General features: G+C 36.7%; 3 protein-coding genes and 1 long non-coding RNA gene across 4 annotated transcripts; 1 reads left to right on the top strand and 3 right to left on the bottom strand.

The window, feature by feature from the left end:
* The first annotated feature begins 4,136 nt into the window (after window positions 1–4,136).
* On the top strand, window positions 4,137–17,622 carry LOC132546066 (outer dynein arm-docking complex subunit 3-like). The gene is made up of 9 exons (XM_060209762.1): window positions 4,137–4,212; window positions 4,705–4,760; window positions 9,090–9,338; window positions 9,480–9,623; window positions 9,749–9,909; window positions 10,012–10,168; window positions 10,638–10,793; window positions 14,568–14,652; window positions 16,361–17,622. Exons 1-9 carry the CDS (start codon window positions 4,137–4,139, stop codon window positions 16,486–16,488), a joined length of 1,212 nt encoding a protein of 403 aa, XP_060065745.1. The 3' UTR covers window positions 16,489–17,622.
* Window positions 17,623–19,016: 1,394 nt separating this feature from the next.
* On the bottom strand, window positions 19,017–42,019 carry LOC132546016 (rab-like protein 6). Its single transcript, XM_060209710.1, has 15 exons — window positions 41,951–42,019; window positions 40,209–40,414; window positions 39,809–39,915; window positions 34,762–34,893; window positions 33,346–33,434; window positions 31,161–31,301; window positions 30,863–30,968; window positions 30,549–30,652; window positions 30,198–30,328; window positions 28,956–29,177; window positions 27,476–27,620; window positions 26,179–26,695; window positions 25,090–25,156; window positions 23,596–23,678; window positions 19,017–21,823 (listed from the first exon to the last, which is right to left on the bottom strand). Exons 2-15 carry the CDS (start codon window positions 40,351–40,353, stop codon window positions 21,605–21,607), a joined length of 2,208 nt encoding a protein of 735 aa, XP_060065693.1. The 5' UTR covers window positions 40,354–40,414; window positions 41,951–42,019; the 3' UTR covers window positions 19,017–21,604.
* Window positions 36,480–39,368, bottom strand: LOC132546051 (uncharacterized). Its single transcript, XR_009554058.1, has 2 exons — window positions 39,080–39,368; window positions 36,480–37,256 (listed from the first exon to the last, which is right to left on the bottom strand). It is a non-coding gene; the product is annotated as an uncharacterized LOC132546051 (long non-coding RNA).
* Window positions 42,020–43,847: 1,828 nt separating the features above from the next.
* LOC132546065 (uncharacterized) lies at window positions 43,848–44,824 on the bottom strand. Its single transcript, XM_060209761.1, has 2 exons — window positions 44,774–44,824; window positions 43,848–44,414 (listed from the first exon to the last, which is right to left on the bottom strand). The coding sequence occupies exons 1-2, from the start codon at window positions 44,822–44,824 to the stop codon at window positions 43,848–43,850; spliced, it is 618 nt and encodes a 205-aa protein (XP_060065744.1).
* Between the last annotated feature and the right edge of the window lie 7,376 nt (window positions 44,825–52,200).

The raw sequence follows: 52,200 nt of genomic DNA, 5'->3' as shown, positions 1-52,200 counted from the left end.
ATTTGTCTGATCCAGATTACCTAACTCTTTGTTAACTGGTATCCATTGGATCCAGATTATCTAAATCTGTGTTAACCGGTATCACTTTGATACAACCGGTATCACTTTGATACAGATTGTCTAACTCTGTGTTAACCGGTATCACTTTGATACAGATTGTCTAACTCTGTGTTAACCGGTATCACTTTGATACAGATTGTCTAACTCTGTGTTAACCGGTATCACTTTGATACAGATTGTCTAAATCTGTGTTAACCGGTATCACTTTGATACAGATTGTCTAACTCTGTGTTAACCGGTATCACTTTGATACAGATTGTCTAACTCTGTGTTAACTGATATCACTTTGATACAGATTGTCTAACTCTGTGTTAACCGGTATCACTTTGATACAGATTGTCTAACTCTGTGTTAACTGGCTTCTGTCTGATCAAGATCATTTAATTTGACAACAGAAAACTTTATTAAAACCCTTCTACACACTAAATGCACAAAGTGGGAATGATTCAATTTAAGCATATCTGTATTATTCATGTGCGAGAAATACTTGTGGGGTCTAAAGTTAAAAAGTGCCTTTTTGAACAATTTTTCATAAATTAACATGAACAAAGACGATAATTTATTATGTTTCATTCTGTTGAAGCTATAATCATTGTCAAGAATTAGCCTTTTTATGCTCACATTCAGTCTTAACATTGGTATGTGGTTTGTTCTACACTGAAAACTCTATCTGTCCTGACAGCCTTACTTTGGTATGTAGACTGTTCTACACTGTAAACTATATCTGTCCTGACAGCCTTAACATTGGTATGTGGACTGTTCTACACTGTAAACTAGATCTGTCCTGACAGCCTTACTTTGGTATGTGGACTGTTCTACACTGTGGACTGTTCTACACTGTAAACTATATCTGTCCTGACAGCCTTAACATTGGTATGTGGACTGTTCTACACTGTAAACTATATCTGTCCTGACAGTCTTAACATTGGTATGTGGACACTGTAAACTATATCTGTCTGTTATGTGGACTGTTCTACTATATCTGTCCTGACAACATTGGTATGTGGACTATACACTGTAAACTATATCTGTCCTGACAGCCTTAACATTGGTATGTGGACTGTTCTACACTGTAAACTATATCTGTCCTGATAGTCTTAACATTGGTATGTTGACTGTTCTACACTGTAAACTATATCTGTCCTGACAGCCTTAACATTGGTATGTGGACTGTTCTACACTGTAAACTATATCTGTCCTGACAGTCTTAACATTGGTATGTTGACTGTTCTACACTGTAAACTATATCTGTCCTGACAGCCTTAACATTGGTATGTGGACTGTTCTACACTGTAAACTAGATCTGTCCTGACAGCCTTACTTTGGTATGTGGACTGTTCTACACTGTAAACTATATCTGTCCTGCCAGCCTTAACATTGGTATGTTGACTGTTCTACACTGTAAACTATATCTGTCCTGCCAGCCTTTACATTGGTATGTTGACTGTTCTACACTGTAAACTATATCTGTCCTGCCAGCCTTTACATTGGTATGTTGACTGTTCTACACTGTAAACTATATATGTCCTGCCAGCCTTTACATTGGTATGTGGACTGTTCTACACTGTAAACTAGATCTGTCCTGACAGTCTTAACATTGGTATGTGGACTTTTCTACACTCTAAACTATGTGCATCATTGCATGTACATTTAAGGTATCATTTTTGTTAACTTATAGAGTGCTTGGTGAGGAGCAGGTTAGGTACATTTTATTAGCCTGTCAGCTTTTTTTACTTTTAAAAGTGATAACAATAAAATTTGATTTGATAATGAAAAAATGTGTATCTTATCATTAATACACCAGTATACACAACATAATAGAAGGTACTTGGAAAGATGTGACAATATAAGGATTACAAACCTGTCTAGTATAACAAGAGATCCCAGAGGGATCTTGGCGCCCACCATTTGAGGATCTGTTTTCAGTTCTTGAAGATTTGTTTATTTTTTTTTTGTTTGTTACAGGTGCTGTAAATGTTCATGAACTGGTCTTCATTGAATGTACTCAATGATGGCACAAGATATTTTTATTAAGCACCTATTAGCAAATATCATTTGAAAAAGATCCCAAAGTATTATTAGATAGCAGTCAGTTACAGGTGGATAATGGACAATATGCTTGTGTTGTATTACTGTATCACTGTCGACATCCAAGATGGCTGCCTGTGGGCCACCTTGATTTCAAATCAGTCCAAAAAAGGTACAGTGCACAACTAGGGACCAAGGGAAACCAATATCTATGAAATATCAGAAGGATCCATTCAGGACTTCCTCAGATATAGCAGTAACAAGATTTTACTCTCAAAATCCAAGATGGCTGCCTGTCAGCCATCTTGATTTCGGATCAGTCCAAAAAGGTATAATGCACAACTTGGAACCAAAGGGAACCTGCATATGAAATTTGAGAAAGATCCATCCAGTACTTTCCAAGAAATAGCAGTAACAAACTTTTACTTCCAAAATCCAAGATGGCCACCTGTCTGCCATCTTGAATTTGAATCAGTCCAAAAAAGGTACAATGCACAACTAGGGACCAAGGGGAAACTGCATATGAAATTTGAGAAAGATCTATCCAGTACTTTCCAAGAAATAGCAGTAACAAACTTTTACATCCAAAATCCAAGATGGCCACCTGTCGGGCATTTTGAATTCGAATCAGTCCAAAAAAGGTACAATGCACAACTAGGGACCAAGGGGAAACTGCATATGAAATTTGAGAAAGATCCATCCAGTACTTTTCCAGAAATAGTGTTGTAACAAACTTTTACTTCCAAAATCCAAGATGGCCACCTGTCGGCCATCTTGAATGCGAAGCAGTCCAAAAAAGGTACAATGCACAACTAGGGACCAAGGGGAACCTGCATATGAAATTTGAGAAAGATCCGTTGAGTACTTTTCCAGAAATAGCGGTAACAAGAATTGTTTACGGACGGACGGACCACGGACGCAGGGCGATTTGAATAACCCACCATCTATTAGATGTTGGGCTAAAAAATGCAAAACTGGGCATACCATCAGTGTTTCATCTACACATAGTCCATTATAAGATGGCAATACACCTGTTGGCAGAAGGACAGAAGCTAATGAGAAAATAAAGAAAACTGTCTAAATTCTTGAATAATTGGACAAAAGAACACTGTTTCCAGGAAGAATGAGGGTTTTCCTTTCCGAATAAATGAATGGTGTGCCCCCTTGTCCATGTCTCTTCATCAATATTTTCTTGGGGTACAGATTGGGGATGGCCTGGTGAAGAAATATGTTTTCTTCTGAATGGAAAATTAAAGGAAATCCAGTATAATTTCTGTCTTATAAGGTCTTATGACAGAAGAGAATGGCACTTTAATGACAAGGAAAAGGAGTTTTCAAGATTATTGTAGATCTTGACCAGGAACATCTTTTGTCCACCAACCTCAAGGACAAAGGAGCTGTGTTGGGTAAATCTACTCAATGACTTTTGATTTCATTTGACTAGGGCAATATTTAACTACAAGAGGGAACTCATAACCTGGTAAGTAAGTTAAGTTAATTTAAATGTTTACAAAAGACTGATTAATAATTCAAATTATGAACAAAAAAAACAGAATGAGCATTGACTCTAAAAATGGCAATTTCATAGCCTTATGTCCGGCGAGTCTTTAAGAAACGGAAATGGCAGAAGTGATTTAAAATCATTTTTTAAATCATTTTAAAATCAAGCAACGTGTCTAGAACAAATCCCTTTTGTTCACAGTACTGTAATATACTGATTTCTTAAATACTGTTAATAATGGTTTTAGATACCATGAAATAAACGCTGTGCATTGGAAATCGATCTCTTTTTACGGTGTTGTATTAGAAAACATGAAAAATATTAAAACTGGGAGAGAAGATGTATATAATAAACGTAATTTCTGCCCATGTTGTCGTAGAAACTTTTTGGCCGGTACGGCGAGTGATTTGCAGAAAGAGTTATCTCCCTTATTGAGCATGCGCCATAACGAGGGCACCTTGGATACGTCAAAACACTTCATTTTGCAGTTGTAAAACACACATAGGAGTAACGTTTTCTGTTGACGAACACAGAAAATTCTCCGAAAATGCCTGTCATGTCGGCGATGCAGCGTCCTATGACGGTGCTAATTGATGAACTGAAGGCCAAGATCGCCCTCCTTGGTAAGACCGTTTCTTTTCAAGTCAAGAGAAAGATGGCCTAGGACTAGGTTGACCATGAGTGCGATACAAAATAACGGAGTGCATGCCACTGCTACACCTAGAAAATTACTGACCTGTACATTACAGTCGACTTAATGTTATTCTTCATAATTCCAGGCTTTCTGAAAAATAAAGATTTGAAATTTATACTATGTTCGAATTGATATGCAATGGTATTCATCAGGATACACATTATTAAGCTCGTTTATTTTCATAATATTAATCCATTCAAATTGTGACCATTGTGGTCATGTCGCTTTAATTGCTATATAGTTGGCATGAAATATTTTTAAATGACTTATGTTTTCTTAACACAGGTAATGATTACTTTATTGAATATAGATGAAAGTTAGGATGGTGTCTATTCCAGCATCTAAAAGATAACATTTTATTACAATAAAGTGTTTGCATTTCAGCAGTTCACAATTTCTTACTAATTTATTTTGTTTGCAGAGGGTGATCGAAAGGCTTACTTTGAAACCTCTCAGTTTGTTTTTAGGTATCACACTGTAGGACCTGTACAGAATCTGTAATCAACTGATTCCTAGGTAAACCCAATAGGAACAGTAAAGAATCAGTAATCAACTGATTCCGAGGTATCACACTGTAGGACCTTTCTGTAATCAACTAATTCCTAGGTATCACATGTAGGATACAGAATTTGTAATCAACTGATTCCTAGGTATCACACTGTCTGTAATCAACTGATTCCTAGGTATCACACTGTAGGACCTGTACAGAATCTGTAATCAACTGATTCCTGTGTACACACTATAGGACCTGTACAGAATCTGTAATCAACTGATTCCTAGGTATCACACTGTAGGACCTGTACAGAATCTGTAATCAACTGATTCCTAGGTATCACACTGTAGGACCTGTACAGAATCTGTAATCAACTGATTCCTAGGTATCACACTGTAGGACTTGTACAGAATCTGTAATCAACTGATTCCTAGGTATCACAATGTAGGACCTGTACAGAATCTGTAATCAACTGATTCCTGATTTCCTAGGTATCACACTGTAGGACCTGTACACACTGAATCTGTAATCAACTGATTCCTAGGTATCACACTGTAGGACCTGTACAGAATCTGTAATCAACTGATTCCTAGGTATCACACTGTAGGACCTGTACAGAATCTGTAATCAACTGATTCCTAGGTATCACACTGTAGGACCTGTACAGAATCTGTAATCAACTGATTCCTGTGTACACACTATACAGAATCTTTAATCAACTGATTCCTAGGTATCACACTGTAGGACCTGTACAGAATCTGTAATCAACTGATTCCTAGGTATCACACTGTAGGACCTGTACAGAATCTGTAATCAACTGATTCCTAGGTATCACACTGTAGGACCTGTACAGAATCTGTAATCAACTGATTCCTAGGTATCACACTGTAGGACCTGTACAGAATCTGTAATCAACTGATTCCTAGGTATCACACTGTAGGACCTGTACAGAATCTGTAATCAACTGATTCCTAGGTATCACACTGTAGGACCTGTACAGAATCTGTAATCAACTCTGTACAGAATCTGTAATCTGATTCCTAGGTATCACACTGTAGGACCTGTACAGAATCTGTAATCAACTGATTCCTAGGTATCACACTGTAGGACCTGTACAGAATCTGTAATCAACTGATTCCTAGGTATCACACTGTAGGACCTGTACAGAATCTGTAACTGATTCCTAGGTATCACACTGTAGGACCTGTACAGAATCTGTAATCAACTGATTCAGAATCTGTAATCAACTGATTCCTAGGTATCACACTGTAGGACCTGTACAGAATCTGTAATCAACTGATTCCTAGGTATCACACTGTAGGACCTGTACAGAATCTGTAATCAACTGATTCCTAGGTATCACATTGTAGGACCTGTACAGAATCTGTAATCAACTGATTCCTAGGTATCACACTGTAGGACCTGTACAGAATCTGTAATCAACTGATTCCTAGGTATCACACTGTAGGACCTGTACAGAATCTGTAATCAACTGATTCCTAGATTCCTAGGTATCACACTGTAGGACCTGTACAGAATCTGTAATCAACTGATTCCTAGGTATCACACTGTAGGACCTGTACAGAATCTGTAATCAACTGATTCCTAGGTATCACACTGTAGGACCTGTACAGAATCTGTAATCAACTGATTCCTAGGTATCACACTGTAGGACCTGTACAGAATCTGTAATCAACTGATTCCTAGGTATCACACTGTAGGACCTGTACAGAATCTGTAATCAACTGATTCCTAGGTATCACACTGTAGGACCTGTACAGAATCTGTAATCAACTGATTCCTAGGTATCACACTGTAGGACCTGTACAGAATCTGTAATCAACTGATTCCTAGGTATCACACTGTAGGACCTGTACAGAATCTGTAATCAACTGATTCCTAGGTATCACACTGTAGGACCTGTACAGAATCTGTAATCAACTGATTCCTAGGTATCACACTGTAGGACCTGTACAGAATCTGTAATCAACTGATTCCTGGGTATCACACTGTAGGACCTGTACAGAATCTGTAATCAACTGATTCCTAGGTATCACACTGTAGGACCTGTACAGAATCTGTAATCAACTGATTCCTAGGTATCACACTGTAGGACCTGTACAGAATCTGTAATCAACTGATTCCTAGGTATCACACTGTAGGACCTGTACAGAATCTGTAATCAACTGATTCCTAGGTATCACACTGTAGGACCTGTACAGAATCTGTAATCAACTGATTCCTAGGTATCACACTGTAGGACCTGTACAGAATCTGTAATCAACTGATTCCTAGGTATCACACTGTAGGACCTGTACAGAATCTGTAAGAATCTGTAATCAACTGATTCCTAGGTATCACACTGTAGGACCTGTACAGAATCTGTAATCAACTGATTCCTAGGTATCACACTGTAGGACCTGTACAGAATCTGTAACTGATTCCTAGGTATCACACTGTAGGACCTGTACAGAATCTGTAATCAACTGATTCCTAGGTATCACACTGTAGGACCTGTACAGAATCTGTAATCAACTGATTCCTAGGTATCACACTGTAGGACCTGTACAGAATCTGTAATCAACTGATTCCTAGGTATCACACTGTAGGACCTGTACAGAATCTGTAATCAACTGATTCCTAGGTATCACACTGTAGGACCTGTACAGAATCTGTAATCAACTGATTCCTAGGTATCACACTGTAGGACCTGTACAGAATCTGTAATCAACTGATTCCTAGGTATCACACTGTAGGACCTGTACAGAATCTGTAATCAACTGATTCCTAGGTATCACACTGTAGGACCTGTACAGAATCTGTAATCAAATGATTCCTAGGTATCACACTATAGGATCTGTACAGAATCTGTAATCAACTGATTCCTAGGTACACACTGTAGGACCTGTACAGAATCTGTAATCAACTGATTCCTAGGTATCACACTGTAGGACCTGTACAGAATCTGTAATCAACTGATTCCTAGGTATCACACTGTAGGACCTGTACAGAATCTGTAATCAACTGATTCCTAGGTATCACACTGTAGGACCTGTACAGAATCTGTAATCAACTGATTCCTAGGTATCACACTGTAGTACCTGTACAGAATCTGTAATCAATCAACAGAATCTGTAATCAACTGATTCCTAGGTATCACACTGTAGGACCTGTACAGAATCTGTAATCAACTGATTCCTAGGTATCACACTGTAGGACCTGTACAGAATCTGTAATCAACTGATTCCTAGGTATCACACTGTAGGACCTGTACAGAATCTGTAATCAACTGATTCCTAGGTATCACACTGTAGGACCTGTACAGAATCTGTAATCAACTGATTCCTAGGTATCACACTGTAGGACCTGTACAGAATTTGTAATCAACTGATTCCTAGGTATCACACTGTAGGACCTGTACAGAATCTGTAATCAACTGATTCCTAGGTATCACACTGTAGGACCTGTACAGAATCTGTAATCAACTGATTCCTAGGTATCACACTGTAGGACCTGTACAGAATCTGTAATCAACTGATTCCTAGGTATCACACTGTAGGACCTGTACAGAATCTGTAATCAACTGATTCCTAGGTATCACACTGTAGGACCTGTACAGAATCTGTAATCAACTGATTCCAGAATCTGTAACTGATTCCTAGGTATCACACTGTAGGACCTATACAGAATCTGTAATCAACTGATTCCTAGGTATCACACTATCACACCTAGGTATCACACTGTAGGACCTGTACAAAAATTCCTAGTATCACACTGTAGGACCTCAAATCTGTAATCTGATTCCTAGGTATCACACTGTAGGACCTGTACAGAATCTGTAATCAAATGATTCCTAGGTATCACACTTTAGGACCTGTACAGACTCTGTAATCAACTGATTCCTGGGTATCACACTGTAGGACCTGTACAGAATCTGTAATCAACTGATTCCTCAGGTATCACACTGTAGTTTTTGTACAGAATCTGTAATCAACTGATTCCTAGGTATCACACTGTAGGAGGGATAAAGAATCTGTAAAGGACTGATTGTTTTTAGACCATGCGCTAAGAGGTAGGTTTACAACATTGTTTACAACAGTACTTTAATGTGTGATGACTTGTGGTAAATTAAGCAAGTCACAAAAAAAAACATTTCTGTAATCTTATCAAAATGTTTGTGATACATGGAAAATTTTAAAAATAATTGTTAATTTTTTTCTGAATGTGGTAAAATTAAGCATTTGCATTGAAGACAAAGTTTTGTTAAAACAACAAAACTTATAAATAGCATTCACTTTAACGGTTTTTTGTAGGAAGCTGAGAAATTCCCATGTATACTTGATGCTATGGAAGCAGAGATTCGTAGCACTAGAAGTGAACTTAAGGAACTGAAGGCCATGCATGATGATGCCCAGATCTCTAAAGAGGCTGCTCAGGCAGAATTAACCAAGAATGAGACAGTTGTGTATAAAGAGAGAAAACAACGAGAGATAGAACTACAGAAAATGAAGAAGGAAGCAGACGACAAAAAGATACAACACGAGAGAATCGAACGCAGAATTGTAGGTTTACTGTCACCTGTTGTTATACAAATACAAATCATCGAATACTTGTATTGATTCCGTATTTTAAAGGTGTATTTGTGGCATTAATTATGACTTTGAATCTCCAGTAACATTGAAGTTGTTCATTATATACTGCAGGCCCAGAGGGGGTCTATCCAGGCAGACGAAATTAACCCCCAGGAGAAGCAGGCCCTGCAGGGTGAGGAACAACAGCAGAAGATTACTTCATATGAGGAAGCCTTCCGAAAAATCAAGGAGACAACTGGTGTGTCCGAAACCACGGTTAGTCATTTAGTAACATCAGGGATGGGTTTTGACACTTTAAACAGGCTACAGAAATTTACGTTTTACACTAGCTAGATGTTTTGACACTTTATACTAGCATCAGATCTTTATACTTACAACAGGATGTTGTCCTTCGATTTGAGGGCCAGGAGACTACTACTAAACACCTTGAAGATCTAAAGGCTCAGAATGAAAAATCCATTACAAGACTGCGCGAGGAAAAGGAGAAGTTTCAACAGGAATTCGAGGAGATGAAATACTCTGGAGATGCTAAACTGTCCAGGTAAGTCGGGAATTTCTTTCCTGTGTTATTTATACAATCCAGTTGAAGACTTGATATCATGTTGTGCTGGACATTTTTTATAAACTTTACATAATATTGCAGTGGACAGAGAATGCTGGAGGAGTTCCAGACCCAACTACAAAAGGAGGAGTTACGACAGGAAGAGACAGAGGAGACACTTCACAGGAACAGCACAATCATGGTTTCTGTAAAGGCTGGTGTGGAGCATCTGACTGACAAACTGCACCATCTTAAAGCTGTAAGTAAGAACTTCATAATCTGTGGAATGTAAGTCATAAATTACACTATCTCTTATCTGTAAGTCATAAATTACACAATCTCTTAACTGTAAGTCATAAATTACACAATCTCTTAACTGTAAGTCATAAATTACACAATCTCTTAACTGTAAGTCATAAGTTACACAATCTCTTAACTGTAAGTCATAAATTACACAATCTCTTAACTGTAAGTCATAAATTACACAATCTCTTAACTGTAAGTCATAAATTACACTACATAAATTACACTATCTCTTATCTGTAAGTCATAAATTACACAATCTCTTAAATGTAAGTCATAAATTACAACATCCGAGGACTGTTAGTTACAAACTTCATCATATAAACTTTTTATCCTGGTAAAAAATGATATTGTGGTCTGTAAATGGAGGATATGGTTACAAAATTTGCTGTACTTTGAAATAAGTTGGAAATTTAAATTTGTAGAACAAGGGACACGTTCCAACAGCACAGATTGCACCCACTTCTGATGAGTATGTCCTTGATCAGTTGTCTCTTTGTGAGGAGAAGCTCCTCAAACTGCTTGAGGAACTGGATGGCAAGGATATCAATGATCTCACTAAACAGATGGAGGAAGAAGAGGTTTGTAGGCCACACTGTTAAATCAGCAGTAAAAGTTACTAGAGGAACACTGTTATATCTGTAGAAGTTACTCTGGGGAAGCTGTAATATTTGTTGTTACTAGAGGAACACTGTAATATCTGTAGAAGTTTCTCTGGGGAAGCTGTAATATTTGTTGTTACTAGAGGAACACTGTAATATCTGTAGAAGTTTCTCTGGGGAAGCTGTAATATTTGTTGTTACTAGAGGAACACTGTAATGTCTGTAGAAGTTACTCTGGGGAAGCTGTAATATTTGTTGTTACTAGAGGAACACTGTAATGTCTGTAGAAGTTACTCTGGGGAAGCTGTAATATTTGTCGTTACTAGAGGAACACTGTAATATCTGTAGAAGTTACTCTGGGGAAGCTGTAATATTTGTTGTTACTAGAGGAACACTGTAATATCTGTAGAAGTTTCTCTGGGGAAGCTGTAATGTCTGTAGAAGTTACTCTGGGGAAGCTATAATATTTGTTGTTACTAGAGGAACACTGTAATATCTGCAGTAAAAGTTACTGGAGGAACACTGTAATGTCTGTAGAAGTTACTCTGGGGAAGCTGAAATATTTGTTGTTACTAGAGGAACACTGTAATGTCTGTAGAAGTTTCTCTGGGGAAGCTATAATATTTGTTGTTACTAGAGGAACACTGTAATGTCTGTAGAAGTTACTCTGGGGAAGCTATAATATTTGTTGTTACTAGAGGAACACTGTAATGTCTGTAGAAGTTACTCTGGGGAAGTTGTTACTAGAGGAACTGTAATATCTGTAGAAGTTACTCTGGGGAAGCTGTATTTGTTGTTACTAGAGGAACACTGTAATATCTGTAGAAGTTACTCTGGTGAAGCTATAATATTTGTTGTTACTAGAGGAACACTGTAATATCTGTAGAAGTTACTCTGGGGAAGCTATAATATTTGTTGTTACTAGAGGAACACTGTAATATCTGTAGAAGTTAAAGCTGTAATATCTAGTGTAATATCTGTAAAGTTACTCTGGGGAAGCTGTAATATTTGTTGTTACTAGAGGAACACTGTAATGTCTGTAGAAGTTACTCTGGGGAAGCTGTAATATTTGTTGTTACTAGAGGAACACTGTAATATCTGTAGAAGTTACTCTGGGGAAGCTGTAATATTTGTTGTTACTAGAGGAACACTGTAATATCTGTAGAAGTTACTCTGGGGAAGCTATAATATTTGTTGTTACTAAATGAACACTGTAATATCTGTAGAAGTTACTCTGGGGAAGGAACACTGTAATGTCTGTAGAAGTTACTCTGGTGAAGCTATAATATTTGTTGTTACTAGAGGAACACTGTAATATCTGTAGAAGTTACTCTGGGGAAGCTGAAATATTTGTTGTTACTAGAGGAACACTGTAATATCTGTAGAAGTTACTCTGGGGAAGCTGTAATATTTGTTGTTACTAAATGAACACTGTAATGTCTGTAGAAGTTACTCTGGGGAAGCTGAAATATTTGTTGTTACTAGAGGAACACTGTAATATCTGTAGAAGTTATTTGTTGTTACTGGGGAACACTGTAATATTTGAAGCTTGTTTACTAGAGGAACACTGTAATATCTGTAGAAGTTACTCTGGGGAAGCTGAAATATTTGTTGTTACTAGAGGAACACTGTTATATCTGTAGAAGTTACTCTGGGGAAGCTGAAATATTTGTTGTTACTAGAGGAACACTGTAATGTCTGTAGAAGTTACTCTGGGGAAGCTATAATATTTGTTGTTACTAGAGGAACACTGTAATATCTGCAGTAAAAGTTACTGGAGGAACACTGTAATATCTGTAGAAGTTACTCTGGGGAAGCTATAATATTTGTTGTTACTAGAGGAACACTGTAATGTCTGTAGAAGTTACTCTGGGGAAGCTGTAATATTTGTTGTTACTAGAGGAACACTGTAATATCTGTAGAAGTTACTCTGGGGAAGCTGTAATATTTGTTGTTACTAGAGGAACACTGTAATGTCTGTAGAAGTTACTCTGGGGAAGCTGTAATATTTGTTGTTACTAGAGGAACACTGTAATATCTGCAGTAAAAGTTACTGGAGGAACACTGTAATGTCTGTAGAAGTTACTCTGGGGAAGCTATAATATTTGTTGTTACTAGAGGAACACTGTAATATCTGTAGAAGTTACTCTGGGGAAGCTGAAATATTTGTTGTTACTAGAGGAACACTGTAATATCTGTAGAAGTTACTCTGCGGAAGCTGAAATAGTTGTTGTTACTAGAGTAACACTGTTATATCTGTAGAAGTTACTCTGGGGAAGCTGTAATGTCTGTAGAAGTTACTCTGGGGAAGCTGTAATATTTGTCGTTACTAGAGGAACACTGTAATATCTGTAGAAGTTACTCTGATGAACTGTATTATTTGTCGTTACTAGAGGAACACTGTAATGTCTGTAGAAGTTACTCTGATGAACTGTATTATTTGTCGTTACTAGAGGAACACTGTAATGTCTGTAGAAGTTACTCTGGGGAAGCTGAAATATTTGTTGTTACTAGAGGAACACTGTAATGTCTGTAGAAGTTACTCTGGGGAAGCTGAAATATTTGTTGTTACTAGAGGAACACTGTAATGTCTGTAGAAGTTACTCTGATGAACTGTATTATTTGTCGTTACTAGAGGAACACTGTAATGTCTGTAGAAGTTACTCTGGGGAAGCTGTAATATTTGTTGTTACTAGAGGAACACTGTAATGTCTGTAGAAGTTACTCTGGGGAAGCTGTAATATTTGTTGTTACTAGAGGAACACTGTAATGTCTGTAGAAGTTACTCTGGGGAAGCTGTAATGTCTGTAGAAGTTACTCTGGGGAAGCTGTAATATTTGTTGTTACTAGAGGAACACTGTAATATCTGTAGAAGTTTCTCTGGGGAAGCTGTAATGTCTGTAGAAGTTACTCCGGGGAAGCTGTAATATTTGTTGTTACTAGAGGAACACTGTAATATCTGTAGAAGTTACTCTGGGGAAGCTGAAATATTTGTTGTTACTAGAGGAACACTGTAATATCTGTAGAAGTTTCTCTGGGGAAGCTGTAATGTCTGTAGAAGTTACTCCGGGGAAGCTGTAATATTTGTTGTTACTAGAGGAACACTGTAATATCTGTAGAAGTTACTCTGGGGAAGCTGTAATATTTGTTGTTACTAGAGGAACACTGTAATGTCTGTAGAAGTTACTCTGATGAACTGTATTATTTGTCGTTACTAGAGGAACACATTTATATCTGTAGAAGTTACTCTGGTGAAGCTATAATACTTGTTGTAGTTACTAGAGGAACACTGTGTTATTTAGAGAAGTATCAGGCATGTGTTGTAATATCGCTTATAGAAGTTACTAGGGGACCACTATCATATCAATTGAAATCATAAGGGAGATGCTGTTATAGTGGTAGAAATTATAAGAAGAATGCTGTAATATGTGTGGTAAAAGTTACTAGGGGGATTTTGTAATATCAGTAGAAGTAATCAGGGGTATGCTGTAATATTGGTAGAAATTATAAGGAGGATGCTGTAATATTGGTAGAAATTATAAGGAGGATGCTGTAATATCAGTAGAAGCTACAAGGGGGATGCTGTAATATTGGTAGTAGAAGTTACTAAGGGGTGCTATGTGACAATGAACATCTTTCAGACCTATTTAATAGCTTAAGATATTGATTATTATCATGATCTTTTTGAAATAGTTGCTATATTAGATGTTATGTATTTTTCCAGTTTCAAATAATATCCCGATTATTTTTTAGTTCCATGCAAGCATGGAAGGGAAACTGCCACAGTACAATACAAGAGTGAAGCTGCCACAAAAGGAACGGGATATGGGATTTGATGGTACGTTTTTACACCTAGTGTGGTATGGTCAAATCATCAAGGTTTCACTAATATCTTATATGTATAAATGAATGATAATTTACCATTCTTTCCTAATGTTACATATGCTATATCTAGGTGTGTTACTGTCATATAGGACAAGAATATAACACAAAAACTGTATCGCTGTGCGTAACTGTCATACACAGGAGTTTATCGCTGTGTTTCACTGTACATCACATAACGGGGACATAACAAATCATGCTATCAAACTGGTATGTGTTGTTACAGTGAAAATTTTGTGCTAATATTTCATGATGCTGACATGTTGATGGTGCTAACATATGTAATAACAACTTTGTGATTTAACTGTGCAGAAATGGTGATATCTTTCTTTAACATGTATTAACTTGTATGGTTTTACTGTATGAAGATGTTTCGCAAACCCTTTATGGAGGATGTAAGTTTTTACACAGGGTTTCCTGCCTTGCTCTTCTCACAATACCAAATGATATCCTCTCTTCTCCACCCTCATGTAGACTTAAGATTATCAGGGAGGCTCCTACACTGAGGCAGTATGAGGACTCCAACAATAATCAGACTAGGCCATTGTTGGGTTGAGTAGAGAGGGTAGTCGAGTCTAGCAACATTTGGACACCATGGTTGTCATGGTTACCAGGTTGTTTGTCTGTGAATATGTCAAACAATCCTGGCGGTTGCTGGGCTCCAACCCACTCTCATCATATTCATCACGTCTATGTGTGCCTTTTATTTACAGTAACTTTTTATTTTGAGTGGAACAGTTTCAAGTTGGTTTTATTTTGACATTTTATTATGCATGAAAATATGTACTTTATTTTTATTTGATTGTCAAACACAATTTTGCATCTATCCACTTATCAAATACATAAAATCACAGTATATATACATGTGTTACCCCATTGAATGATCTATAATCCACATATCACATGCCATATACTGCCCCACTCAACCAACTATAGACCACGATTCACATATAGGAACCATAACACAGGTATATACTGTGATTGATGACCTTTATCTCCTATAATTCATTCCTATCACATTTTACTTCAAGCCACAGTCCTTAATTATCTTCATATGACTGCTGTACTGTCAGTCTCAGCGGTCATCTTTAGACCTACATACAGAAATGACCAGTCAAAATGAAGCAGTGAAGAATGTCACCGACTACTATCTCTGTGACATGTGTAGGGCCTATTGAGATCAATCTGTTAAAATGTGTAGGGCTGTTGAGATCAATCTTTTGACATGTACAGGGCCTGTTGAGATCAATCTTTTGACATGTGTAGGGCTGTTGAGATCAATCTTTTGACATGTACAGGGCCTGTTGAGATCAATCTTTTGACATGTGTAGGGCTGTTGAGATCAATCTTTTGACATGTACAGGGCCTGTTGAGATCAATATCAACCTTTGAACGAAGAAGAAAGCTTTGCACTCTTCAATACAAATAACTCTCAGAGTATTGAGAGATAATGGAAGATTTACAAGCTGTATTAACATTAGCTAACTTACCCTTGGTCACCTAACACTGATTTGAAGAAGATATTAAAGCACGTAACTACTTTAGATATATCTGTTTCATCAATAATGATTCTGAAAATGAAACTTTAACTCAATTTTGATTATGTACTGTGTTTATCCATGTAATATTACATCCATAAGTCAGCTTTTTTCATTACCCTTCAGATGAAGATGACAGTGGTGATGATGATGGAGATGTTCCGGGTCGCAACGCTATCAAGAAACAATCCCAGTTTATTGTTGACTCTAAGACGAAACGCCGAACCACAAAGAAGAAAAAGAAGATGAAGTAAAAAGAGTCAAAGGCAGGACGTGACTTATGGACAATGACAGATACGATTAATTTTACTATGGACATCAGACTTTATATACATACAATTAAGTGATTTTAACAGATCCAACTACGTGGATAACTGACTTAATTAAGATGGATACAACTAGGTGGATGATTGACTTATATACATACAACTAAGTGGACAGCTTTACTTCAATAGGTACAACTATGTTGATAACTGCTTTAAACTGATAGATACAACTGGATGGATGACTGACTTTATATACATACAATTAAGTGGACAGCTTTACTTAAATTGGTACAATAAGATGGATGACTGACTTTATATACATACAATTAAGTGGACAGCTTTACTTAAATTGGTACAATAAGATGGATGACTGACTTAATGTACATACAACTAAGTGGACAGATTTACTGACTGACTTGGACTTAAATAGATACCACTGATGTACATGGTAAAACCTGCAAACATTCCACTTGTATACATACAACCAGATTGGCAACAGACTTTCATAAACATAATAGAATGATTGTTCAATTTGTTGTATATAGTCACGATGATATAGGACCTCTGAAAAGACAATGCTGTATAACTGAAAAAAATGGATACAAGTGTGTGGACAACTAACTAATAAAAAGCTGAAGTATATGGATGCACACTGGTACAGGAAGATCTAACAGTACATCATTTACGTTAAGTTCTTCAGTGTGTAATGGACTGCCAGCCATCTGTTTGGTTACCAGATGTTGATCAGAGAGGCAGAGAGATCTTTAAAGCCAAAACTTTGCCCTATAGTGGTATGTGACACTGATACATGGTTCATTCAATTTCTTTGATTTTTTGGTATGTTGCTTTTTGGAAGTTACAGATGAAAGAGTTAAAACCTGTTGTGCATGATGGCCATGTAGTTCCTGTAAAACTTGTATCATGGTTGATAGAGATTTCCTGGCACTGCTGACTGATATGTTAGTCTTTGTATTTAACAGTAACACACAAGTGCTGCTTATTTAATCATGCCACTTTACAAATTTTATGCTAAACTTAACAACATTCCTATTTTACTTAGATTTGAATTGTTATCAGTTAAACAAAGGAAGGTATTTAAATAAATAAATTGATGAAATTGGAGCTTTTTATATTGTTATATCTAACCCCCAACCCCACAAAGTAGCGAAGATGAGTAGGCCTATACTGAAATCGGATTGTCCTTCCATCTTTAGCAGAATTTTGTGCGGAAGGAAAATTCCTCTTAAAATTATGAATATCATTTCAATGAAACTACAGAGGAACTTCAAGAACTAAATGTAATGAAGCATGCATTTTTTTTTTAGCAGAAATTTTGTTGGCATGGTAAACTAGTCACTGTAGACCAATTTTTGTGTAAAATGGCCGATAGCTTATCAGTCCTCAGAAAAATTATAAACTTGACCAAAAAGTGTAACTTATCAAAGCTTATAATTGGATAAATCAGGTGGTTCCTGAAACTACACTAAAGAAACATGGTGGATGCTTCTAACTGGTTGATATCGCAAAATACTGTCAAAAGGTTTTGAAGAATGGTAAAATCAATGGTACTATGTATTATCCAACAAGAGCCCCATAGGGCCTGTATCACTCACCTGGTTTAGTTCCTTGAAATCACTTAATTTAAACTAAGTGAAAAAAATTTTAAAAGATTTGTATCTATTTCCCCTAGTTTGCCCTGGGATCAAATGCACCAGTTACACAAAATAAAGTTACCTGCACATTGGATTCTGTCTCAATTTGGCCTTAAGCATCCTTGTGCAATGGAGAATCAATTCTGTACAAATGATCTGACATATCCTTGAGTCAACAAGATTAACAGTGCCTTGTCTCTCTGGCCCTTGATAAGGGGAGGGGGAAGGAAGCAAGAAAGAAAATTCTTTTTCTTTTGTGGGAATGCTTTGAATGATAGGAACCAAATATGCAAGGGTGAACTGAACCACAAATACACAACACAAGAGGTGAAGTGAACCACAAATATATATCACAAAAGGTAAACTGAACCACAAATAAACATCACAAGAGGAAACTGTACCACTAGTATAAAACACTGTAGGTGATCAGATCATTCTCATTCCTAATTTTTTAGCTCAATGGCAATAGTGGAGCAGAGAAGAAGTTTAAGGTATGTTTGCCTAAAGACATCTCTAGTTCCGGAGAAACACAAAACACCATTTGTAAGGAGTGTTGAACCACATACCTCAGTAAGCCAAGGCTCCATCAACTGTACTATAAAGGTCCAACTTTCTAAACAAGTATATAAACACTGTGTTATCATATTTTCATGCGGCTCAATTTGCATCGTTTTTTCAAAAAAAAAACTTCTTTGTAGACCTTGGTTTTTTGGATGAATATAGCTAAATAAACTATTGATATTAATTATAACAGTTTGTGAATAAAACCAGTGAAATCAAATCCCCCATGTAAATAAACAATATCACTGTTTATATTCATTCCAACCAAATGTCACGGACTCCATCAGAATAACAACAATTCCATTCTCCTTCATGTTTTATTGATAGCCTCAGCTCTAAAATCACATCAATACTTCATAAATAGTATATTTACAAAAAATGTCTTCAGCAAAAATTATCTCATTGGTCGTACATTTTATGACTCTTAAACAACACAAACCCACTCTTACATAACTCGATGCATGAACAATTTGATAAATAATCTACATTAATGAAATCCTACCAACTTTAAAATGAAACTTATTGCAAACCCAGCCCTTTGGCTAATACAACATATTTTGTCCTAAACCCCTGCTGAACAAAAGAGAAACAGTCTCCTTGGATTATCATGTGACTGGTCCTGTCCCTACCCTCTGAGTATATACAGTGAAATAACTTCTCAAAATCCCCTGGGATTATCAAGTAACTGTTCCTGTCCCTACCCCCAGAATTTATACAGAGACAGTACTTGTCACAATTCCATGGGATAATTATTTGACTGTTCCTGTCCCAACCTTCAGAATTTATACAGCAACAGAACTTGTCACAATCCCCTGGGTTTATTAAGTGACGGATTCTATCCAAACCTTCATTTATAGAGACAGGACTTGTCACAATCCTCTGGGTTTATTAAGTGACTGGTTCTACCCTAACCATCAGAATTTATAGAGACAGAACTTGTCACAACCCCTTGGGTTTATTAAGTGACTGGTTCTACCCTAACCATCAGAATTTATAGAGACAGGACTTGTCACAATCCTCTGGGTTTATTAAGTGACTGGTTCTACCCTAACCATCAGAATCTATAGAGACAGGACTTGTCACAACCCCTTGGGTTTATTAAGTGACTGGTTCTACCCTAACCATCAGAATTTATAGAGACAGAACTTGTCACAACCCCTTGGGTTTATTAAGTGACTGGTTCTACCCTAACCATCAGAATTTATAGAGATAGGACTTGTCACAATCCTCTGGGTTTATTAAGTGATTGGTTCTACCCTAACCATCAGAATTTATAGAGACAGAACTTGTCACAACCCCTTGGGTTTATTAAGTGACTGGTTCTACCCTAACCATCAGAATTTATAGAGACAGGACTTGTCACAATCCTCTGGGTTTACTGTGTGCCTGGGCTATGTCTCAACTTCTATTTCTATCATATTACAAACTTTGTTGACTATAGCTGATTTCCACATCCTAAACTAAACACTGCTATGTCTTAACTGTATATATTAATGTCACAGGTTACACTTTGTCTGGCTCTGTCCCAAAAAAACACCAGTCTCAACTAGGGTAACAGTATGATTAACCCTCGATTAACCTCTGAGGTAACATTATGGCTTCTGTAATAATCCCTTGGATACCATTGTGATACCACAGCCCCCAGATCCTACAACAGGATATCTGCCCCTATCAACGTGACTAGTCCTACCCAGGGGATCAGCATGACTAATGATGCCCATGGGTATCAGCTTGACTTCTCCTGTCCCAGGGGATCAGCTACACTTGTCCTGTCTCAGGGTATCAACTTGACTTGTCCTGTCCCAGGGGATCAGCTACACTTGTCCTGTCCCAGGGGATCAGCTTGACTTGTCCTGTCCCAGAGGATCAGCTTCACTTGTCCTGTCCCAGGGGATCAGCTTGACTTGGTCCGTCTTAGGGTATCAGCATGACTTGTCCTGTCCCAGGGGATCAGCTTGACTTGTCCTGTCCCAGGGGATCAGCTTGACTTGTTCTGTCCCAGGGTGTCAGCTTGACTTGTCCTGTCCCAGGGGATCAGCATGACTTGTCCTGTCCCAGGGGATCAGCATGACTTGTCCTGTCCCAGGGGATCAGCTTCACTTGTCCTGTCCCAGGGGATCAGCATGACTTGTCCTGTCCCAGGGTATCAGCTTGACTTGTCCTGTCCCAGGGTATCAGCTTGACTTGTCCTGTCCCAGGGGATCAGCTTGATTTATCCTGTCTCAGGGTATCAGCATGACTAATGATGCCCATGGGTATCAGCATGACTTGTCCTGTCACAGGAGATCAGCATGACTTGTCCTGTCTCAGGGTATCAGCTTGACTTGTCCTGTCCCAGGGGATCAGCATGACTTGTCCTGTCCCAGGGTATAAGCTTCACTTGTCCTGTCCCAGGGGATCAGCATGACTTGTCCTGTCCCAGGGGATCAGCATGACTTGTCCTGTCCCAGGGTATAAGCTTCACTTGTCCTGTCCCAGGGGATCAGCTTCACTTGTCCTGTCTCAGGGGATCAGCATGACTTGTCCTGTCCCAGAGAATCAATTTGGCTAATCCTAACTCAGGGTATAGTTCGACTAATCATGTCCCTTTCTGGTTCTTCAATTTTTGATAACGGGTGAAGGTCATTTTCTCATCCAATGCCTTAGTGGTCACAAAACATCGTAGCTTGCTCCCCTTTTCAGTGTTACATGATAAAAAAAGTTACTCCTCTTGCTACAGCATTGGTGGAACAGTTTGTTGAATATCCTACTCACGCTCTTGGGGTTGATCAGACTGAGTAATAACTTGCCTAACTCCCCTGGGTTGATCACAATGACTCACACCCTGCCTCCTCCCTTCTTCCCGTTAGTTGAATAGAGTGATGAATATCCTTCCCGGTCCCCTGGGTAGGTCAGAGTGACTCATACCCTGCCCCGCCCCCCTGGGTTGTAGTGTCATCATTAAGGAATGCCTCTAAATCGTCCATATTCTCCATTGCATTTTCTGTTTCTGCCACAGCTGGTTTTTCCTTCTTTTTCTTCTTCTCTTTTTTACTTATTTCACCCTTCTCTTTATCAGTCTTCTGTCTTTCCTTTTTTTTATTCTTTTTTGTGTTGGAACTTTCTTCTCCCTAAAGCATATAAATAATCACTTGATATCATCACATCATTAATATACACTAGACTAAAAACCAATCTCAATAATATTTATAATATAGTTGTGTATTGTATATCTGAGAGTTTCAGTGTATCATATATATGAGAGTTTGTGTGTATTGTATATATGAGAGTTTGTATGTATTATATATATGAGAGTTTGTATGTATTATATATATGAGAGTTTGTGTGTATTTTATATATAAGAGATTCAATGTATTGTATATATGAGAGTTTGTATGTATTGTATATATGAGAGTTTGTGTGTATTGTATATATGAGAGTTTGTGTGTATTGTATATATGAGAGTTTGTGTGTATTGTATATATGAGAGTTTGTGTGTATTGTATATATGAGAGTTTGTATGTATTGTATATATGAGAGTTTGTATGTGTATTGTATATATGAGAGTTTGTTTGTATTGTATATATGAGAGTTTGTGTGTATTGTATATATGAGAGTTTGTTTGTATTGTATATATGAGAGTTTGTGTGTATTGTATATATGAGAGTTTGTATGTATTGTATATATGAGAGTTTGTATGTATTGTATATATGAGAGTTTGTTTGTATTGTATATATGAGAGTTTGTATGTATTGTATATATGTGAGTTTGTGTGTGTATTGTATATATGAGAGTTTGTTTGTATTGTATATATGAGAGTTTGTGTGTATTGTATATATGAGAGTTTGTGTGTATTATATATATGTGAGTTTGTGTGTGTATTGTATATATGAGAGTTTGTGTGTATTATATATATGTGAGTTTGTGTGTGTATTGTATATATGAGAGTTTGTGTGTATTGTAAATATGAGAGTTTGTGTGTATTGTATATATGAGAGTTTGTGTGTGTATGAGAGTTTGTATGTATATATGAGTATATATGAGAGTTGTGTGTATTATATATATGTGAGTTTGTGTGTGTATTGTATATATGAGAGTTTGTGTGTATTTTATATATGAGAGATTGTGTGTATTGTATATATGAGAGTTTGTATGTGTATTGTATATATGAGAGTTTGTGTGTATTGTATATATGAGAGTTTCTATGTGTATTGTATATATGAGAGTTTGTATGTGTATTGTATATATGAGAGTATATTGTATATATGAGAGTTTGTGTGTATTGTATATATGTGAGTTTGTGTGTGTATTGTATATATGAGAGTTTGTGTGTATTGTATATATGAGAGTTTGTGTGTGTATTGTATATATGAGAGTTTGTGTGTATTGTATATATGAGAGTTTGTGTGTATTTTATATATGAGAGTTTGTGTGAGAGTTTGTATGTATTATATATATGAGAGTTTGTGTGTATTATGAGAGTTTGTATATATGAGAGTTTGTGTGTATTGTATATATGAGAGTTTGTCTGTATTGTATATATGAGAGTTTGTATGTATTGTATATATGAGAGTTTGTATGTATTGTATATATGAGAGTTTGTATGTGTATTGTATATATGAGAGTTTGTATGTGTATTGTATATATGAGAGTTTGTTTGTGTATTGTATATATGTGAGTTTGTGTGTGTATTGTATATATGAGAGTTTGTATGTGTATTATATATATGTGAGTTTGTGTGTGTATTGTATAAATGAGAGATTCAATGTATTGTATATATGAGAGTTTGTTTGTATTGTATATATGAGAGTTTGTGTGTATTGTATATATGAGAGTTTGTGTGTATTTTATATATGAGAGTTTGTATGTATCGTATATATGTGAGTTTGTGTCAGATAATGACCTTCTCGGATTTGTCTTTTTTCTTCTTTTTCTTTTTTTTGGCACTTGTACTCCGCTCTGCCATTTCGCCTGATGTAGTGGACTCTAAAATGAAATAATCATACATAAGGGAAGGTTTACCAATGAATCAAATATTCAACAGTTATTTGTAAATTAAAAATATCCCAATTGAAATAATAATGAACAAGAGATCCCTGAGAGATCTTAGCCCACCATTGTTTGATTTTAATTTGCTCTTTGAAAGTTGGATCTTTTCCCTGCTTTTCTCTTCTCTTCTTTTGCTTTTAATGAAAAGAAATTTGAAAATTCCTTTTCAGAAATAGCAATGAAAACCTTTACCTGCCAAATCTAAGACAGTTGCCTTGAAGTCACTAAATCAAACGGGAGCAACCAGGGACCAAGGGGCCCTTACACTTTAAATTTGAAAAAGATCTAGGCATAACTGTGAAAAATTCAAGATGGCCACCTTTCAACCATTTTGCTTTTCTGATCAGTCCCAAAATCATATGTGCACAACTAGGACATAAGGTAATTTACATATGAATCTGAGATAGATCGATTCAGTACTTCTCAAGAAATAGCAATAACAAACCTTACTTGGCAAAATGCAAGATGGCCACTTGTCTTTCTGAGCAGACCCAAAATCAAGTGGGCATATCTAACTAGAGACATAGGGAAACCTACTTATGAAATTTGAGAGAGATCTATTATGTACTTCTTAAGAAATAGGGAAAACAAACTTTACTCAAGCGAAACCCAAAATGGCTGCCTGTTGGCCATTTTATTTTTTGGGTAAGTCCCAAAATCTAACAGGCACAACTAAGGACCAAGAGAAGCCTTGAGGAAGACCTATGCAATATTTCTCAAGAAATAGCGATAACAATCTTTCTAAGTCAAAATCCAAAATGGTCACCAGTTGGCCATTTTGTTTTTCTGGTCAGACTAAAAACCAATCTTGCAAAACCATCAGGTGAAATTTAAGAAAGATTGATTCCGTATTACTCAAGATTACAAAGTCAAAATCGAAGATGGCCACCTGTGAACATTTTGTTTTCTGATCAGACCCAGAATTAAATGGGCACAACTAGGGTCCAAGGGGAACCTACATATGAAATTAAAGAAAAATCCATCCTGTACTTCACAAGAAATAGCGATAACAAACTTGCAACGTCAAATCTATGATGGTTGCCTGTTGGCCATTTATTATTTTTCTAATGGGTGCCAAAATTAAATGGGCAAAACTACGGACAAAGGGAAACCTACATAGGAAATCTGCGAAACATCCATCAAGTACTTTTCAAGAAAGAGCAATAACAAACTTGCAAAATCAAATCTATGATGGCCACCTGTCAGCCATAAAATATTTCTTAGACATTGTTCACAAGTTCAACAAATAAGATAAGTTTTGCAGAGCGTAAATTACAACACTTCTAAATGATGAAATGTTTTAGAGACATCACACACCATCACAAACAACACATAGACTATTTATTACTTGATCTGGCTACTGGTCGCAGTAATTCTGGACTGCTGGGTTCACTAGCTACCTCTGTGATATTTGTCTGTAAAAAACACAAGAACACTCCAACATACACTGATCATGTACTAAACATCACTTTCAATGAAAGTCAATACAAATATGGAAAGAATAGTATTAACACAAAATAGTGTCAAATTCAAATATCATTTCAAAACAAGAGTGCCATGGACACAAAATATAAAGATCAAGATTGGTCCTTTTAAATATCGCTTATAACATGTCTGTATCATAAATCTTACAAAAGTCAATGAAACGTAAAATTGCCCCTTCATGCACATTGAACCATTGTATTAGTGACATTGAGCAAGTTTTATGAAAATGTGATGATTAGTTTAGGAGGAGTTGCATTCACAAGAAATGGACATACGGACGGATGTACAGACAGACGGAGAAGATGACGCCAATATACGACCGCCTCCGACGGCGTATAAAAATTAACTGACAGTAAGCACAACCATATGTTCAGATATCAAAACCTACCAGTTTCAAAAAAATTGTTAAAAAGATGACAGAGATCAGCAGACAGGATTAAAATGTTTGAAAAACAATATAACAGCAGACAAGATTAAAATGCTTAAGAAATAAAGAGTACAGCGGGCTGGAACAATATATGGCTTTCCCTTGCCAAAGAAATATGATAATTGGATAGAAAAGGATACAAAGACGGAAACGGTAATAATGGAAAAAATTTTCAGGAAAGGAAACAGTGCTATATATCTTAATGGTAAAGAGATAGAGATGCTGTGGTTTTAATGCCTACCCAGTCTCAAAGAAATTGGTTAAAAACTCAGGGAGGAAATATCTGGACAAGAAAAACATGTTGAAGAAAACAAAAAAGGACAATAACTCTTCCCAAAATTGTAAAATCACATTGCCACTACAGAAAACACAACTTAATGCAGTGTGATTAAGCCTACAAAGTTTGAAAGAAATCGGTTAAAAAACTTTAAAAGTGACTTTTACCCACTATAACAAGGATGTCTTCTTCCCTCTGTAATAAGGGTGACATTTTTTTCCCTCTACAATACGACTGATTTTTTTTACCTTACTCTCCAGTTGATTTAACCAGCTATCAAAGCCAGCCTGGACCTGAAGACCCGAGGCCGGAGGTTCAGTGTCACTGATTTCCTCATCCGCAGCCACCATTACATTATTTGTCACGTTGTCATCATCCGAATCAATGTCCTGATTTGTCAATACAACAGGTTGTCCAGCAGTCACTTCATTGTCTGATGATGAAATAGAGGTCACTCTCATTTTTTCTGAAGGTAAAGTCTTCGATTCTGTAGTAACACTTTTACCCCCATTTGATATTTTTCGAGAAGATGATACAATTGTTTGTTTATTTGTTTCTAAGTCAGAGTCACTGGAAACACTCATCACCGTGGTAACAAATGAACTCTTCTCCACAGGTGGCACCACCTCCTCATCAGATGATGTCACTACAATGTCTTCCATGGTCACAACAAATTGATTTGAATTGTTGTCCGTGCCAAAATCATCGTCTGAATCGAGGTCATCTTGAAACCCAGCAACCATTGGGTTATCTGCATCTTCATCACTGGAGAGACAATGAAAGAATAAATGTTACATCATTGGATACGGAGAAAGAATGAGGAAGAAAAATGCTGTATCACTGGATTAGGAGAAAGACAGAAGGAGAAAGATGTTATATCACAGGATAAGGAGAAAGACAGAAGGAGAAAGATGTTATATCACTGGATATGGAGAAAGACAGAAGGAGAAAGATGTTATATCACTGGATAAGGAGAAAGACAGAAGGAGAAAGATGTTTTATCACAGGATAAGGAGAAAGAATGAGGGAGGAAAATGTTATATCACTGGATAAGGAGAAAGAATGAGGAAGAAAGATGTTATATCACAGAATAAGGAGCAAGAATGAGGAAGAAAGATGTTATATCACAGAATAAGGAGCAAGAATGAGGAAGAAAGATGTTTTATCACAGGATAAGGAGAAAGAATGAGGAAGAAAGATGTTATATCACAGAATAAGGAGCAAGAATGAGGAAGAAAGATGTTATATCACAGGATAAGGAGAAAGAATGGGGGAGGAAAATGTTATATCATCAGATTAGGAGAAAGACAGAAGGAGAAAGATGTTATATCACAGGATAAGGAGAAAGACAGAAGGAGAAAGATGTTATATCACAGGATAAGGAGAAAGACAGAAGGAGAAAAATGCTATATCATCAGATTAGGAGAAAGACAGAATGGAGAAAGATGTTATATAACAGGATAAGGAGAAAGAATGAGGGAGGAAAATGTTGCATACATATTATTATGTACAAATTATTTTATAATAGTAAATATGTAAAATTACCTGTCGCTGTCATGGTTCCGTGTCGGCTTGCTGTTCTCTTTAACCTCCTTGGTGTCATCAAGGAAGCTGTTGTCTAGTCCTCCGTCATCAGGACAGAAATCCTCCACACTCTTCACTGTGTCTGTACCGGTGGGACTTTGTAGGTCTGAAGAGTAAAAGTGTCATAGTAGATCACAGGGATTAAGCGAGCTTTAAAGTAAGAGGGAGTTATTGTGCTTTAATGGTAAGAGACAATTAGTGTGCTTTAATGGTCTGAGGGAATTAATGTGCTTTAATGGTCAGTGAGAATTAGTGTGCTTTAATAGTAAGAGGGAATTAGTGTGCTTTAATGATCAGAGGGACTAAGTGTGCTTTAAAGGTCAGAGGGAGTTATTGTGCTTTAATAGTAAGAGGGAATTAGTGTGCTTTAAAGGTCAGAGGAACTAAGTGTGCTTTAAAGGTCAGAGGGACTAAGTGTGCTTTAATGCTCAAAAAGAATTAGTGTGATTTAATGACAAACTGTTGAGGTCAGAGTTAGCAGACTGTTGTGGTCAGAGTTAGACAGACTGTTGAGGTCATTGTTAGACAGACTGTTGAGGTCAGAGTTAGACAGACTGTTGAGGTCAGAGTTAGACTGTTGAGGTCAGAGTTAGACAGACTGTTGAGGTCAGAGTTAGACTGTTGAGGTCAGAATTAGACAGACTGTTGAGGTCAGAGTTAGACAGAATGTTGAGGTCAGAGTTAGACAGAATGTTGAGGTCAGAGTTAGACTGTTGAGGTCAGAGTTAGACAGACTGTTGAGGTCAGTGTTAGACAGACTGTTGAGGTCAGAGTTAGACAGACTGTTGAGGTCAGAGTTACACTGTTGAGGTCAGAGTTACACTGTTGAGGTCAGAGTTACACTGTTGAGGTCAGAGTTAGACAGACTGTTGAGGTCAGAGTTAGACAGACTGTTTAGGTCAGAGTTAGTCAGACTGTTGATGTCAGAGTTAGACAGAATGTTGAGGTCAGAGTTATACTGTTGACGTCAGAGTTAGACTGTTGAGGTCAGAGTTAGACAGACTGTTGAGTCAGTCAGAGTTAGACAGGTCAGAGTTAGACAGAATGTTGAGGTCAGAGTTAGACAGACTGTTGATGTCAGAGTAGACAGACTGTTGAGGTCAGAGTTAGACAGAATGTTGAGGTCAGAGTTAGACAGACTGTTGAGGTCAGAGTTATACTGTTGACGTCAGAGTTAGACTGTTGAGGTCAGAGTTAGACAGACTGTTGATGTCAGAGTAGACAGACTGTTGAGGTCAGAGTTAGACAGACTGTTGAGGTCAGAGTTACACAGAATGTTGAGGTCAGAGTTAGACAGACTGTTGAGGTCAGAGTTAGACTGTTGAGGTCAGAGTTAGACAGACTGTTGATGTCAGAGTAGACAGACTGTTGAGGTCAGAGTTAGACAGACTGTTGAGGTCAGAGTTAGACAGACTGTGAAGAAGATATTGGACTTACTTACCATCTATTGAATCTTTTTTTGGTAAATTCTTGTCTTTACTCTTGAATAACCTGGAAAAGAAGCCAGACTTCTGCTGCTGATCCTGTGTGGGAGTAGGGGGCTCAAGAGATGGGGCATGATCTGATGGTAATCTTTCCTGTACTGGGGTTGTTCCCACAGAGTGTGCTTCTCTCTCCATTATAGTGGTTTTCTGTAAGGTTGGCATGGAAACCGATTTTGGAACTGAAATAAATAGCAATTGTTCATTTATTAGTAAGTTCTCATCCTGAAATTGGTATATTCTTACCCATAATACTGATCTGATAACTGTTAGATTTGGATTGAAATTCTTAAAGGTGATTTTAACAGGAAAATTGGATTAAAACTTTCAACAGGTGTTTGATTGGTGATTTAAGTTTACTTATGAAATGATTTTCATCGATTACCTTATTTGTGAAATGGATTGATGGCTTGAATAATAACCTGCATATGATCAAAACAGTTCCTCAACTGTAAAACTCACAGGTTTGATACAAAAAAATTGGCCTTAATCACTCAACTGTGGTGCTGACTTTGTCAGTTAAGTCAATTTCTTAAAACTTCAAAGTCAACTTTCAAAGCATGCCGCTTCACCATTTCCATGACCCAGAGCTTATTACTTATTGTAAAGAAGGACTTAACACACTTGACACACAAACTTCAAAGCCCTTCAGACAAATATGCTACTTGCTCAATGTCTGAAGCCTGAGCCTTTTGGTTATTGTGAAAAAGTTGTTGAAAAATTTTAACATTACTGTGATCTTTAAAGTGGTTCAAAGTCATTCATGTGAACATGCTTGATAACCTTCCATCCAAATATGCTACTGACACAGTATCAGGCCCCTGGGCCTTCTGTTTGTTGAGAAGTACAGCTGTATTGTGAAAATTTTGAACACATTTTGACTCTGTGACCTTGGTCAAGGTCTTTTATTTGAACAGTTATGATAGTACTTTTTCCTAGCATGTTATTGGCTTAATAGCCTTGGCCTCTTGGGTTTTGGAAAGAGTGTTTTAAAAATCCAAAACATTTGACCCTTGTGACCTTCAAAGTGGATCAATGTCATTTATGTGAACAAATTTGATAGTCCTTCATTCACTATGTTACTGGCTAAATATCAGGACTCTAGACCTCTTGGTCATTTAGAAAGAAATTTTTAAAGGAAAAAAGTTCATGCTGGATGGACACTCAGAGACCTTCGAATTGATAAACTAATCCTTCATTACCTGGAAGACTGCCAGGTTTAGTTGCCTCCCCTGATCCTTCTACTTCCTGTTTGAGTTTAGAATCAGCTAATACTTTCTCTGACAACTTGTCCTGCTGTTGACGTCGTTTGCTGCATAGACTGTCAATGAATCTGTAAAACAAATATCAAAGTATGTTTTCTTTGTCACTCATGATCCCCAATTCCCCGCCAGAAGGTCAAGCAGAGAGTATAGTATCCCAAAGCTTGACTTAAGTTAAGCTGCATAGTGAGAGTTTTTTTCATTCCTTCTCAATAGGACATCAAAATATTTAAACATTAAACTGCTTCGTCCACCCTTGTGACCAGTACCATACAGAAATGTTTTACATACACGTCATAGTTTTGTTCTTCACTTTCTTCATGTATATCTAGTTCATCAATTGTAGAAAGCATGTCCTCTTTGTTGACTTCCAGCTGTTTCAGCAGTGTCTCTCTCTGACGAAGAAAATAAAATGTTTTTGCAAGATATATACAATATAGCAGGACCCTATCATCAAGGTCTTCCTGAATGTGTGTTCATACATCACTGATCTGAAAAGTGCTTTAGTAACAACAATTTTTATCGGTAATTAACTAAGTAATTTTTCTATAAAACCCACAAGTTAGGTAAAAGGTATCAAAAATATGCATTTTATCAATACAAACCTGGAGTTGTAAAAAAGGTAGGTTGAAGAATTTGTGGAGATATTTCAGTCCAAATCCATTCCTCATAGAAGATTCAGCATATCTAACAGTGGCTGCCTCGCCCGGCCTTTAATAGAGGAAACATCCTAAGTAATTTCATTTGAATACTAAAATCATCCTGCTCCTGTCTCTATATCACTGAGCTGATCAGCATCAATTAAAGTTGTTAAATTTGGTTTTGACTTTTTGCTGCACTCAAACTTTTGCTAAAATCATGAATTTCTGAATCATTAAAAGAATGTTTTAAACCAAGTTTTACCGTTGGAGATGGAGACAAAAGTAGCGGGCCTTGTCCTCTATAACTGTTCGATGGTGGCCCATGTCTCTATGGTTACCCAGTACTAACACTGGGATATGGGACGGGATGCTCTCAATCTCTCGCTCAATGTATGAAAATGTCCTAAAATAAAATATTACAAAACCTTGTGTAAGATAGGTATCCTAATGTAAACATGTAATTATAACAGAGGTCATAACATAGGTCCTTCTAACTACCCCTGCAAATTAATGTTAATCAAAGTAGGAAACAATTCTACTCAACGGCTAACACTATCTACACGAAGGCAAGATTCTTGACCTCTGGTGCACATAATCTAGACCAGAGAGGCAGTCATGTATGACTAGACCAGAGAGGAAGTCATGTATGACTAGTCCAGAGAGGCAGTCATGTATGACTAGACCAGAGAGGCAGTCATGTATGAGTAGTCCAGAGAGGCAGTCATGTATGACTAGACCAGAGAGGCAGTCATGTATGAGTAGTCCAGAGAGGCAGTCATGTATGACTAGACCAGAGAGGCAGTCATGTATGACTCGGGTAAACCAGTGGCCAGTCAGCAGACTGTAGCAGAAACATAGGAAGGTTTAGAACAGCCTTGACATACACCATTAACAATATCAATATTTCAAAGTTTAAACACTTATGACAGTCATGTTTGTTTTGATAAAAAAACTGATTGCACTGCTGTGTTCCTTATACTTGACCACACATATATATCAATTTTCATCGAAATTTAGTCAGTTAAATATCACTTCCTGTGGCAGCCATATGGATTTTGGAAAAAAAAAAATGTCTCAAACAAATTTTGACATGGTTATCAATATTAAAATCAAGTTTTACTTCAAGGTTGCTGAGTTACAGCTTGTTATATTTCAATCAATCAAATGCTCTGGCCACCATATGCAAAGTCTGATAAAAAAAAAGAATAGCCGAAAGCATAACTCCACTTAAGTTTTGCTTGAATCAGACCTTTGCTTTTCTAGAATACTAATTTTTATTTTGATGACCATAATAACTAGGTATACAACAATTAATCTGAGTACATATTGACTAAATGAATCATCTGACCACACGGGAACATCTTTAGGAGTTTTACTTGACAAAATATTTGCTATTAAATTCCACTGTCCTCTGTTAGTCAAGGTTGCCATTTTGTTCAAAATGCTCCATCATGCACTAAATTATATGAGCGTGTAAAGAATCAGGATTGCTAAGCTTCTAAATGACACAGAAATTACTCCAGCAATTTGTCAGCTACAATTTCCTACAGAAGCAAGCTCCTACCATATCATTAGTAGGCTAGCTGCCTATGTACTATGAAGCAGTCAATAATTTAATGACACAATAGCTATATAGTTTTAAACAAGGAACACATTATATGGCTGGAGGTTCATTGCTCAGCTGGGACTCTTCTTATTGAATTTTTTATCATTTTGATTTATTTATCATTTCCTTATTTTTATAAAACTGGTTAATACCAAATCATTTACAAAATATAAGTTTCCCAGAACATTTTTTGTCACAACTGTATCATCTGTTACCCAACCCCTTGGCCAGTATTAAGATACTTTAAAAAAAGCATCATTTCTTAGACACATCTGCATTTCATATACATTAATATGCAAATACTTATTAACAGTTAGTTTGTTATTAAATCAGTATTTCTATAGTAAAGCTAATTTTTATATTAATGCCTAGCTGCTCAACAATACCTGATCTGAATACATCGTGACTAAATTCTATGATCTGTCCACACGGGGACATTGTACAAAGTTCACTCGCTGACGTATACATTATTAATGTCCAATTTGAGCATATGTCACTTGTTTTCCTTGGTCACCATTTTGGTGTCTCTGATGGGTTTTTTTAACATCTGTAAAAGTATTGCAAAGCTTCTACAGGATCGTGCTCAAAAAGATAAACTCTCTCACCTAATATGTTGTTTGTATACTACTCCTTTTTCGGTCTACCATTTCATTTAATTCACCAAAAAAAAAATTCATTTCCTTTTACCAAATAAATTTATGTTAATAAAAAACTTGTTTTTGGAAAACAACATTTCATTCACACAGTCATGTTCCAGGTACACGGTAACAAGACGGGGAACTTAGATATCTGTAACTTTATCAAAACACAAATAAAAAACAAAAGTAATGAGAATACATACCACTGCTTGGTGATGTCATACACCATGATGACCCCATGTGACCCCTTATACACATCAATAAACTCGGCATCCAAACATGGTTCCTCCATCTGAGTAAAAAGTACATAATAATGATTGCAATTTGCAGTTCATGATAATTCTAACAATAGATATTATATCTGTAGCAAGGTCAAGCACCTACAAACACTTTCTACAAATACTACAGTAGTCAAACTTTTTCTACATTACCTACAGAGTTAAAACACCTTTTACCCTGACTACAGAGGTTAAACACCTTCTAACTTCACTACAGAGGACAAACACTTTCTACAAATACTACAGCGGTTAAACACCTTCTAACTTCACTACAGAGGACAAACACTTTCTACAAATACTACAGAGGTTAAACACCTTCTAACTTCACTACAGAGGACAAACACTTTCTACAAATACTACAGCGGTTAAACACCTTCTAACTTCACTACAGAGGACAAACACTTTCTACAAATACTACAGCGGTTAAACACCTTCTAACTTCACTACAGAGGACAAACACTTTCTACAAATACTACAGCGGTTAAACACCTTCTAACTTCACTACAGAGGACAAACACTTTCTACAAATACTACAGCGGTTAAATACACTAACTTCACTACACAAACACTTTCTACAAATACTACAGAGGTTAAACACTTTCTAACTTCACTACAGAGGACAAACACTTTCTACAAATACTACAGCGGTTAAACACCTTCTAACTTCACTACAGAGGACAAACACTTTCTACAAATACTACAGCGGTTAAACACCTTCTAACTTCACTACAGAGGACAAACACTTTCTACAAATACTACAGAGGTTAAACACCTTCTAACTTCACTACAGAGGACAAACACTTTCTACAAATACTACAGCGGTTAAACACCTTCTAACTTCACTACAGAGGACAAACACTTTCTACAAATACTACAGAGGTTAAACACTTTCTAACTTCACTACAGAGGACAAACACTTTCTACAAATACTACAGCGGTTAAACACCTTCTAACTTCACTACAGAGGACAAACACTTTCTACAAATACTACAGCGGTTAAACACCTTCTAACTTCACTACAGAGGACAAACACTTTCTACAAATACTACAGAGGTTAAACACCTTCTAACTTCACTACAATACTTTCTAACCTAGTTACAGAGGTCATACATTTTCCTCCTTAACTACAGAGATCCATCACCTTCTACCACAATTAAAGAGGTCAAATATTTTCTACATTAACTACAGAGGTAAAATACCTACCCTAACTACAGAGATCAAACATTCTCTGCATTAACTAACTAAAGAGATCAACAAGTTTTTTATAATAACACATGGTTTCCATCCTAACTAAAAAGGGTTTTATAACTTATATAACTTTCTATTGTTTTGTCAAGTTACCTCTTGAACCTCCTCTTGGTCCATCTTTAGACCCTCCATTTTCTTCTTTTTGCGACCTTTATCGACAACATCCCACACTTCCACCTTCACCACATCATCTGTAGCTTTGTAGTTCCACTGGATACTGCATACCTGCAAATTTAAGGTAAATTATTTACCTCAATTTACCTGGTTTCTGCAACACTTGTTTTTCTGATTCTGTGATTTTTATCAATACATGTTTGCTGCTTTGATAGTTAGCTGTGCCATATTACAGATCTACCTTATCTTTGTAATAGTGTCACCAATTGGTTGAAAAGCATCATATGACACAATCAAAGTACTGAAAGTACTGGTATGCTAAGACCATTAAAAAATAAATTCTTTGTTATTAGCTTGCTATATACTGAAACCAACTATATGCAATCAATAAATCATTGCAGCCCATAAAAAATGACCAGCAGATATCAGAAATAACAAGCATAGTAGTATTACTTATGTAATACATGTCCCAAGTAGGCTCCAAGATGCAATGATAGGGAAGTTGTCCATTTCTTTGGATACATTGTAGGGAATGTTGATCATGGACACCATATTATCACTTTAAAGACTGTGTATCCTATTGGTTTAAGACCATTAGTTAGACCATCATGCAAATAACATGCTACATACAAATATTGGACAGCTTCATTTTCCAGATTGTTTGTAAAAGACTGCATAAGAGTGCCAATTTTCTAAAACAAACATGACTTGTCACCATAACTTAAAATAGAAGATGCCTATTCTTCCAGAAAACCTGGTCTTATTCTCCTTGTACTTTTTCTGGGAATCTTCAAGTAGATATTGACTTTGTTCCAATTTTTCATGTTTATATATTCTTTGTTCTCTAAAACTTGTCACAAGATATTTTATTCCTCTTGTATTATCATTTTTTTTAACATCCTTACAGTGACCTTGAACCTTGAAATTTACAAGATGTGAATATCTTTTAGGTTGTGAAATTTGATAGAAAAACGAGGGTAATACAATGGAAAAACACCCCCATGCAACTATCCGTTTTTTGACTGTGACCTTGATCTTTGATATCTGACCCTGAATTTCTAAAGAAACCGACTTCTCCTCACAAGGGATACATGTTCCAAATTTGATTAAGGTATACTAACTGTCTTGGTCTCAATGCGTTTACAAGGTAATCATATAGTACTTATGCAAGTACTGTGACCTCTACATTCAATCCTCAAAATCATTACTATATCCTCTCCACATTGCCCAGGGATAACTGAAACTGTAATCCAAATAGCTAATACCCCCATCACCCACAGCCTTAGTTATCTCCCCATGGTGACCTTTTGCAAAAAAACATCCTCTGAAACACAGCGGCATGTGCACATGTTCCCTAATATTCCTGCGAAGTTTTGTTGAAATTGGTCCACAGGTTTAGAAGTTGACCGACATGCAAAACCTGTCTATATTGACCAGATGCCATGGCAATCAATATTTCCAGGGGAAAATGGTGCATGCACATCTACACATTGTCCCGAATATTACTGTAGTTTCATTGGAGTTGTCTAGACAAGATGTGTCTACAGACAGACAAACAGATGGATGGACAGATAGACAACTTGATTCGATTTACCCACCCTTTTGGTGGTATAAGAATGCACAAGAGTGCTTACAAATTCCATGTGGACAGACATCATGGAAAAATAATAATGATAATAATAAAAATAAAAACATGATAAAGATGCTTATATCTTGTTTTCTTTATTCAGTATTCTTTCCATGCTTTGATCAGCAATGTAATCTTGTCATGTAAATATCCTAGTACAAGATTGCATACACAAAATTGTTGTAGGTAGACTTTTAAGATAAATAAAAAAAAATACATGTCTAAGTTTAAATGAAGGTTTTAAACAGAAGTCGTATTATGTTCAGTATACAGTGATTTTTCTAGACAATTGTAAACTATAAACTCGGTATACAGCGATCTTTTCTACACATTTGTAAACAACAAACTCAGTATGCGGTGATCTTTTCTACAAAAAGTTTTTATATATATTGTATATACATAACTCAGAAAAAAAAAATAAGTAAACCTTTCTATGTACACTACAAACTCAGTATACAGTGAGCCTTTCTACATAAACTTGGTATAACTAGTGAATCTTTCTACTTAAGTAAATTGAAGATTGTAAAGAAATTTACTACAAATGCAGCATACAATGATCTTTTCCACATTTGTTTAGTTTCTGCCATTTGTTGATTCTTCTTTTGTGATGGTAAATATATTGCCGCCTTTAGAGAGTACTGTGACCTTAAAAGGCAACATGGTTGTTAGCATATCCTCAAGTGATTAACCATCTTCAACATCTAATTGGAGGTCGGAAAGAAGGACGTTTTTCTCCACCATAAGGTCCTCAAATCCATTGTTGGTCACAATGGCCAATTCCAAGTTAGAAGAATCAAGAGATACCTTCTACCATTCCAGATTTCATTTCTTCAGGGACATCCACCTGCTGAAAGAGAGTAAGGGAAATAAATAACTATATTTCTTTATTGCTATGATTATGTGCAAGAAATATACACTTCTGTATAAGCTTATAGTCTTGAACTTCCCAATAGGAGTCTATATTAAATATAATTAATTATTTTGACATTCAGGACTGTCAAATTATGAAGTGATGGACAGCTAGAAAATAAGAATATCTTGACCATGGTCATACAGAGATTGAATCATAAAGTTAAATTCATGAGATAAATCTGTGCAGTATGATAATTTATTTTGACGTTTGTATTTCAAAAATCATTATGACTTGAAAGGTAATGTGTAATTTAATTAATTACATTGGACCGTCATGCAATGGCAATGCCATTTTCATAATGTAATTGTAATTTCATTAATTACGTCATCATGTAATTGAACCCATGCCTGTTACAAACAGTAGCTGTCCTAACTGATCCTAAAATTAAATTTGGCTATGTCTATCACAAAATTAATGTTGGCTGTCTATTACAAATGCCATATTTAGCTACAGTAGAGGTATTTCAAAAATGTATGTCATTGTAACTGAAAGGACACAATTAATGGTTACTTAACCAGAACTACAGTTCTGAACAAACCACTACAAAGCCTGGTTAACTGTACTAAGAAAATGTCTTCTCAATTAATCAATTTCATTGATTATTGACATCTTATTGTTGTACTTACAGTCACTTGAGTTTCTTAAAAGTTGCAATTTGACTTTTAATAAGGCCCAAAATGATAATACTGCAATGTCTTAATTAGCTCTCGAGGGGTATTGGTTAGACTATTTATCTCATTTCATTCCATTCACCATGAAAACAAAACTCTAAAAAACAGTCGACAATTAATGACAAATATTGAGCCTAGGGCTGGGTAAAATTGATGAATCAAAAGTGTTGAACTGAAAGTGGACGCAGTTGACATAATACTGAAATTTCTGAGATGAACAAATACAGTACATATATCAAAAAGTTCAATTGTACCAATAATACTTTACACATTCACACTGGGACTTTACACATTCACACTGGAACTTTACACATTCACACTGGGACCTAACACTTTGCTAGGTTTATCCTAATCTTTATTAAAATACTTTCCGGGAATCAGATGTTAATTGACATCTTCATTATTCCTAATCTTCATATTGTAATCGTTCACATGCATCACTCTTCAACAGAATCAACGAGACATCATGTCAGAAAGACAAAAACTAAAATTAAGCTAAAACTATATATATTAACTTCACATGTAAACCTTAAAATTAGCATAGCTGTAGAGTTCCCGTACGATTTCATACTCTGGCCTTGGGCCGTTGGGGTACTTATAAATTATCTCCGATCAGAAATTTGAAAGAGCTAGACCTACAATAGCGCGGACAGTGACAGATATTTTAAAGTAAAATCGATATATTACCCAGACAGATTCCTAGATCTATTCACGGTAGCGTAAGTAGTACAGTACAATATTACGGATAAGTTTTTTTTTCTGGTTAATTTCCGATCTGTTGGGCTACTGACAGAAGTGACTGCGATGAGACCATTATGAAACGATCATTCCAAAATAAATCCATTCCAAAATACTGAAATACTTTACGGAAGCAACAAAAATGTGCTAGATGCTTACATCACATTTTTCAAATGCATACTGCTTCAAGGGAAAAGTCTTGAAAATATTTTGAAAAAAAAGTGCAGCCTAAATTCACTAGACGCGAAGGCTCATTCCAAATGAATTGTTGCAAAAAATGCAATTGATAGTTCAGTATAAGTATTGACTTCAAATTCAGCTAACATATATATATATAGTGATACTTACCTACATGAATTACCCGCCATCTTCTTTCAGCCGCCGTCTTCTTTCAGGGTCCAGCAGCACAGAGCACCCCGGCTGTTTCCGTCAAAATTTTATGCTACTCTAAATCATTCTTATTTTAGTTTCATTTTTATTTTCAACTACATATATAAGTATTTTTAATAGTTATCAACAGTATTAAACGGGAAGTAAATTTTCGAAAAAAGAAAAATAGAAAGATATACAAATGTATATGACTCCCACAATGCATCGCGCGGAAAAGAAAGTTAAGCCGCCATATTGGCATCGCCTCGCAAAATTTACCACCATAAACGTGAGTCTTTGTCATTGTATTTACAAATTTTGATGTCTGATTATCATTAATACACAACACAAAACATTTTCTTGATGTACAGGTAATGAAGAAAATGTCGATAAGGTTGTTTCATTTAATGACTAGCATCAGCAACTTGTAGGGGCGATAATCCAATGATTACGGTAATGTCCGGCAGATGGAGTAGGAGTAAACTTTCGATTTATGAACCAATGAAAACGAAGTACTTGATACTCAGCCTCAGGGGCGATAGCAACATGCTGAAGAGCATTGAAAATGCTCTTAGCATAAAAAATAAAATCTTATTTTCCACCAGGAAAGTGAAAAGTTGTATTTTCCTGGATAGTGCCTCCAAGGTGAGAGTAAGTCCTGTTCTTTTTAATTCACAACAATCAGGGCCATAAATGCATGATATTCACCTGTATTTCTTCTGTTGGTATGTATTCCTCTTTGTACTTTTGACCTTGAAGGCGATGAAACAGACAAGTCTTTCCAACATTTCTGTCCCCACGAATGACTATTTTCACTGAAATGAGAAATTTTAATTTTGACATGGCATAATCCATTTGATTTAATTGGCATGATATTCTAGACTCTATGATATGTTGGTGTGGGGTTATGTATATTGTATATAGATGTGGGAAATATGTATATAATATGTAGGTGTGGGGGATAGGTATATTAAATGTAGGTGTTGAGGATATATAGCATAAGTACTCTTGATGTATGGATATGTATTTCATACAGTTTAAACACTGTTAAACTAAAACTTGGGTGTGGAAATGTAATCAGAGTAAAAAGTGTTAAGATATAACTTACTGTTATACTGGACCCCTTTGGCAAATTTTCTCTGAAGCTGAGCTGCCATTGGCTGTGGACCAGATGAAAGAGCATTCTTCGCACCTGCATTTTGCTGGTTGCCACCATCTTGATTGTTTCCAAGCAACTTTCGGAATATCGACATCTTCAAATTGATTCTATGCCAACCACCATCTGTCTATTTTCTGATGTGTTAAATACATTTTCTGTAAAAAACAAAAAGTAAAAAATGACATTTGTTCCAACAAGATGTTAAATTTGAAAATCCAAACTACTCCTGACACAAACAGAAATTGACAAGTTCATTGCCTTACTGAATAACTTGTATTTACCATCGTCAACATATAGGTCTCTCTATAGGGGACCTTTTTAGTGCAAGGCTTCATAGGACAGGACAAAGCACCATGGGACAGGGTTAGACACCATAGTACAAGGTTAGATACCACAGGACGAGATAAAACACCACAAGACACATAAAGACACCATGAGACAGGGTTAGACACCATGACAGGACAAAGTAAGACAACATAGGGCAAGGTATAACACCATAGGACTGGGCAAGACACCATAGGACTGGGCAAGACACCATGGGACAAGGATAAACACCACAGGACAAGGTAAGATGCCACATGAAAAGGTAATACACCATAGGACAGAATATACACCATGGAATAGGGTTAGACACTGAAGGACAAAGTAAGATACCATGGGACAAGGTAAAACACTACAGGACAGAGCAATGCACCATAGGACAAGATAAGACACTACAGGACAGGGCAAGACACCATAGCACAGGGTTAGACACCATATGACATGATAAGATATCATAGGACAAGATAAAACATCATCAGGGTGAAATGCTGTATTACAGAGTAAGACACTATAGGACAACATTAGAGAGGTAAGACATCAAAGGTCCGAGTTACACACCAAAAGACAAAGACATATAAGATGTGGTCTAACAACATAGGGTGAGATAATTAATCTGTTTTGTTTGTGGGAGGAGAGAAAAAAAAACATGATACAGAAAACAAGATATGCTTTTGTACACAGTACTTATGTTTTTATTTATTTATTTTTGTTTACTGTTATTTCAAAATCAAAAAAAATCTAAATCTACCCATTCATCAAACACAAAAAACTTAAAATATGAAGGAATTTGTAATGAAAAATGCTCTCTGTCCGTTCTCTCTGAGACTTGAACAGTCTACTTCTTAGGGTTTTAGACAAGCATACAGTTGTCTCTATATGATTGCCAATATACTAATGTTTAAAGAAAAGCGAACAACTTTAGTGTATAACAATTAGACAATTAAATGTCACTTATATCATTATTAGTTTTTTGTGAAACCCACAACATTGGTTAGCTATAGCTTAATATGTGGGATGATGTTTCCTTTCGTTTTCAAGTTAGACTTCGTCCTAATGACCATATAATTTAGTAGGCTGACCTAAGGTCACGTGCAGCGTCGTCGTTTTAGTGCGAAGTGTATTCAGCATACTAGTGGAGTTCTAACGAGAAAACGGGAACCATATTTCTGTATATTAATAAAAGAAGTATAATTTTCAAGTGGTTTCATTTAGCATGGAGTTTGTTTATCGTCACCAAATGAATAATGACAATACACACTGTCAACACTACACCAATATCGAGAGGCCAATCGCCATTGTTTTCATTATCACATGATCATGTGAATCAATGTTCATACATCGTTATAAGTGACACAGTTAAAATACAATACCATGACAAATCTATGAGCATTCGTTCCTTTTACACTCAGTTCATCATGAAAATCTGGCAGTGCCCGTGTCATCAGCAGATTTCCGGATGTAGTTTTAGGTCTTACCAGAGTGACCTCCCTTCCACGAAGTAAGTTAAAGATGCCTACACATTAGTTTTACAGAAAAAAGGTTTCGTCGTTCAATCTGGGCAGAAATGACGTTATGATTTCATTTTCACGGTTTGTTTTCAAATACAAAGCTATAAGTCAACATTAGATCGTATAACATTGTTTTCTTAATTTCTATGAAATACTCCCGCGTATATATCACCAAGAAAGCGGGTATAATGTTTGTGTCGTTATTAATGATTTAACACAACATAGTAATATAATGTTCTTTCGCCTCAGATCAAACATCACCAAAGCTCTTTCTTGCAAGCACAGGGATTTGGCATGCATTCCCGACCCACTGTCCATATGTATGTATTATATTTCCAAGGGGTGTAGCTCACGAGAAGGAAAAAGTTAACAATTACTAATTATAATCCTAGGCTGATTTTGGTATCCGAATTAAAGAAAACATGGCGATTTATGTTTAGGAAGTAAACGCGTATGCAGCTATTTCTACAGCATATCATGGGTTACGTCCTCTATGCGTTTATCGAGTCGTAGGTATGTGAAACCATACATGTAGATAGAATGGGGCCAGTCATGGATGAGTGGTCTTATCAAATTAAAACTTAGTAGGTACCATTTTACTCTGAGACTCGTACATCCATGGTTATATAAATATCTGTTGTAGCCTACATACAGGTTACACTAGTTCGTAATAGTACGGTACATAGCATGTCGGACTTATTTCGAAGTTGAATCCATGCTGTACAGATATCCATGTTCAAAATCACAAACAAACATAGCCACCTTCAATGATAATTATAAATATCAGAGTGTTGCAATTCAGTTCAATAATATCTGATAAATAAAAACATAACATTTTATCATATGAATGCATATGACCAGTTATTTCGAAGGACGCGCCAGTAAAACCCCAACTGAGAACCCCTGTGGTTTACCTGGACAGGTATGAACTACAGCCATCTCTTTCGTGGGCAAATTTCTCATCGTCTAACTCTATGTCCTATACGGTATAACACATTACTACAGTACGGGAAAATCATCTGATTTGAGGGGTATGATAAAGACACCCATGGATCCGGTTAAAACAAAGAAAACTCCGAGACTACTACTGTGTCAATATATTTATCAAATACAAATACATAGTAGAGAGCAAATCTCACTGAACTCGTAACTTTTATATCTCATTAAGATATCTGTCAACAAATCAATTCTTTCATGTAATCCATTTGCTTGGTTGTTGCAACAACAATGTACTAAATGCGATACTACGACGACAACATAGTTAAATCTTCTTATAACCAAGTCTTTCAGTGACAGTTTGCTATCTTTCAATCGGGAACGTGTCTGTTGTGTGATGTGTTTTGAAGTTGACAAAAATTGTATAAGTTGTCCTCTTTACAAAACAATCTCTATTTTCTCTTTTATTCATTTAAGAAATAAGAATAAGAAGTCAACAATCATCAATATTTTATTGGGATATAGCCATCACGGTTTGTGTACATGATAAAAATGATAACCAACCGTTCACATTTAACCAGGTGACCACATCATCTGGTCGGTCAGTGGTCATCTGGTCTGTTATTTGACATTCATATTCTTAAACATTTACAATACACACACAAGATTGTTGGCAATGTACACGTACTTGATCAAGCTATCAAACAACCCGTTGCATCGTGGGTTAAGTAAATAAAATTACATTGGACAATATTGGTAAAGTCGCGAGACGATTCTAAAATTTCATTCTGAATGTAGCTATTTATCACCATTGTCGTAAAAGTTACACAGAGCTGGTCCATCCGAGAGTGGATCGGAACCATTCGTATCGATGTACGGACACATCCGGGGTCTTTTCAACTGGTGGTTGATAACCTATGTCGCCGTCGACTGCCGCCACGTCGGACAGTTCCATGGATTCCTGCACACTTTTCTCTGATCTTGCTAGTATGGAACCTTTGACATGGTCATGAATCGGATTGTGTGATCCTAACATCTGCCTCGAAATTAATTCAGCTGGGGATTTCGATTCGTCGGGTAACTGACCTGGTAGCTCGACCACAGCCGTTGGATAGCTAGTAGATGGTGCCATGGTGCTGAATAAAACCGTAGACATGAGTCGCAATGGCCTAGATTCCACTAATGTTTCGATTACCACTTCGTCGTCTGATTGAAAGTCAGTCGAATGAGTGCCAGTCCAAACGGGCTCCACGAATAATGTTGGGTCAATCTCATAAATAATGGGTCGTTTACTAGGTCTGAAAAAGTAGTAACATCCCAACAAACACCTTCCCAACAGTGGAGCTGGGCACCCTTCTGTACCATCCAGACTGGCCACATCCGCAAGGTCCTGCGAATAAGAATAATTTAAGGATTTCTTACATCACAAGGCAGTTTTATCTATGTAATAATTTACTCAAATGTACGAAATGCTTCGTTTATTCCCCTTGATACGACACATCATTTAACGCTTTCATTTATGAGTAGATTCCCTTCAAAATTACGTAGTTGTTTTATTGTGAAAATCTACAGGAAGTAGTTCTGTCAACAATGAAATGTATGTCTTTACACATGTATTTATTGTTGTCGTTTCTCATTGCGCTATGTCATTCAATGTTCGGGAACCATCAACAAGCCAATTTACAACACAAACATTTCGTTTTGCTATATTATGCAAATTGTTCAATAATGATTGTGAAGACAACATACCTTTGGATCTATAGAAGAGGGATCTACTACAATGTGGCGTCGCTGAGTCATGACGTGAATGCAGTATAACCAGATCGTACAACCAAAAATCTGAAATAGAGGAACTTCATTTAATTGCATGACTATTTGCACATTTTCGTGGAGCTCAGATTTCGTGGTTTCAAGAAAACATAGTTGATGTTTCATTTTGTGGGTAAACAGTAGTTCCAAATTCCACTCGGGCTATCAGTGGAACTTAAAAACCTCAACAAAAACATGATTCGTCAATAACATGTTCCCTCCCCCCTTCCTCTCTCTACTCTCACCCAGATTTAAGAGATACTTCGCAGTAATTCACATTAACAACAATCAGAAAAATGAAATACATCTTACCAGTTTGTCCACCGCGTTGTGTGGGGAAATCACCGTGATACAATGAATATGACGTCAGCTATTTGTGACGTCATAATATATTGACAACAAGTGGAATTATGGGTATTCGCACGTACGGCCGTGATATATGTATATATATATATATATATATTTAATCTGACGTGGAAATTCCACAACGTAGGAGAATATGGCAACATTAAGGACACGCCGTGTGGACAAGGTCGTGGGTACTGTTCGTATATCCGCCACGTGCACAAGCGTAGGTTTGGCGAGTTCCTCATAGTTATTGAGGTACCCATTAGAGACCAAAGCGTGTTTCAACTTGACAGGCGAATGTCTACCTGGCCATTTCTACCTATATTTCTGAATTCATCAAGTCATTGTTTGGTTTTACACTTGATCAATCTCGATCACCAAACATTCTTTGGGAAGACACGCATTTTTCTTCTATGTAATATATATGTTACAAGATCTGCGGTCACTAGAATATGAAAAAAATGAAAAAAAGTTCAGTTTTTCCTTCTCGGGAGTTACATTTTAACCCCTTGTCACTATAATATATATATATATGGACCGTTCACGCATTCATTTTATAAAAACAGTAATTAGCACATGTAGCAACAAATACAAGCGACATGCGAATAGTTTGCATGATTTAACAAAACAAAAAATTAAACAATTGATTAGGTGGGTTGGGTGGATATTAAAGATATCAAAATGAGTCTCCACATCATTCTAAAGAAAAGTGAAGACAAATGTGAAGGGACACGAAACTCGAACCACGTGATAAACTGACCAATCAGTGCCATATACAAATGAGAGGTGATCCCTCGAAAAGACTAGTCAAACTCGGATCCGCATCAGAATACGAGCTAGTTGGAAAATAATAGACTCCCACGTGTCCCACCACCTGATATATTGTTCACTTGAATTGGACTATATATGTCTTTGAAGCGTTCATGATCAAGCTGCTCGTTGTTGGAGAAACAACATAGAGAATATCAACATGTCAACAGGATCTTAATTCTAAAATCAGTTTGATAGAACTGGGGCAAAATATTAATGAGAGGAATAATTAAACGGAGACATCCAATAAACAACAACAGTATGTCATATTGTTCGGGAATGGTAAGCGTCTTATGCTTCATCGAAGATATCCGCCAGCATCTAACACGTTCAACCACATTAAGCAAGAAATCGATATATTTCCAAATAAGATCACAATCTTCATCAGTTACCGACATATCTGGAAACTCAATGTTCAGTCGACAACCTGCACGGAAATCCTAACATTGGGATTTTCATTACAGTGTGCCCCGAACTGTTTCAAAGGCTTTCTAGTAGAAATCCACATGCTGGTATTTCATGACACCATTTTGTAAGTAATATTTCCCAAATTCTTTTAAATTGGCTCACGTCTTCTCTTTATACAAATACTGACATTTGAGATAACTGTAGAGTCACCAGTATTATGCCAGCCAAGTCCGAAATGTTTCCAAGATACTGGCCCACTTTTATTCAATATTTCTGTCAATGACATTTTCCTTGTATGATACTAATGATAACACAAACACGCTGACTGTAAGACTGCACGGGGGTCAACATATGTTGAAAACGATGTTGTAAGGTGATACCCATAAATATCATCTAACTCAATAACATCGATATGAATACCAACCCAGTAAATATTATATAGGTTGAAGGTTCACAGCGACATGAAATCATAATTTTAGATTCTTGGGTATAGTGTGAAGAAAGTGTTAAACTTCTCAACGTCAAGATCCATTACAATTTGAATTTCGATATCCGTATTGCAAATATTTGTCGGAAAGCTGCCTTCAAAATAACTTGTAAATTGATCATCAACGCAAAGTAGGATAATCACTTTCCAATCTAGTATTCTGTTAAATTTTGATGATTGGCCCTGGGCTTGTCATTTAGTTTCGTGAAAAACACATCTAGAATGGGAAAACAAGAAATACAGGAAAGTGACACTACACCACACCGTTTTATAGCGTTGGTGACTCGTCATAGTATCTACATTAGTGTCTTTGCACAAGCACGACAGCACGAGACGGTCGCCTGGAAACATGAGCTACCGCACATTGTCTATCCGGAAACAACGCTACGCTTGACGACCTGTATATTATCTATGCGTTTCCTTCTGTCTCAGTGTCGCACGTAGGAAACTAAGCTAATTGATTTGGAGATGTCAAAAATTGTTGGGGATGTAACTCAATAACGACTGACAAAGTCTATCCATGCGCCGATTTGAAATTTTTTTTTAACGAGACCTCATTTTGATGTATTGGGACATCTAGAATACGCGGTTTTTCTAACCAGGGATTTCATACTGTTAGTATGTCGAAGTTAAAATTCCACTATCACTCTCTCCTGTTTACCAGCTAACAAGCCATGCAGTGCAAGTGCTCTTGGCGACTGGTGTATACGAGGGCAAACCTAAAGTGTGTATATTAACAGGATTCCGGTTGAAACCTCATTCAGAAAACCCCAAAGTTACTTAAACGAAGGGTAATACCATCTTCAGAAAACCTCCTGTTACGTAAACGAAGGGTAATACCTTCTTCAGAAAACTTCATGTTACGTACAGGAAAGAGTAATACCCCATTCGGTACCAACCAAACACAGGATTACGTTTGTAATGTCGTTTATGAGAATATTTGCTAAGTTTTCTCAATCATGCGAATGAAAGTTACTACGCCAGACCCTTTGATCTTTGGTATAGAAAATGCACGGGTTCCGTCTTTTTGATTGACTTAAGCACTTGTTTTGAGATGATTTCCTTTTTTTTTTTTTTATCTATACCTACATTGGTATTCATGACATTTCAAACAACACTATATTCCCCATTAGTCTTATAAGTACATACCAGATTGTAAAAATATCACACAAAACTGTCCTTATTAGGAGTATGTGACAGTTTGTCCAATTACCGTAGGTCACGTGAGTCGTCGTGATGTCATCAGTCAAAACTGAAATGTTTGATATCATTTTTATTTTCTTTGCACGATCATGGCGCAAATGGCGTAGGCTGAGAACTTCCAAATTCATTGTGTGTACTGATTTTTCAGTTTGTCTTCATCAAATTAGAAATGATTATAGTATCGATTACAATGTCTGAATTATGTTGCATGCATACCAATTGTAAAGAGCCAATCGTTGAGAATAACAAGAACTGTATTGATATCGGATGTGTATAGCGAGAACATTCATGTTGCTGCACTGATCACAATAGTTCTCATTACTTATTACTTCTTGAGCTACACATTGTATTTATTCTTATTTTATATCAATAGCATTTAATTGAATACACTCGCGACATACTCAAGAGAAGTCGATCTATCTACCCGCAGTATAGATTTCCAAGTTATAGACCATCGTATGTTATCATATGGTTTGCCTCTCTCGCCTTCTTTCCCTAAAATGTATGTGGTTTTCTTGGTACTTGTGTGGATTTCCTTGGTAATCTACGTTATGGGGAGTGTTGTAATGATGCCCCCTGTTCTACCACAGATAAATGAGCCGGAACCACCTGTATTAGTAGTGTCCAGTGTGTGGTATAATGGTGTCCAGTTTGACTCAGGAGTCAGGATGACGTCACAGATCATTGAGGTGTTTAGTGTCGCCGGTGTGTCGATGTGTCTCCGTAGGTGTAAGAGGTATGGAGCACACTGCGGCCGGATCACCTACAACACTGCCACACTGAACTGTACTCTAGGGCTCAAAAACTCCTCCCTCGCATCAGCCCCTCAAAACTTTATTACCAGCAAATCCAACGTGACGACATCCCGCGTGCACATGTGCAGGACATCTAGTGTCAGGAAATATAAAAGAATTGTGAGTATGAATCTGGGCCCGTATTCACGAAACCGTTCCCATGCTCAAGCATGAATTTTGTGCTCACCCTTACGTCTTGTTTAAATTAAAATTAATAAATAATCTTATTTTGCCGAAGATTTAAAAACAATTTCGGAAGGACTTCCAGTCAAAGCTATATTCGAGGTTTAAATTTGACATTTGTATTATTTCATATTATTTAGGTGAATTATAAAAACGTTTGTTAGGACACAAAATCAATGCTTGAGCATGAGAATGGTTTCGTGAATACGGGCCCTGGTATCTCACAGAATAACAAATAGCATATTTGTTGTGTAGTTGAAAGTGGAATAATAAGCAGTATCAGTATTTTATTTATAACAGACACGCATTAATTTTGTAAAATATTATTTTTTTAATGCATTGATGCTTTTTCTGTTACATATCCGTTTTTAACAGACCCAAAGTGATCCATGCTCTACGAACTGGTGCTCTGGTGGGGGCCAGTGTGTGGTAACAAGTTCAGGACTTGGTGTCTGCGTTCACCCAGGTAGGGCTATGCAATATATAGCAGGTAGAGTTGTATATAGGAGTGACCATACGTAAAAGTGATCACTGTTGTCCATAAAATATTACCAGAACCTGAACATTGTAGTCTATTTTTGCCTCTAAATGAGGTACTATAATATAACAATGAATGCTCGTCTTAGAATGTGCTTTCATTAGTTGGATTGGCTGTCATAGAGCGCAAAGTATAATGCCCTAAATATTTTGCAATTTCCACAGGTTCAGTTAGTCTAAACAGGGATGAGACTGATACACTCGTTGATCCGGAAGTCAGCGATCCAGACACGATATCGGGAGAAGGTCCTACGACGAGCGATTAATGGATCCGTCATGACTCACCATAGTGACTCTTTGGCCAGCACAGACCTGCAACATCGACTCATGGACAAGTCTCATTTTTAGCTCACCTTAGTAAATCGCAGGCATGGGTCCGACATAGACGTACCATAGTGACTCTCGGGCCAGTCAGACTCAATTTAGTGACTTTTGGTCCCGTCATGGATACACCTTAGTGATCCGTTTGTTCGAAATTGACTCACCTTAGTAACTCTTAGGCCCATGTTAGGCTCGTCGTAGTGACTCGTCACAAAGACAAAAATAATATTCCATTTTACCCAGAATAACTAGATATCAAGGGAAACTGGTCACTACATGTTTTACTAAATATGCCCTATATGTCTTATAGGGAGGCCTTGAGATCCGAAGGTTTTATCTAAGGTGTAACTGTGACTAATACCTCACCATATCACTGTCGCATATCCGTTAAGGAATGGTCTTTTCAAACATGGCGAATGAAGACAACCATAAACGCAAGCTACAAAATCACTGCTTTATGATTACAATCTAACCAGGATAAGTCCACGTCAAACTCGGAAACACTCTAAATTTACATTACAGTAATAGATTATGAGCACTTCGCAAAGTTGAGGGAACTGTTGAATTTGGCATAAGTTGGAATTCGGAGTTTTTAACTCGTATCGAAATATTTAAGCGATCTAATATTTATTTCCATTGTAAAAGGAGAATAACACCAGGTGTTCCGAAAGAGTAAGCGTCTTCTACTTCATCGACGACCCCCGCCATGTAAACCTTGCTAAATTGAAGTAAAAAATGTCAAGTTCTCAAATGAGAACTTCGTATAAAACGTATAAATCTAACGAGCATCAAACACGTCCAGCTTCATATCGTACAAAGAAACTCTGTGTTACGAGTTTGTCCGTCCGTTGACGACATCATGATAATAGGGGCAGACACTCGAATATCGATTCACCTGCGGCATGTTAACACCATAACTTGGGGATGCAGGGATGATGATATCCAGAGATGGAAAATTCACAATAGGGAAATTGAAATTATTACGTTTATCATACAACTTCGTGGAAAGCTGTCCATGTTGGCTTCGTTGTAGAAAAAGATCGATATAAGCGACTGACAAAGAAGAATTTATCGTGTCTTTGAATGGGCGTGATCAATGAATTTCTTGTTAATTAAAGACAAGACGTCATCAATATAACTGAAAGTGAAATTAAACGACTTTGCAAGGTCTTTGTACCCTGTTTTGATAAGTTCTTCAATAAATTCACTCTCATGTGAAACTTTGAAAAGGCAGTCAGCTGAGGGTCACATTTATTTCCCAAACGTATACTAGAAGTCTGTTCCAAACATGAAGAAGATGTTGACAACCAATAATAGCAATGGTAGCTATCATGTCATTTAACAGGATCTGTAAGGAAGGAAAAAAAACACGAACCACATTATTTATGATGTTGACTTCTAATGTGGAAACAGTACAAGTATATTCTAATTGGAACCAATCCATAATCGAAATGCAGCTTTAAAAAACCAATCCGCAAATTCTTCTGTGAAAGTTGCTAGGTATTTCTGAGGACCAGTCCGTAGCGTGAACAATATCATTTTCCCACGCTTTTGTAAATAGTATAAGACGATGAGCATAGAAAATACATTACTTGAAATTGAAGTGATTCTCTGACAAATAAGATAAACGTGACAATATTTAAACATTCATATATGAGCAAAAGCTCACAGCGAATTCCTCCTCGATGCCGAATACAACAGTTCGCTCGACTTTACGAAGGGCTCACAATTATTTTGGAATTGAATAGCAACAAACAAATTCCGAAATATAAATTTTAAGTATTTCCGAGTTTGACGTGACGGTCAGATTGTATTTATAAACTAGAATGTTTGTAGCTTAAAGTAAAAACCTTTCATTTTTGTCCTTCTCCCTCCGCCATCTTGAAAAGACCATTCGTTAGCGAGTACACGACAGTGTATAATCCTCATTCGACAGTAGATATTTTTTTCATTATGTCGCTTTTTTTTTTTTTTTTTAAATGCTACTTCCTTTCATTTACACATGTGAAAAATAAAGCTTTGAATTTATTTTAAATGTTGATTTTATTGTCCGAGAGTGTTGTCTTTTTATCATATGTACTCCACCGAAGACAATATACACGGTATGCCATGAAATGTCGGCTGATATCTGCACCCACGGGCAGAAGCTCTGTCATGAGACCACGTAAAGGGGGAGTAACCCCGTCACGAGAGTCGACATGAGCAGTACGGTATGCCTGCCATTAAATGTCTGTTGATGAAAAAAAAAATCCACTTTCTACAAAGCGAGAAATTAT

Source organism: Ylistrum balloti, unplaced genomic scaffold (assembly GCF_031769215.1).
Source record: "Ylistrum balloti isolate Yb309-2 unplaced genomic scaffold, AGI_CSIRO_Ybal_v1 Utg369874, whole genome shotgun sequence".
Taxonomy (NCBI): Eukaryota; Metazoa; Mollusca; class Bivalvia; order Pectinida; family Pectinidae; genus Ylistrum; species Ylistrum balloti.
Note: the sequence above shows the minus strand (reverse complement) of the source record. Positions and strands in the feature narration are given on the sequence as shown.

Bases quoted from the DNA above. Each gene is read 5' to 3' on its own strand.
- LOC132546066 (XM_060209762.1), top strand. From the start codon at position 4,137: ATGCCTGTCATGTCGGCGATGCAGCGTCCTATGACGGTGCTAATTGAT. The intron at 4,213-4,704 runs GTAAGACCGTTT...TTTTGTTTGCAG, and splicing joins GGCCAAGATCGCCCTCCTTG to AGGGTGATCGAAAGGCTTAC. The intron at 14,653-16,360 runs GTACGTTTTTAC...ATTACCCTTCAG, and splicing joins ACGGGATATGGGATTTGATG to ATGAAGATGACAGTGGTGAT.
- LOC132546016 (XM_060209710.1), bottom strand. From the start codon at position 40,353: ATGTCGATATTCCGAAAGTTGCTTGGAAACAATCAAGATGGTGGCAAC. The intron at 33,435-34,761 runs GTAACTTGACAA...CTTTTTACTCAG, and splicing joins ACCAAGAGGAGGTTCAAGAG to ATGGAGGAACCATGTTTGGA. The intron at 23,679-25,089 runs GTAATAAATAGT...ATTTCATTTTAG, and splicing joins GCGACCAGTAGCCAGATCAA to AGTCCACTACATCAGGCGAA.
- LOC132546065 (XM_060209761.1), bottom strand. From the start codon at position 44,824: ATGACTCAGCGACGCCACATTGTAGTAGATCCCTCTTCTATAGATCCA. The intron at 44,415-44,773 runs GTATGTTGTCTT...TCTTATTCGCAG, and splicing joins CCTCTTCTATAGATCCAAAG to GACCTTGCGGATGTGGCCAG.